This window comes from Melanotaenia boesemani, chromosome 13 (genome assembly GCF_017639745.1).
Source record: "Melanotaenia boesemani isolate fMelBoe1 chromosome 13, fMelBoe1.pri, whole genome shotgun sequence".
NCBI lineage: Eukaryota > Metazoa > Chordata > Actinopteri > Atheriniformes > Melanotaeniidae > Melanotaenia > Melanotaenia boesemani.
In genome coordinates this window covers 4,058,660-4,130,748 of record NC_055694.1, presented here as the reverse complement: position 1 = coordinate 4,130,748, position 72,089 = coordinate 4,058,660, and the positions used below count along the sequence as shown (strand labels likewise).

The window sequence follows — 72,089 nt, the reverse complement described above, 5'->3', positions numbered from 1 at the left end:
AATCCTTTTTCAGACCTGGACACTCGATGAGCTGCGCTTTCTTAGTCTTTTTTTTTTTGTTGTTTCGGGGAATATCACCCCCTAGGAAGCAGTTCTTCTAACTACGTGACGTTGTGCAGGCGGTTTGGTCCACTTGAGTAAAGTACAGTGTGAAAGCAAACCAAAGGAAGTTGAATCGAACCGCATCCCCTGGACTGGTGTGAATAGGTCATTTATGGTCCCGTAACATCCGTTTGAAAACGGTACTGCCTCGTACTTTCATGCTCTCCTCACGTTGGCATGGTTATTAGCCAGTATATCCACCAGAGGGCAATGTAGAGTTCAGAGTTCACATCCAAGTTCTGACCTCAGTTTCAGACAACAAACATGCCGTCGGTGGAGGAGATCACGATGATGTTCATTCCCAGAACGAGACATAAGAGCAGGCAGCGCAGTAGACGGTAGTGGTCTGTGGAGAAGTTTAAAACATTGCAGCTTCTTCTCCCTCGTGGTTTCCAGTGCTACTACTCCGTTTGCTCCATCAGGGTACGCATCTGCGAGGGCCCCTGAAACGAACATACATGACGCAAAAGACGGATGAAATCCTCCGTATCTGTCTGTTACATGGAGCCTAAATGGTCCTTTAGAGTACCATTTCATGCTGTGTGCAGACTTTTCAATCCGAACTGTGACCTTTAAAAATCATCAGGAGCATCGTGGACCAGGAGGTTGCTTACTGTATAGGGAAAAGCTTTAATGCTGCTAGATTTTGTGCTGTTGTGGTTTCTTTCCACTTAAACAAAAACAAAAAACAAAACTGATCAGTTGTTTAAATAAGACATTTACAGCACTGCAAATAGCTCAGACCTTAACTCGGTTTTTGCAGTGCCTCGGTTTTTTGTGCTTTTAAATTTGGGAAGAAGTTGTTGTTTTTGTTTAGCTTTTCTTTAATTCACAGCCTGACGGTTTGTTTTTCCTTCATCATCAGAGAAGAAGTTTAAAGAATCTTTTTAAGAAGCTGTCTGCATTTTACAAGCATGTGTCTGGTTTTAACTGCCCTCTGACTGCGGACAGCGTTAGTGCTGGAAGCATCAACACTGTGGTCTCTGTCCTGGAAGAGAAGCGGCCTTCACCATCGTCCATCCGACTCTGGGGCTTCAGCAGCCTGCTCGCTGAGGGCTGCAGATGATGGTGGACGGCGGTGAATCAGAAAATAAGTGGGTGAGAGGGCACAGAGGGATGGATAGAAAGGGAGACACATTAACACAGAGAAGTGGCAGAGTAGAGAACAGGCAGAGCACAGTGTGCTCGTGGCGTGGTGTCACGTTAGCATCGCTGCTTGCCGGCTGGTCCCTTCCCATTAGCTCGCTGACTGACTGCCTAGAACCTGCATCAGTCTGCTGACTGCAGATTACAGCATGACAGCTATTATCTCACATCATTATCCTCCTCACTGCTGATGATGAATTTCATCATTGCTTCCAAAACTGATGTCAGCTTTCAAGCTGGTTGTGCAGCGCAGCGTTTGTTTCGCTGGAGTGGCTTAATTAGCTCAGTGGAAAACTTAATCGGTTTATCCTTGTTTTTACCAACCACAGTAAACACACCGCTGACATTTTACTCATTCTATACCTTCATTACAGCAACAAAAAGGAAGAAATTCTTGTGTGGATTGAATTAAAAATAGATGCAGCATAGTGTAATGCTCTATATTTAGTCTTGAGTCTTGGGGAACCCCTCCAAGTCAGTGATTTCAGGTGTTCTAAAGAAACATCTGAATGATGGAGTTTGATGTGGAGGAACTCAACCATCTTGCACAGAGTCATGACCTCAGCCTGAGCATCTTTGGGATGAATTGAGCCAGGCTTGCTCATCCATCGTCAGTGCCTGACCTCACAAGTGAGCGTCTGGAAGAAGCGTTGACACTCTTATCACAGCAAAAGGTGGTCCCACTCCATATTAAACCCTATGGATTAAGAATGGGATGTCCCTGATGTCCCAATACCTTTGACAATATGGTTCAGGTCTGTTTCACATGTACAATATCTGGGAGTTATACCGTCAACTCAGCCAATGGTAAAGAGCAGCAAGCCTCCACAGATGTTGTCCAACCATAGACTACTAATCCAGCTGCTCGGTTTCTATGGATACAGGTGGAAACAAAAACATCCAACACATCAAATCACTTTTCATTTTCTTAAAGCACAAAGTCAGGAAATAATTCCATCTGGAGGATTTATCATGATAAACAGATGTAGCCCACACGGCGTACACGGAGCAGAGAGAACTTCTGGGTCATGTGACCTCAACTCGAGGCGCTTATCTTTTTTTTGTTGTTTTTTTTAACTGTTTTTGTTTTTAGTACAAATCATTTTGGTTTAGGAAACGAAAGTAGGGAAAAACAAGATGTTTTTCTGGTTTTGATATTTTGTTTTCAAACTGCCTGGAAATCCAGGAACTGTGGCCGCAGTGGCCAGTATGCATGGAAAGTAGTTTGATTTAAACATTTTATAATTCTGTTATTCCAACTTAATATACTTGGGTCAAAACAACTTAGTTAATTAACGATTCAACCTATTTATTGCCACTTTATTGCATTTGATTGATTTTTTAAAATTCTTTGTCCCGGCTCAGTTCAATCGGTTTATTCTGACTAAAGTTCTATATTTGGTCCCATTTTAATTTAATAGAGTTTATCCAAATAATTTACATCAGATTTAAATAGTTTATGTGCAGGACTATCCTGGTGTGAATGTGGCCTTAAAGGAACATGACCAGTGTGGCTTGACTGTATTATTTTATTTCAACATGACTAAACGAGTATTAAGTTGTTGAAGTTCATGCAAATTGTACATAATATAATTAGTTTCATCTTGAAAAACATGAACTTATTTGTTCAAATTGCATATTAGACTCTTGTAAATTAAAAAAATAACCCAGTTTCACTTGTTTGAGTGGGACATTCTTTAAATTTTTTATTAAAATCAGTATTACAGTTATTGATAATATTCCATTTATTTAAACTAAGTTATACAAACTGCAGTGTTCCTGTTACTGACTGGAAGTCCATTTTCACACGATGGAAGTGTTTCATATTCTCTGAGGACTTAAAATGCTGGCGACCGAGGCCAGGGATTTGTTCTCTGGGCTGTGTCACTAGTTGAAAAACTTTAGTGCAGATAACAGAGCCGTCTTTGAAAATCGAGTTTGTTCCTCAGCGATTTGAACCAGTGATCCGGAGCATGACTGATCTCACTGATGCCTCGCGGCTGCAAACTGGCTGCAGATCTGCTGCCTGGAAACTTTCTTTCACTTAATTTCAGTGTCCGGCTGTTGTGACTGGTTTGGGTGTGTCTTAGTTGCACAACAGAACAATGCATGTGTGTGTGTCAGAGGGTATTTAGATGGTAGAAGTAACTATTAAACAGAATTGTTTGCACACAGACTTTATAGTGTTATCAGTGTGAACAAAAGACTAAGATGAGACATAGTTTGACTCTGGGTGTGTGTGAGGAGAACACAGGCTCTTCAGTGTATGGGTGGTGTTGAAGGTCAACAGAGCAGAATAGGAGGATGGTACAGTCTGTGGAGATGCAACAAAGACACTGCTGTCACAGCCTGCCACTGCTTATAGCCAAGGCAAGTTTATTTGTATAGCACATTTATATACAAGACAATTCAAAGTGCTTCACATAAAACATAAAGGGGTCAGAGATGGTGCAAAGAAAACATTAAAAAATAGTTAAAAAGCATCAACAAATAGAAAAAATCATAATAAAATCCCAAATTAAATGAAAATTATTAAAGCAAGATTGTTCAAAGTTACTGTGCAGATTTAATGCATTAGCACATGACAAAAGAAACATTTATTTTAACATCGAAACCTTATACACCCAATCTCTCTCTCACACACACACACACACACATGGGCGTGCACGTCTACAGAAACCATGTTAAATCTCTCAGACCTTAGTTTTTTTCCATTCAATAACATATCTCTGGTGTATCCCCCGCTGTTTTTGTGATACTTTCTCGTGGCTCCTCGTTCCACATTGTTTCTGAAACTTCCCTATTTATTTTTATTTATTTATTTATTTACTTTTTGTCTATTTTGTCTATTTCCCTTTTTTATATATTTATACCATCATCATTATTAGTTATTATTTCTAGCATATTTCTTATATGCATACATATATATGTATGTGTGTGTGTATATATATATATAAATATATTCAAGATCTTTAATTGCGAGTACTTGCATGAGTTTCCTGAGTTAATTCGTATTTAATTGCAGATTTTTTACAGTTTTAAATGTACCATAACAGGATATTTATCATGTTTTTAATTGTCCTGTAAGCTGTTATGTATCTGCAGTTATAGAATAAGGCACTTTAGCTATTTGTTATATTTTTTTACCCAAGGTTGACTGACTTTAAACACACACACGCACAAACACACACACACACGACTCCTTTACACAAACTCATCCCACCTCTGACAGGAGTAACTATCCTGCAGGGCTCTGGCACCTTTTCCAACTTCTTTAGAGTATCAGCTGTTAGAAGGTTGCTGGATTATCAGGACGTCTCTGATGGAAGCGGTCCATCACACACCGTCTTGAGTTTACTGTTCGGAGATCATTATCATACTTCCTCCCATTATGTGCAGAGATTCGATCATAAGCAGACATGTTCAGGTGTGGGGACCATGAGTTGTCCTGAATGTGAAATCCAGATAATAGCCATGTCCCTGCAGGTTTGTGGGATCTGTTTCCTGTCTAACCCCTGATGAACACATTCGTTTATCAAACTAGTGAAGCTCAGTTATTTTTGGCACCCTGAGATCTGAAAGAAATGCTTGTTTACTTGTTTTGTAATCCCATCATATGACTTTTACTCACACACTACTTTTAGAATGTCTTAGAAATGTTTATCTGAGTTATAAAATGTTTTTTAAATGTTACTAAACCCCCGAGACCATTAAAACCTTCTGATTCTAGGAAATTCTTCTTTTTTTCCCCGTCTTTCTAGAGGAAAATGAACTTTCCAAGTATTTAAAGGCTGATTTGTGAAGTATTTGACCTTTAATTGGGCTCCAGTTGATTAACGCAGTTGACGATTTTATTTTTATTTGTTTATTTAATTTGGAAAATACAAGTTAATAAACATCAGTGGAAAAAAGCTGATTTTAACATGTTAGAATATAGAAAAGAATGCTAATTAAACATAAAGTTAAGACCATAAAGTGCAGATAAAACATACAACAGAAGGAATGTATATCTGCAAGATGTGGTTCCTCCATACTCACCAGATTGAGCCTATATGTGATGCAGATCTGCAAACATGTCCCTGGTATGTGCTTATGGATCCGGCTGCGCATGAATATTTAACCTCTGACCTTATTACAGCCGAATCCAGTTTGTGAGACTGAGTGTGGCAGCAGTCATGTTGGTTTTTAGCTTACAGGGGGCTAAATTAATCAGGTTAGCAAGCTAACACAAAGTAGCTAAACTTAGCTTTCTAGCACACCTCTGCCAAACCAACATCCTGATGAGTCAAGACCACTGTTTTAACAAAAAGTACTGCAGTGTATCCTTCCCCCTTCACAGCGCTCTGTCCAGAGCCGTCTGTCCTGCAATGCCACTCTTATTTTAAGTTTTTTTTATCTTAGTAGCAAAAAACAAAACAAAACAAAACACACATTCTAACACATAAATAAATTTATCAATATAAAAAAAAACAACAAATAATAATAAAAAAAATAATAAGCCTTGGCCAGTGTGGCATCCATCCCAACCATCCATCCATCCATTATCTGCCACTTATCTGGAGTCGGGTCGCGGGGGCAGCTGCCTCAGTAGGGAAACCCAGACTTCCCTCTCGACCACTTTCACCAGCTCATCCAGAGGGATCCCAAGGCATTTCCAGGCCAGCCGAGAGATGTAGTACATTGAACGTGTCCTGGGTCCCCGGGGCCTCTTTCCGGTGGGATGTGCCCAGAACACCTCACCATGGAGGCGTCCAGGAGGCATCCTAACCAGATGCCTGAGCCACCTCATCTGGCTCCTCTCCATGCAAAGGAGCAGCAACTCCACCCAGGTCACCGAGCTTCTCTCCCGGCCACCCTGCTGAGAAAACTCATTTGGGCCGCTTGTATTTGCAATGTTGTTCTTTCGGTCACTACCCACAGCTCGTGACCATAGGTGAGGGTAGGAACGTAGATCGACCGGTAAATTGAGAGCTTTGCCTTTCGGCTCAGCTCCTTCTTCACCACGACAGACTGATGCAGCGTCCGCATCACTGCAGACACAACTAACCAGCCTCTAATGGCCCGAATGGTTGAGCCAACTTTATTTTATTTTATTCTATTTTATTTATCGTTATTACAATTATTATTATTGTTATTATTATCATTAGAAATATCCTGCTTCTTCCTGCTCTTTTCTTCCTAATTTATTATTAGTATATACCAACATAATGTATTCTTTTTAACCATACATCTACCTTCTCCTTTTTGTTTTTGTTTGTTTGTTGACTCTTTTTCTGTCTTTTTTCTCCTCCTCACAATTTCTAATAGAGGCTAATAAAGGTCTTATTCTTATATGTTTGTCCCTTGTCCCATGTCCTGTCTTTTTGCAGTTTGCCATCACATAAAAAATAAAAGCCAGATGTAATTATTGACTTAATCCAGTTATGCAGTAAAAAAGAGACATACCTGTGACTGGTACAGGTGTTCCACCTAAACTAACAGCTGCCATAGCCAGACCTGAAGAGGAGACAGACTCGCCTAAGCCCCGCCCCTCTACACCAGAACACTGAGCAAGTTGAAAATGACAGAAAACTGTCAGCGTAAACAAAAAAACACTGTTAGCATAAACACTTTAAGCTCAGTTTAAACTGTATATTAAAATTGTATATTATAAATCAAGTTTTTTTAATATCGATTTTAATCTTTCAGTCTAATTTTTTTTAGTATCAACAGAAATTTCATGAGTCAATACCAGTTCAATACCAGTTTCTATTTTAAGTTTGTTTTATTTTTTCAGATCCAATCTTATTTTCGGCATCAAAATGAACCTTTAGTGTTCAAACCTCACAGTGGATATTCTCTGGAGATACTTTGGTTTAAAAGGCCAAACAACTATTTACTGAAAATAATTCCCAGATAAAGTTGTCAACACCAGCAATCTGCTGCACAACCTTAGCTACAAACATGCTTTGGAGAACCAAGGATGTCTGGAACTAAGACCAGACCCTCTAGTTCCCCTCTAGACATGTTGCTGGAGGTACTGACCATGACAAGAAAGGGAAGCGGTGGATGGAGACAGCCAACACAGACAGTATCAGTATCTTCCAGACAACCCTCGTCCATCCTTTCTCCCTCTGACTCACCTCCTGCTGTCCACCTCCTCCTTTCTGCTCCTCCTCCCCCTCAATCTGTATTTCCTCTGCATTTTAAAAGGATGAGGCACCACTGATGGAGTTTTACCTGAAGAGCCAGTCATTATTAAAAGAAAACAAACAAATGAACTTAGAGGCTGCTTGAGAAGAAAAGGACATATTAAATAGTGATTATAGTTAAAGTTTGTGGAGACATATAAATGATGGAACTATTAAGGAGATCAGGGGGTTAAAAGATGAGGAGATCTTCCTTTTCTCTGAAAACAAAACTGATGACAGACATCAATCGTGGACCAGTTCATTACCATCATCCTCGTACTCTTATATGGATAAAGCTTTTAGCCGGTACTTTGCATGTACTCCTCTCCTTTAATCTCTTCCTAACTTCTGTGGTGATCTTTTGATTTGGATTGTTCTGTGTTTTATTACATAAATTTAAAATTAATGTTGTAAAAACTCACCATATTGAAAAGAAATGGCAGAAATTGGACATATGACCTGATGAACACATGCATAATGAGTCATTATGTTCGGTTGAGTCAGTGTGGGCGATGTCCAGATGGTCTGCTGTGGGCTCTGTGCAGGTGTCAACAGGCAGACATATTGAAGGAGGCAGGACACCTCAAAGACATTAGAGGACACGCTGCAGAGGACACATCTGTATTCTTTCTGTCCCTGTCTTTATCTTCTTTCCATATTTACAAAGTGCTTATTTAATTTTTGTAGATGTTTATGGAATTATGTATTTTGTCCTTATTTCTTCTTTACATTACTTTTTTCCCTTAGATTTTAATTCTTTTCATGGTTAGTTGCAGGAAACTGTTTATCAGTTAATATGAAATCATGAAACACCTACTGCCAGCTGCCACTTCCAGTACATCTACTGTTGTTGTTTTTACTGAACACCTGCACAAATACACTTATGGTCCACTTTATCAGGTCCACCTTCTAGTACCAGGTCGGACCCCCCTTTTCCTCCAGAACTGCCTTAATTCTTGATGTGATAGATTCAACAAGGTGGTGGAAACCTTCCTCAGAGGTTTTCTCCATGTTGACATGACAGCATCACACAGTTGCTGCAGGTTTGTCGGCTGCATCCATGATGAGAATCTCCCGTTCCACCACATCCCAAAGCTGCTCTACTGGACTGAGATCTGGTGGCTGTGGAGGCCGTTGGAGTCCAATGAACTCATCGTCATGTTCTAGAAAGCAGGTGGAGATGATCTGAGCTTTGTGACATGGTGCATTATCCTGCTGGAAGTAGCATCAGAAGATGCTCCACTGTGGTCATAAAGGGATGGACATGGTCAGCAACAATACTCAGGTAGACTGTGTTGGTTAAACCAGGCCACGTTGGTACTAAGGGGCCCAAAGTGGGTCAAGAAAATATCCCCCCACCATTACACCAGCAGCAGCCTGAAGCATTGATTCAAGGCAGGATGGATCCATGTTTTCATGATGTTTCCACCCGATTCTGAGCCTAGCATCTGAATGTGGAGCTGAAATGGAGACTCATCAGACCAGCAACGTTTCTCCATCTTCTATTGTCCAGTGTTGCTGAGTGTGTGTGAATTGTAGCCTCAGTTTCCTGTTCTTAGCTGACAGGAGGCACCAGGTGTGGTCTTCTGCTGCTGTAGTCCATCTGCTTCAAGGTTTGACGTGTTGTGTGTTCAAAGAGGCTGTTCTGCAGACCTTGGTTGGAAGCAGTGCTGATTAGACTTCCTGTTGTCTTTCTATTATCTCCAACCAGTCTGCCCATTCTCCTCTGACCTCTGACATCAAGACATTCTGGTCCAGACAACTGCTATTAACTAGATATTTTCTCTTTTTTTAGACCTTTTTCTGTAAGTCACTTAAATCCTCTTTCTTCCTCATTCTGATGCTCAGTTTGAACTTCAGCAGGTTGTTTTCACCATGTCTACAAGACATAATGTACTGATTTGCTGCTGTGTGATTGGCTGATTAGATATTTTTGTTAACGAGCAGTTGAACAGGTGTAGCTGATGAAGTGGACGGTGAATGTATATTTGGTTTATTATAATAAACAAACAAAAAAAGCATCAACCTGTGATCGGTTAAGGTTAGCATTAGCAAGAAGAATAGATGAAAAGCATTTTTAGATGGGACATCAGTGTGTGAGAGTGCCTGTGAAGGTCAGGTTTGGCTTGATGGAGCATTACCATGACGATGCCAGGAAACAACACAAAACGGCATACGGCGCATGGCAGGGTGTGGCAGGCCGCCCTTGAGAGCTGGCAAAAGCTTGTACGGCGTCCTAGCAAGATAATCCATTGTAATCCCACATGAGGGAGTCGCTAGCTCACCAACATACCCACCATTCTTCCTTCTGTCCTTCCTTCTTTCTCTCTTCCTTGTTCGCTTTCCATCTCTTGGGATTCTGGGATGGGGTGGGAATGGGGGTGGGGGTGAAGGAATTAGCATCTGTTACCACTCTCGTTCAGGTTAGCTCCTCTGAGGAGGGAGGGGGGAGAAAAGCCTCTAGCTGCTGTTGCATAGTGAAGCCTCAAATGAAAAACGACAAGGGACAACCCATTAGAGCTCCCTCTCTTTCCCTCTCTCCATCCCTCTGCACATCCCTCTATCTATCCCCCTGCGCTCATCTTCTCCTTTGTATGTTGGTCTACCCTCTAACCCTCTAATCTACACACTCCTCTGCTACATTCCCTCATTTTCACTCTGTGAATCAGTTTCCCTTCCTTTTTTGTTGGTTTTCTTTCCCTCTTTTCTTCCTCTTCCTCTCTGTCTTCATTTTTTCTCTTTTCCTTTTCCATTTCTTCGATTTTCATCCTCTCCCCTGCAGCCCACTCTGCTCTTTTTCTTTTACTTCTTTCTCCCTTTTCTCTCCCCACTGAATTCCCTCTTCTTTCTTCTTTCTGTTTTTTTCCCTCCACACTCTAAGTCTGTTAATGACACTAGAATAAATCCACAGCTCCCACTAGCTGACAGATAATTGTGGAAATGAGGAAAAAAAAAAAAATTAGTTTGTTGTGTGTTTATTTATGGATCTCCTGCCGGCTCAGTCCTGAATTAATTCCTCCGCTTCTCTCTAAGGTGCACTTTTTCCCCCTTCAATGGGATATAGAGGGGCCATTTGGTGGAAAGTGGTTTGGGCTAATGGAAGGACCTGGGATTAGGTCTTAAGATCATGAAAATAACTTTTTCCTCACTAACTCTACTCTTGAATTAACATTATTATTTATTATTAGGGAGCACAATCCTTAGAAGGCAAGTGATATAGGACATTGTTGAATGTTTTGATGGTAATAGTGTTAGTCATTAACAATTTATCAGTGCTGCATTTAACACCACGGATCATAATATTCTGTTTCAGAGGCTTGTACATGTTATTTGGATTAAATGGAACCACATTAACCTGGTTTAAGTCATTGTTATCTGTTAGATCCCAGTTTGTTCACGTAAAGAATGACTCTCATGCAGTTGAGTAAGTCATGGAGTTCCTCAGGGTTATGTATTTGGCCCCATACTTTTCACATTATATGCTTTCATATGGCAATATTATTAGACAGTATGGCGTAAATTTTCATTGCTACGCAGATGATGCTCTTCTATACGCATATGACAGCCACTTTGCGTGTTATGCAATCTTGCGGTACCGCCATAACTACAGTGGCAAATTCTGATGACCTTGTACTGCCTGCCGATTTGGATAGCGGCATGGATAGATGAAGTAGGGTTTGACCAGGACTAATCAGTTTGGTTCTACAAGGGCCGCAGTCCTGCAGGGTTTTGATGTTTCCCTGCTCCAACACACCTGACTCAAATTAATGAGTCATTGTGCAGAACTTCATAGGTTGTTAGATCCAGTTAATTTGACTAAGGTCAATTAAAGCAGGTAAACAGTGAAACCTGTAGGACTGCGGGCCCTTGTGGGGCCGAACTGAGTTCCCTGTCTTGGACAGCAGCCCACAGTGCTCTTACCACCACAGCCCCTTGTCTCTTAGTCTGTTAACATTAACTAGTGCAACAAACGTTACCCTTTGCACCACATTAAACTTGACGGCAACATGGATATGAAGAATTTAAAATTTACTGTGTTGTTGATTTCAGCCAGTGTGAAAGTCCTTTTAACCCCTTGATACCTGTGTGGCAAATTTGTGACACACCATTTCTGTTCTTTGTATATTTGTTTTATTTTATTATTTCTTTATTCACTCTTATTTATGTGTTTTTTATTTTTTGTCATTATTTATTCATTACAATTAATTTATTTGATTTTTAATTCTGGTTTATTTTTGTCTTTTTCTCTGTTTTTCCCCCTTTTTTTCTTTATTTCTTGTTCTGTCTCTTTCTCTCTTTCTTTTCCTGTCTTCCTCTGATAATGTCTTCTTAAGTTTTGCTGAATCAGTTAGTATGCATTCAAATGGCCGGTGTGTTCATATCCATTTGCTTGTGTGTGATGTGATGCATAAAGTAAAACTCAGCTACGAGGTTACGTGGTGTCTCGGAAGAAAAAGTTGTATATTTCAGTTTTACAGCCTCTGAACGCTGCTGGGCAGCAATGGTTCCAGAAATGAACATAACAGATGTCACTGTGCCATTAAATGAGTCCAGAACGCCAAGTTTTAAGGTCAGAAAATTATGTAATGCATCTTTACATGATTAAAGACCTAAAAACATGGATGACAGTGAGTGTGTTGCCTTGTGTACGCTGGTCCAGACAACTGCTGCTCCCCGGATATTTTGTCTTCTTCAGACCATTCTCTGGAAACCCTAGACATGGTTATGTGTGAAAATTCCCAGTAGATCAGCAATTTCTGAAATACTCAGCATATACGTATATATTCTGTTACAGATATACATCTATATATGTCCATATATCTATATCTATTGTGTCATAAACTCCCTGAGTAGGTGGAAATGAACTCTGGCTCTTTGTCCTCTCAGCCTCTCTGTTTGTTCTTCTTCATATCAGCAACTCTTTTGTGAAACAATTCTTCATTTTCTACAGTTCTCCGTAATTTTTTTTTTCTTTACCTTTGTCTTTCTTTATGTGAGCATTTTCAACTCTCCAATAGTCAAACTCTCCGACGTTGCCATGGTTACCTCATCTACCTTGCAGCCAAAGTAAAGAATTGCACTTAAATAAATATAAAAGAGAAATTAACAAATAGTAACAGAGTCAGTGGAAGCCATAAGAGTTCATACAGCAGTTTTATATTTGTTTCATCTTTATTATCGTAAATGTCAAGAAGTTGCCCTTTCTTGTTTCCGCTACAACACAAGATTTGATGTGTGTGTGTGTGTGTGTGTGTGTGTGTGCTCATACAGTTCATGTGAATAGACAGATTTATATGATTCTGTGTCTGTCACGCAGTCTGCATCACATGACCTTGCCCTTTGCTCTGTGTGTGTATTGTAGTGTACGTAAGTGGTGTGTATGTCAGAAAGTCACATGGTTGCATGGTGGAGGACACAGTAATAACCCTTTGGGAACAGCTTGACCTGACCTTCATCAGGCAGCAGCAGCTCTACTTTGTACTGAGCTTGTGTCCTGGATGAACTTTAGGTTTAAATGGCGGATTATGTTTTTCAGCTTGTGGAAAAAAACTTTTCTGTGGAACTAGAAAAACTTTAATGCTGTTCTTTTGGTTTTCACTATGAGTGTTTGACTAAGATATCTTTCTATGTGGCAGAGGTCAGCTTTTCATTAAAGATAAAAAGAAAAGATTATCCAAAGGTGTGTGTAGTTCTCAAAGAGCCCAATAACATCATTTCTTGAGTTTTTAAAAACTGTTTAGAAGCGAAAAAGAGTGAATCAAAGATTAAAAGATACTTTCTGACCCTGAATTCTGGACTTATTATACCAAAAGCCCCATTTCCACAATGGGATCTGGCTCAGGAGGAGATGGTTTGGTGTTGCTTTTCCACAGCCAGCCATACCCTTATCTGGTAGGTGGTATATCAGCCGGTTAACAATAACTACATAGTAGTGTGTCACCATAGCAACACGAGACATTCCTTTTATTATAATGAAGAAGAACGCGACACAGAAACCACAGATGAGAATAATGGACATCCAGCAGGTTGTGTTCTTGTCATGTAGTTTAACCCTCAGGGGTTGAGGGTATAACTACCCATTTTAATTTTGTTTTAACCTTCATATTTTAGCATTTCAAACAGTTTACCTGTCATGTTTGGTTTAATTCTTTTCATCACAAACTCAAATGTGTGGTTTTATAGTTTATTTTTTATTTTGACAAACTTCATTAACACATTAGACCTAAAAATCACACAAAAACTTAAAATCTCATAAGAAAAAGTTCGATTTTATTAGTATGAAACTACACAAAACGTGTTTAACGAACCATTTTTATTACTTAGAACACAAATATAAGTATAGTTGATTTTGAAAACGAACAAAGTTCTAAACATCTTTTTCCAAAAAACAGGGGGAGTATGTATATATATATATATATATATATATATATATATATATACATATATATATATATATACATATATCACAAAATGAATCACTCAGTCATCGTATCCGACATTCTGGTCCAAACTTCTTACCAATTAGTGGCAGCAAATCTGAAATTTGAAATTTAATCTGTGCAGCTATTTTACATCTATGTTTTACATCAACTATTTTACATCCAAAAACAACAGTCACCAAAACATTAAACAACACAACATGCTGAAGTATACCTGTTATTAAAAACACCCACGCTCATTTGTGTGTGTGTTTGTGTATTTCCAGGTCAGCTGATGCAGCGTTTTTCCTCCTCTTCCTCCCAGTAGGCCGTCACTTTAACGTGATTGACTGTCAAAGTCTTGGTTCACCTGTCCTGCATGTCTCTGCAGAGAATGATGTGTGTGTTTGTGTGTGTGAGTTTCCTTGATGTGAGACGACACTTGCCCTCTTAAACAACCTCGGGCCTCCGGTGCCCCCTGGGACACGGCTCAACACTAAACACTGTCATGCATCATAGTCGCTGCACGGCTGCCCAGAGACTACAAGGAGGAGGGTGGGGTCATCAGTGGAGGATGGGAAAAGAAACATGGAGGGCAAAAGCATGCAGTTTGTGGGCAGAGGAACTGGACTGAATTATTCTTTATTAATCCCGGCAGCCCTGTGCGACTGCGTTGGAATATGGAAAATGGATAGATGGATAATCCCGAGAGAAGAAATTACTTTTGCAGACAATGACGTGAGAAAGAAAGAAACAAGAGGTGGACTTAAACCTCAATCTGACCTCATTTATTGCTGAGTCATTTAAAAAAAAAAAAACTAAGGCTTCATATTACTGATGTGCATGTAAACATTAGCATGTGAAGCTTAAAATTTCTTCATGTAAGCAACATGATCCGTGTTTATTACACCATTTGACCAAGTGAGTTCAGTTTGCATCACATATCGGTCGAACTTAGTTATTTTTTCTGTACAGCAGAGCAAATTTAAAACTGATGATCCATGGCTGCTGATGCCCAGACATAAACTGACCATCATACCAGTCCTAGCTACTCGCAGGGTGGCGCTATACAATCTGCATGTGCTGCAAGGAGCATCAGTTCTCGATCTGCATCTTAGGTCTAAGAAAGGAAGCAATGGACTGCTGGATGTTCACAGAAATGTGAAAGACAAGGTCCTCTTCCTGTTTGAAGGTGTAAATAAAGGAAAAAAAGCAGAAATCTCCTCACTGTGTAGTGATGATCGGATGGAGAGATGGAGGGATGTGGAGGCAGTGATGGTGGTCTTTTTGCTGAGGGGGATTTGTGTCAGGGCGGCAGGAATTAGGTTGGCCCCCTCTCTCTCTGTCTCTCTCCACGCATTATTACACCTTAAATACTCATAAATACTCTGCCATGCTTTTCTATCTCCAGGTCTCTTGGTTTTCCTCTCATTTACTCCCTCTCTTTTCCCCATCACCCTTCCCCATGTTTCAGATGTGACTGCGATGGTGAAGAATATGAAACGAGATACAGGACTGTGTTCCAGCATGTTTTTATATTCTATCCCAAACAAACATGAGAAACTGGGATATGGATATTTCCTGAACAGAATGGTCTCCCACTGCCTGTCCCTTTGCCTCAGTATCTTACCCCTCCCCCTCCTATCTCATTCCTCCCTCATCCTCTCCTCCTTCTACCTCCATCCCCCTTCCAGCCATGACCCCCTCCTTCTCTCGCCTGCTCCTCTTCCCACTCTCCTCCTGACCTCTTTTCTTCTGCTCCTCTACCTCTCTCCACCCCTTCGACCCTTCTTCCTGTCTTCATGTTCACACATCTCTGCATCACTTTCTTCTGCCGTTTCTCCTCCCATGAGGATGAAGCTGAGATGGAGGTGTGCGATTGTTGCCAAATCATGATGAAACTTCCAGAACACTGAGGTGGAAAACGGAGGAATATGCACGGTTGCCAATCAAAATCCCTCAGTTGTCTCTTTTACTTCTTTCTTTCCTATCAAGCAAACTGTCAAAAAAATGTGGAAATGTTCAGAAAATTGTTCCTTAATGTGGATTTATGAAGATTTTGGAGATCCCACCATCTACAGTTGATATTATCATCAAAAGACTCAGAGAATCAGGAGGAATCTCTGTGCACATGGGACAAGGCTGAAGGTCAAAAGTGGTTACCAGTTTGTATAATGACCTAATAGTTCAAAGTGCTGTTTGGTGAGCTTGGCCCCAACAATGAAACAATATGTTATACAGCAAATATGATGCCATGCATTAACTCTCTTTCTTCTTTAAGCGGTATATACCGTCTAATCAAGCAAAAGCAGTTTTAAAAGATTTTGATGTTTGTACACAGGTTCTTTACATGTCAATCAAACTTGAATTGAGGATTCACAGTAACACCAAACAAATGTAAATTCATCTTCCTGATCCGTCTCTGTGTCATTAATTTTACTCCAGAAGACACTGTGTTCTTGTAATTCAAACCCTTCCTTTGAAGCCACTGGGACACACCTGACATGTTTTTTGACAGCATTTCTGAGGGTTTTGCAGATATATATACAATAGTGTCATCTGCATACATTTAGGTATTTCACAGCTGTCAGGTAGACACAATATTAATATTAATAAAGTATGTGAACTAAAAAGAAGCCCAGAACAGAAGCTTGTGGAATTCCCATTTGACAAGTCTGGAGAGTTGACAGGGTAAAATTACATCACGTTGCTCAGTTAAAAACTAAGAGGTTGTTTCATCTGAAAAATGATGTGCTTTGAACCTATTTATGCCTTTTCTATTTTATTCACTGTCTACATTTAACTATCCTCTTCCTTTGTTTGCTTTTGTTGGAAATAATGAGACAAAGTAATTCAGTGTATGATTTACTGTGGCCCTAATAATTATTTGGATGTATAAAAGAAAAGAAAAAAAGTGAGGTATTTTGCATTCAACATGACAACTTGTGGAGGTTTTTTTGTGTGATATAGTTTGAGATCTGGGCAGAGCATCGGTTTCATTTATGAGCCCTCAGAACGAAGAGACATCTGCTTCACTGCACATCCATAGGTAATGCTCAAGACACTAAAAGATGTTTTCTTCTGTTTCTAAAAGACTGAAGAGATGATTATTTCTTCTTACTTATGTTGTTTATCTTCCAAGAATTTAAACTGAAATGATGTTTCTTGAGAAATAATCACATCTTGGAGCAAATGTAAGGAATACAAAGCAGAGGTTTAAAAAGGAAATAATGAAGCATTGTTTCAGCCTTGGGCATGTGCTCTAATGTAACAGAGCTGGAGCATGATCAGAACTATAACAGAAGTTTGTGGTTGTAATGTTTAATGATAATAATGATGATAATATAAAGGATGATGGCAGGATTTGTTGTAGTGGTCCAGATGAAGTGGGAGGACAGAGATTTGGATCATTATGGTGGTGATGAAGAAGCTGGTGTGTTGAGGTGGGGGAGGGGTCTCTGTCATAATGCAGGGTTTTGACTGTGAAATTGTCTAGTCAGGTGGCAGACATGATGGGGTTAATCAAATAAACAGACGCTGCTCTCTCTGACATACACCACTCAGCTCCAAACATTGCCCTCCACTGTCTCTCTGTAATCAGACCTACTGCAGCTCCAAACCTCAGACTTTCAGATTAATTTAATAACTAAAAGACAGGTTTTAGAAGAGTAACTGTTCTCCAAAAGAGCTTCAGTAATAATAATAATAGTTTCTTTCTTGCAGTTGAATACTGGATTTACACTGTAGCTGTTGTGTAATGTGAAATATGTTCTAACAAGGTGTACCTAATAAATTGAGCAGTGAGTGTTTATTACAAGTCACCACAACATTTGACCATATCGCATATCAGCTATAAAATCTGGATTTATGATTATGCGATGTCTGTTAGTCAGAGTAAGGAAAGAAGACACTTCACCTTGCTAGTACCAGGTTGGACCCCCTTTTTCCTCCAGAACTGCCTCAGTTCTTGGTGTGATAGATTCAACAAGGTGTTGGAAACCTTCCTCAGAGGTTTTCTCCATATTGACATGGCAGCATCACACAGTTGCTGCAGGTTTGTCGGCTGCATCCGTGATGAGAATCTCCCGTTCCACCACATGAAGCACATAGACACCAACTGCTGTCCAGACAACTGCTTCTCACTGGATTTTTTTTTTTCTCTTTTTTTAGACTCTTTTTCAGAGATGGTTGTGTGTGAAAATCCCAGGTCAGCAGTTTCTGAAATACTCAGAACTACAACCATGCCACGTTCAAAGTCACTTAAATCCCCTTTCTTCCTCGTTCTGATGCTCCATTTGACCTCTAGCAAGGTGTGTTGACCATGTCTACATGCTGCCATGTGATTGGCTGATTAGATATTTGTGTTACTGAGCAGTTAAAGAGGTGGACCTGAGAAAGTGGATGATGAGTGTATGCACTGCAAAGTACTCTACGGAAATGTCGGACTCCTCCACTTTAAGAACCAGGATGAAGAAAAGCAATTTTCCACGAGATGTTATTATTTTTATTAATTAAATTTGACCTCGCCCTTTTCTTCGTTTCAGATGATTCATCATCAGAGAGTGGCAGTGGTAACGGCCTTCCTGCCCTGACCCCTCCCTCCTCGGCTGTAACGGACAGTGCCATCGTCAGGGAAACGGAGGTTGTCAACGGCAATGGTGGCTCGGCCCCGCTCGACTTCAGCAGGCCTACTTCTTCTTCTTCATCATCTGAGGACCAGCAGCCGGTAAACCTGAGTGACCCCGCACCTCAGCGCCTACCCCTGTCCACCTCGCACCTGCCCATCACCGTCTCCGCGGCAGCTGCAGCGCTGCTTGGCGCTCTGCATCCAAACGCGCCTGAGGAGCTCCGCCGGAAGTACCCGCTGGCCTCCAAACCTCCCCTGGCTCCACACCCGGCCCTGCCGCTACCACAGATTCCTCACACACACAACCCACTTATTCCAAACACACACTCCCAGTCACACACCACAGAACTTCGATTGGACCGAGATGGCAGGGACTACGGGAACAAGGTGAGGCGACACACTTTACCCTGTTCCTATCAAATTTCAGACTATCATCCTCCATTTTCTAAAGCTCATCCCACACTCAATTTCTTCTCACAGACTGGATTTTAACTTTCCTACAAGTCACTGGAATCCAGGTGGAAACCAATACAGACATGAAATGAAATTGAAAAAATCTTTTCTGAAGGGATATTATAACTCAGAAGCCTGAATAAATAATATCATTATAGATATGTAAATATAACGAATAAATTATAGATATAAAAATTATATAACAGCTGATGTCTATGTTAGATTCCAAAAGTTAGAACCAGTAAGAATTTCCACTAGCCACGTTTATTTCAGAGAAAATTATCCAGTTCATAAGTACAACTGAATGCATTTAATTGAACATGTTTTGTTTTATTGATTTTATTGATAATTTTTTAAGCAAGTGCTGAACAATAACAGCAACATTCTTTCAACGTTCTCTTTTCCAGCCTTGTTCTTCTCACCATCCAACCCGCCATGTTTTTCTTCTTCCTCCTAAATGTTTAAATTTCTCTCTGTCACTGAATTTTTTAAAGATTATTATAAAAAATATGAGTTTAGAAAAGAGCTAATTGGTATTGCAAACACGTTTTCTTCGTTCTGAGCCGACACTTCTTGAAATATTCACCTCCTTTTAAATTTTCCCTATGTTAACTCACACCCCCAGAGTCAAGTGGTCTTAATTATATTTAATAGAAATGCACAAATCAGTAGAATCTGGTCAAGTCTTTATATTTAACCCATTCAGACCCACATTATTGACTCTACACTCATGTTTAAGCTTGATTTGATGCTCTCGGTTGCTGGGCATCAAATCAATGAATTTAAGGACAGTCATGAATTTGAAAACACAAAAATCTTTCAACTTTATATATTTGTGTGTTTAGTCTCCACAGTACAGCTCAGGTGGCAGCTACGATGGCATGAAGATGGACCTGAGTGCAGAGGACCTAACCATGGGGCGTCACGGGAACCAGGTTGCTGCCGACGACGATGATGACGATCACGACGACCACGATGACAACGACAAGATCAACGATACAGAGGGTGTTGATCCAGAAAGATTAAAGGCCTTCAATGTAAGTCAGGAGATAATGTGTTTACTCTGAATGATGTCCCCTCAGGAGGCCATAAATGTGTCTTCTCGCATTGATGAAGGAAAAATGTTGAAGACTGTCGGCATTACTGATCACAGGCATGATGTTCAGCAGTCACCTGACTTTACAGCTCTGCAGAGCTTTCCAGCCTCTTCACCGTGTCGGTTTTACAGCATATTTTCTTTCTGCTTCTGTGCTCCTCTATTAGTGCTGTTTCCAGTCACTACAGGCCAGATCTTCAGTGAACAAGCTGTGATAAATACTCTTTATATTCACTGCCCAGCACCAAATGCCAGACAAATGAAAACACACAGTGACTCTTTCATCTGCTTTGACGTTTATTTGATTTCAGACAGGATCAGGATGTTTTGTCTTGTTACGAAACATAAAAATATCAGAGAGGACCACCGTGGGGACTGGAATAACCTCACAGTTCCAGTTCATCTCTGAGTCCTGTCACCAGCAGAATTACTCTGACAACTCTGCAGATGTGGGGTGTTTCAGTAATGAAATCAACACATACTGAGTGGTCGACTGCTTTGTAGCTTGATGTGGAAAGATGATTCTTGTTCTGAGTATGAACAAGAAGGAGATACATGTGAATTTTAAGAGAACATGGAGGACTACAGATACCTGAGTTTTCACCTGGACAGCAAACCAGTTTGGACATGCAATCCTGAGGCTGTGGACAGGTCAGGACTACCCTCTTCTTCCTCAGCCATGCTCCTAAAGAACAGTGGCGGTCCTGGCTGGTGTTAGACCCTGGACGAATATTTCACATTTCAGTATCACAATATACAGCTTTCCACATATCAATGCATGTAGGATAGTAATTTGAGTATCGTAGACCAACTCATAACAGTAAAAATTCCCTTTTTTCTGTGCACATGATGTAATATTAATGAGAGCCTCCTGTACAGATGGCGGCATTAGATACATGCAGTATAGAAGATCTGTGCACACACACTAGCAAGCAGCAATGCTAACATGTAGCATAGCAACATGATGGGGAGAAATACAGCTAAAAGACCCCACCAAGCACTGGCATCCAAACCAAACACAGTTCAAACCCCAGACAATTATATGGGAATGTAAGAGAAACAATGAGAACATCTTTGTCCACTTTAGAGCTTCTAATTTCTCCACACAAGCAGGGTGTCGTATGAAGCAGAGACTCTGCTGGTTACAAGCTGTCTGTCTCATCACTGTGGGACAGAAACTCTGGAGCTAGCAGCCAGAATCAGAAATTATGTCTTACTTTTGCTGTTTTGTGGTGAAAAGTTTGATTCCAGCTCTAAAAACTCTGCTAATGTGTTCTCCTATGACTGAAATTTGAAATGAATCATGAATGTCCTGCTGGTTTCCATGGAGATGAAGGAGGTTTTATAGTGAAGGAGTCACTCTTCCTGTCATAGACTATCTGGGGCTTTTCTTCTGTCTGGATCCTCATGGTGTTTCTAAGTTGGATGTGGGGCTATCCCTGGATCCTCCTGACTGGCCATTGATAGAGGTGTCCATCATCAACATCAGCTGACGGCTTCCTGAGATATTTACCTGTGTAACACCTCCATTAAAACACTGGAAAACTGCTCAGGTTCACTTTTTGCCTTCTACTGTAGCACATTTCCTCCTCAGACATGACTTTACTCATCCCTAGATGAACTGGGCTGCTATCCTCTGGTTCTCACTGAAAGTAATGTGGTTTTATTTTAAGAGGAGATAACATTTACATTTTCTACTGTGTTCCAGGAGAATTTACTCTGACACAGTAACACACATCTTGATTCTGACACTTCTGTAGTAATCTCACATCTCAGCTTTCTGTAGAGACTAAGATATTATAAATACAGCCCTTGTAGTTGTGAAGAAATACTTAATTTAGTTTGAGTATGTTATTTTAGCCAAAACAGGCCCCGGGAAGAAGATTTTAACCAAATACCTGGACTGATATTTCAAATAGTTCTTAGTTCAGCAAGACTAAAAAACCGGTTACAATCATCCTGTAATGAACGGCTAATAATCACTAATTCACTTCAGGCTCCTTCATTTCATACATGATATTCTTCTAAGCTGAGCACCTGATGGATTCTTTGACCTTTTATTGTCCATCTGTGTTTTTTTGTCACTGGACTGGAGAATCAACACATTACCTTTCACTCACCACCATCAACCCAGGGTCTAGACAGCGTTACATAAAACAGTTGTGAATCTGTCCCCCATCTGGATGCAGGTCCGCCTGAGGGATCCCAGACCACAGAATCCAGCTTAGACTTGCTGAAATTCCATCTCATTGATTAAATGCTTTAATGCGATTCTGACTGTAGACAGAGAAAATGTACATTTCAGTCTTTCTCTGAGGAACTTTTTTTTTAAAAACTCTTTAATAATTTTCTGACATTTGGAGACAGACTGGAGATCCTCTGAACATCTTTTCTCTGTAAAAGCCACGACCTTCCATGGATGCTGCTGCTTGTATCCCAGCTTTCATGCTGCAGGCATTGAAAGTACAAATTGGCATATATAAATAGAGGAAATTAAGTTAATGGTACCAACCAGACAACAGCTTGGCTTCATGTTGTGTGTAATCAAATAGACCAAGGAAATATAAAAAAAACGTCTATAAAAACGTTTTCTAACTAGTTGGTTTAAAAACTTTAAAATCTCCAGCATTTTTTCGCAGGAGGTCTGAACAGATCTGTGCACTGAGAGCAGTATATACACATTCATTTACACTTGAAATTACACATATTTGTACAAACTGTTATTCTCTTTGGCAGATGTTTGTGCGATTGTTTGTGGATGAGAACTTGGATCGGATGGTACCGATTTCCAAACAGCCCAAGGAGAAGATCCAGGCCATCATTGAGTCCTGCAGCAGACAATTCCCAGAATTCCAGGAACGTGCCCGCAAGCGCATCCGCACCTACCTCAAATCCTGCCGACGCATGAAGAAGAACGGCATGGAGGTAATCCAGCTTTACTGGTGTCCCGCTTGTTGCTGCTGATGTCTGACTGATCAGTCATCATGAAGATTTTTTTATTATACTTTATATTTTTGATATATTTGATTATTTTTTATGCTGTTCTTTGCTTCATGGCATGAAATAACAAAATATTTATCATATTTTGTTGAGAAATTTCATTTAGTCATGGACCAGCAGTCCAGTTTCAATTTCAATTCAGTTGAGCTTTATTCATAAATGGTTAAATGGTAAAATGGTAAATGCGCACCAACTCACAACAAAGTCTTTTCAAGACAGTTTTACAAACACAGTCCAATGAAAACGTCGTATGATTCACATTAGGGCTGTTTATAAGTACTGAGTTCATATGAACCAGTTCATAAAAATAATGATCTAACTGACTAAGGAAGATCTGGAAGGAACCAATCTTCTCTTTGATTCAATCCTCCATCCTGAGCTGCACAGTGGAGAGGAAAACCTCCATCGGAACCAGGAAGGAAAACCTCCATCAGAACCAGAACCAGGAAGGAAAACCTCCATCAGAACCAGAACCAGGAAGGAAAACCTCCATCAGAACCAGGAAGGACGGCAATCTGTCTGGATCAGTTGGGAGTTGAGAGGACAGGAAAGAGGGGTCAACAAGCACCATAAGTCCTAAACTGCTCACAAAAAAAAAGAGAAATACAAATGAATGGCAGCAACTATGTCAGATATTTCTACATAGAGAGTAAAGAGAGCTGAGAGGAGCCCAGTGCATCATGGGATGTCCCCCAGCAGCCTCGGCCAATAGCAGCAGGACTGAAGGGGTGGAAGAGAATTACCAAGCCAGACCTACTTTAAGATTTATCAGGAAATGAAGTTAGAAGATGATCTAAAAGGTAGAGAGGGGGTCTGATACCTGAAGCCAACCTGGTTCCACAGAGAGGGGTCTGATACCTGAAGGTTCTGCTTCCAGAAGCCAAACTGGTTCCACAGAGAGGGGTCTGATACCTGAAGGTTCTGCTTCCAGAAGCCAACCTGGTTCCACAGAGAGGGGTCTGATACATGAAGGTTCTGCTTCCAGAAGCCAACCTGGTTCCACAGAGAGGGGTCTGATACATGAAGGTTCTGCTTCCTGAAGCCCACCTGGTTCCACAGAGAGGGGTCTGGTACCTGAAGGTTCTGCTTCCTGAAGCCAAACTGGTTCCACAGAGAGGGGTCTGGTACCTGAAGGTTCTGCTTCCTGAAGCCAACCTGGTTCCACAGAGAGGGGTCTGATACCTGAAGGTTCTGCTTCCTGAAGCCCACCTGGTTCCACAGAGAGGGGTCTGGTACCTGAAGGTTCTGCTTCCTGAAGCCAAACTGGTTCCACAGAGAGGGGTCTGGTACCTGAAGGTTCTGCTTCCTGAAGCCAACCTGGTTCCACAGAGAGGGGTCTGGTACCTGAAGGTTCTGCTTCCTGAAGCCAAACTGGTTCCACAGAGAGGGGTCTGGTACCTGAAGGTTCTGCTTCCTGAAGCCAACCTGGTTCCACAGAGAGGGGTCTGATACCTGAAGGTTCTGCTTCCCATTCTACTTTTGGAACCTCTAGAAACCACCAGTAAGCCTGCTGTATGAGAGTGAAGTGCTTTTATGGGAAAATCTGGAATTGTGAGATATTTAAGATCCAATGGAATTAACAACATCTCTCCTGATTCCCATCAGAACCCTTGTTGCAGTAATTTGGATCACCTGGAGACTTTTCAGAGCAAAACCTGAAATCCAGAAGAATCTGGTTAGCGAATGGTTCTCCCCTCAATTTTCCAGTTATAAAACATTTGCCTCTTGATATTCTGATTCCAAAGCAGTACAGGTGACTGCGTCAAACAGTCTTCTGTAAAAATACTCCTCTATAAATGGGCTGTCGCTATAGAAACGTGCTCAAGTCGACTTCTCAAGTCAAGTTTCTTTGTCAATTGTCAATTCGCCATATGTAAAGTACATACAAAGAGAATCATCATAATTAGAATAATAATCCCCTAATCTGAGTACTGAAAAAGACAATTTGGCTGCATTTCTTCATAGACTCATCCCATCAGCTCTGTTAAAAAAACATTCCCAGCGATCCAATTCACTTTGCGCTGGTTGCTGCCCTTCCTTATTCTTAAGGGGAAAACTGCTTGTACCAGTTTAATTAATTTTAAATTCAGCTAGGTTTCATCAAATAAATTCAATAAATAAACTACAGGAGTTTTCTGGGAACATATTGTGTGACCATTTAACATGACTAGGAAGTTTCATCTCTTCTCCACTGAACATGCACCTGGCATGGAAAAGACTCTGCTGCCCCCCTGTGGTCACATCTAGTACTACACTGTGGCCAAGCAAAGATTCAAGACTAGATTACATTGTAGATTCAACTGTCTTGTCACAGGTACAAGACAACAACATGGAGGTTGTATCTAACCGTAAATGCATAAGTGCTAATTGATATATAGATATTTGTGTAGGAGTTGTAAGTCCAAGATGAGCTCTTTGGTTTTCTTTGTCTTTAGCAGCAGGTTTTTAACATTACACACACAGCCAGGTGGTCCACTTCTGTCATGTGGGCCAACTTATTATTGTCTCTGATGAAGCCAGTCACTGTGGTGTCACACACAAACTTGATAATGGTATCAACCCACGTCCAGGTCTGCAGTCTGAAGAGGGAGAATCACAGCTTGCCTGTACTGGATTAGGGTTGCGACACCTTATTGTTAACATTATTATTAGTATTAAATAAACAACATTCAATAAAATATAATATATAATAAAAATGTTTAAAAGTGCTGCTGTATTTAGTGCCTAAAATGAATTCCCCATTTTGCATTTATTCATGAAAAAAGTCACGTTTTCAAACAATATTACACAGTGGCAGACTGATGCATACTCCCTGTGTTCAGACCCGTCCAACTCCACCTCACCTCACCTCAGCCATGGCTGAAAACATCCTGGCCGCTGCGTGTGAGAGCGAATCACGCAACGCTGCAAAGAGGATGCGCCTTGAAGCCTACCACGTAAGTGTGTGTGTGTGAGTGTGTGTGTGTGTGTGTGTGTGTGGCCTAATTCTGTGCAGGACTGAGGTAGATTGTTGGATAATGTTGATGTTTTATATGTGACTGAGTACAGATCACTGTCATGCTAAAACCAGAGTGAAATATTTGAGAGACCTGTAAAACGTTTTTGTAAATCATGCTGAACCATCATTCCCCTTATTACGTCCGCCAAGGCGGAGTTTATGTTTTTGGTGGTGATGGTTTGTCTGTCTGTCTGTTAGCTACATAACTTAAAAAGTTTATGGACGAATGTCCTATGACATAATTTGTATTTAGTATCTGTGCAAACAATGAAGTTGGAGTCTTTAATCAGAAGGATTATAACTGGACTTAACAAATAAATGTCCCTGTCAACATGTCCACTTGTCAGGATGAGCAGGTCTCTCTGGACAAGTCGTCCAGTGGTGGAGGCGGTCTGAGGGAGCCGACGTCCCTCGTTCATTCTGCCTACTCCCTGGCCACATCAGCCTTCTCCTCCCAGGACACCCAGCTCTACATCAATGGTGCCGGCCTCAGCTACGGTTACCGTGGATACCCGGGGCTGGGTGCTGCCATTCAACACCCCGTTTCCCTGACGACCGGAGGTACTACTCAGAGCAATGGTGAGGATAAAAGAAGCAGAGGGCAAAAGGAGGAGGAGCTTCATGGCGCTAGACATGATGTGCTGTGAAGGATGCAGTCAGTTTGCAGAGAGGAATGAAGGAAACATAGGCGTGAACGAGGAGAAGGTGGCGAAGGAGTTAAAACACACTTATAGTGATTTCAGTATTAAATATATGAAAATTTACATAACTTTTAACGTTTGTCTTGTCTCATTGCTGAACAGGACACAGCAGCTGTTATCTGTGTTCAGTCATCCATTTATTCTAGATGGTGTTGATCAGAAGGTTTTCATCACAGTGGATATAAAAATTTCACACTCCTGTTAAAATTCCAGGTTTTAATGTTAAATTATGGGAGCACAATGAATAATTCCAACCTTTTCTCACTTTTAATGTGATCTATAACCCGAACAATTACATTTAAAAACAATCAAATCTGTACAAGTTTTGGAAAGGCCCAGTCCGAGCCTGGAATATCAATCCAAACGTCTGATAGGTTTGGGCAGCATTTGAAAGGAAGAGTTTGCAAATGTTGCCAGTTTAGGTCGAGAATATTCTTACTATTTAACCTCACGTTCAAGCAGTCAACCAGCCCCATCATGAGTGTGTTGTTCTCATACTTGCTTGTGTATTACAGTCATTACCAGAGGATTCCACTAGGGGGAGCATTGGTGCTGGATAGAGTTGCTGATTTTGTAGGATATAAATATCCTGTAGATATAAACAAATAAACATGGTCTAAAATGTTTCTTTCTTCTTTGTTTTCACCAACCCATCACTGGATCTGTTGTCCTTTCCTTTGTCCATCCCTGTCTCCCTTCATCATTCCTCCTCTATCTTTAGGCCCTACAGACCTCAGCATGAAATCTCTCTCCTCCAACAATATCAGTAACTCCTCCTCTTGCACCACCAACAACCTGGGGGGACGGGGCAGTGGAAACGGTGGAGGAGGCGGGGCTTCGACCCAGCTCAGCCAACCGGAGATCACGGCCGTGCGTCAGCTGATCGCTGGCTACCGGGAGTCAGCTGCCTTCCTGCTTCGCTCCGCTGATGAGCTGGAAAACCTCATTCTGCAGCAGAACTGATTAGAAATGTGTAGGAGAAAACACACTCTCTCTCTCACACACACACACAGGCTTACCATCATGTTTGTGTGGTTTCTGCCTCCCCCCATCTCGGCTTATCAAGGCTCAACACCAGATCTCCTTTTTGTTTTTTTCTCTTCCCTCCTTCAGTCAGGGTTTGTTTCTCCACTCGAACTGTGGCCACTTGGACTTTCTTTGGAGAATAAAGTTGTAAACTGTGACAGACGGGGGAGGCGATGAATCCCCCCCACCCTGCCATGTTCAGAACAATACCACAAAACCTCAATCCACCGATTCTGCCTGAGGAAAAAACTTTATCTTTTGTTTTAAATGGAGCAGAGCATCGGACTCTGGAAGAAGTTCATCTTCTCCTCTCTGGAATCACCTCAAAATCAGCGCTGAGGATGGAGGACGAAGGAGAAGCAGAAGCAGAGGGAAGATTGTTGATTCTGCTGCTGTCGCTTCAGAGAAGACTTTGCCCACTTCTTGGTTAAAAAGTGAGGTTTTTTTTTGTTGTTGTTTTTCTTGTAAAGCTCGGGGAATTTGGATCGACGGATGCCCCCAGCCGGCGTTGTCTTATGATCATTACAAATTAAAATAATAATATATGGTGACTCCTTGACGCTGTTCAAGAAATGACGCTTTTGATTTAATTTTTTTTTTTTCTTGTTTGTTTTTTATTTTGCGAATCCAATGAGCAGTTTTTTATGTTTAAGACTTTTTTTTTCCTTGTTTTTTTCTGACTGAAAGAAAAGTGGCTTGATGTGTCTTTAAAGATAGCACTAACTACGAATTCTGAAGGAAATGAATATAATTGGAAAAAAATTTTGTGCTCGCTTGTATATAAGCTCTCTGTGTCCTATAGCACTTTCCTTTAAACCCCCTCACCCCCCTCACCCCTTTCACCCAGGGAGCAACTCGCTACTTATGCAGACAAGACGCCATCTTTACCAGGAATTACCTCAAATAAGACCTGCCAATTTAATTTTCCTTTCCGTTGTCTCACCTGCGCTCTACATTCCCACCAGAAAAAGGTCTTCTAGGCGTCTGGACTTGGGAAAGGTGATGTGAAGTGGGTGGGGCGGATCCAACAACGTCAGAAACAATGATGCATTTGGAGGACTGAGCTTGAAACTCTTTCTCTGGTTTGTGTGGGGTTGTTTGTGTGCTGCTGTATATAAACCAGTTCATGTTGAAAACTTGAAGAATCAGAGCTGAAGGTGGCAGGAGTGCATTTCACTTGGAGATTGCTTTCTCCTTAAAGTGGGGGTGAGCATGTATGTGTACATGAAATTGTTTTTCCAACAGAATGGCGACAAAAATCTGTCTGCACTGACCAACTTATGGGGACTTCCTGTGGACGTGGGGACGGTAATTTTGTCCATTGATCTTTTATTACAAAAAAAGGTTAAGACTTGTTTGTGTGTGTTTGTGTGTGTGTGTGTGTGTGTGTGTGTGTGTGTGTGTGTGTGTGTGTGTGTGTGTGTTTAAGGGGGATGGGAAGGGACATCTGGCAGGTCAAATGAGGCAGTTTTACCTCTTATTTTCTTCTCTTTACAAATGTTGATGTACCTCAGCATCATTCTGTTCAAATATCCTCCCCTCCCCCTCTCACTCTTCTTCTTTACATTGGACCTACTCTGCACACTTCTTCTTTGTGGACCTAAACATCCTCCTCTGAGTCCTCCTATCCTGGGTCCAGCCCAGGTTTCAGAGGATGAGGAGGACAGCTCTTTCTGTCTGTGTTTGTATGCTTAACTCTGAGATGGCCATTGCTATTGTTGAAAGTGTTACGCTTATTATTATTACTATGGTTATTATAATGAACTTTCATGTTGCTGCTGCTACCGAAAAACCGGACCTTCTGCCATAGACCTCTAACCTCAACGAAGCCGGGTGTTAGCTAGCCGTAGTGCCCTGTGGGAATCCGACCAACCAACCAGCTTCCTGCAACCACAACTGAACAAACTCAACGATGACTGGATATTTACCAGGAGAAGCCAGTGCAAACTCTTCCTCCTTTTTTCCTCCGCCCCACACTGGTTGGTTGGTTCTTTATTTTGCTTCATAGGGCTCAGTTTATGTTGTGTTTGTGACTTTCTAACTGTGAAGCTGTATTTTTCCCCATCTCATTTCTTTTTATCCAATTTCTCCCATATGTTTTTTTTTTTATCCTGCGGAGGATGTAAGGAGGGATGCATTGTGTTGTGTTAAACCTTCACCACAAAAATCAAGCCAACAAATACAAACTTCAACCTCTAAAGGAGGCACAGTAGTCTGGTGGGGAACTTGGATCGATGGTGGGCTGGGCCGACATTTCCAGATGAACTGAGTCCTAAATTGGGTCAGGTTCTTTATTTGGCTCTTCTGTAAATATTTTGCATTGACTTGAAGTTCAGGACTAGCAGCAGCTTAAGCTAGAAACATGGAGTTTGATTTAAAAAAATAACCCTGCTAACAGTGCCTCTAAAGCTAGCTTGTTGATTTGTTTGAATAAAATAGACGAGGGGGGGATTGTGCATTTAGAGGTGACTGTAAGCAGGCTTTTGAACAGAGCCAAGCTAAATGTTTAGGCAATTCCTGTTTCTAGCATATGCTACGCTAAGCTAACTGACGCTAGCTTCAAACATAAGCTTCAGACAAGATCAGCACCAAACGTCTAATCATTGACTTGGCAAGCAAGCTTATTATTAATATTATTATTATTATTTAAAAAAATCTCTTTGCAAGAGTTTTAACATTGGCAACTAGTCTAGTTTTCAGCAGCATTGCCTGGATTTGACTTTTGGTACAGTCGTCCCAGAAATGTTCCTGAGGGTTGCTGGTGTTTCCTTTTAATTTGTTTGCTTGTTTGTTTGTTTTTTTTTGCAATGCACTTGATAATCATAACACTCACCAGTCAGCTGGTTTGTGTTTGTGTGACCGTCTGTAATCAGCGAACACACACTGAATGACGAACCCAGTCCAGCTCCAGAGTGCATGATCTAGATTCATTCAGGAGTCGCATGTTCAGGTTACCCACAAACGCAAAACCTCCAAATCTCTGCAGTTTGGTCAAGTTTAGTTCAAATTGGTTTAAAATACTGAATTTGAACATTTGCTTGTTTTTATTTTTTATTTATTTTTCTTCTTCATCAGGGCAAATCTGTTTAAATGTCCTTATCACTGACTGACCAACAAATATAAAAAAATGTGCATAAAAAAAGAGAAATCCAGTTAGAAAAGGAAATATTTTACTAACACTCTTGTTTATTGTCTTTAAATTATTCATTCATTTATTTATTTTAACCATGACGGAAAACAAAACCTCAGGATGCAGATGTTTAAAAAATAGAATAAATATCTAAATTACAACAGTAGAAGCTGCAATATGACTGAACATGTATCTGAAATGTAAACTTCTACTAATTTAGAGAAAATCATTAAATGTTGAGAGTTTCATTAATAATCTCTTTCATTAATCAGAATATTTAACTAAAAACTTCTGAAACCCACAATTATTGTCCCTCTGTTGTTGCACTCTCAGGTGCAGATGGTGGCTTGTTTTTAGCATCAGTGGTTCAGCAGGACGACATGATTCACAGACACGTTGCATCCAAACATTACGAGCAGCTTAATGAACTACAGCTGAACCTTCGAACACAGAGGCTTAATGCTACCGAGACATACCGGAAAATACAGAGACAAGTTGCTTTTGCTCAGTTTTTCTGAATTACTTAGATATTTTTTAAAAATAGAATTATTTTTATCCACTTTTGAGAATTAATGAGAATTTTTAAAAATATCTTATTAATTAATTAATAATTAAAAATTTAAAAATAACATGCTCCTGTACTCTCTGGATCTCCGACGTACCATTTTCAGTATTTTCCAGCCAGCATGTTAACGTGGGGGTTGCAAAAAAGGATTCTTTGTCATTTTGCATTAAAAAAACAACCTTTGGATATTTTCTGACGATGCAGTGAACTGTTTGATAATGTGTGCGGATGTGATCCGGACTCGTTCATAGCGTGTGACCGTTTTCCAGAACACAGGAGCATCAAGTGATTTTTGTTTTCTGGTGTCAGGATTCATTATCTGCATGTGAAGGCTGATGACAGATTTTAAATGAAAAAGAAAGAAAAATTGCCAGTTGGAGCTACAGTTATGTTTCTCCTGTAGTCTTCATAAGAGCTGCAAGAGTTCCTGGATTTTTCTTCCAATATTTCTTTTTCCAGCAACTAAACTGTCCACATTTATTTTCTGAGCATGAAAGCAGCATCTTTTATGTGGCTCTGCAACTTGTGTGGAGGCTTTTTTTTTGCACTTCATCCCTCTCCGTGTTACTCCTCCCACTTTAAGTTTGTCTGCTTAAAACACCTGGATGTCGTCCCAGAAAGGCTGACGGTAGCAAACACCAAATCACTGACTTCACAGGTTTCTGAAGTTATAAAAATCTGTTACCAGGAAGCTTGTCGGTTTATGTCTGTAGTCGTCCTCTGAGAAAAGGTTCCTCCATGTGTTTGTGAGCCAACATCAGTTTACTTCAAATCTAAGCAGCACCATGAACGAAAAAACAACCTGCTGCTCTCTAAAGAATAATAAAATATAGCAAATGACAATCTGTAGAGAGGTGTAATTTGCTCACTGTTTGACTTCAGTTTCTCCTGCCTGGTATATGCAGTGGGACCAGCCCCAATTCAGCCATGATCAAAACATTTAGACACCAAACCGCCGAAGGCCAAACTGTCAACACATTTCAATCTGATTTCTATTTTATTATTGTTATTATTATTATTATTATTATTTAGATATGTTTTGTAATAAAAGTTAAGATTTTTTTTTGTACCCCGTCATTTATTCTGTATGCTTGAACTGTACATTCTACAAAAACTGGACCTGACCGGCATCACCAGAAACCTGCAGGGTTTAAATTCTGTCAGCTAGATGCATTTTTTTCCTCCTGATGCTTCTTCAAAAATTATGATCAAGCATTTTGCACATTTAAAGTATTAAATGCATTTGCTTCTTTAAATCTGGATTTTATCTGTGCAAAAAGGGAAATATTTTAATATTTAGCTAAATGTTGTGGACATTCTTATCATTAGGCTGTTTGTACTGGAGAATGGTGACCAAAACAAAAGTAGTATTTTCTCAGAGATTGAAGGTTGCAGGGAAAGATGTGTAGTACACCAGTTTTAGGTCTTTGATGAATAAGAAAAACACCAGTTAGCCAACACTGTGAGGGCTGCAGCCAGAATCAAACTAAGAATCCCCAAATGCTGACGGAGATGTTTTTGACAGACTTCTGTGTGTCTTGGTTTATGTCCGTTATTTCATTTTTTATCTGAAAAGATAGATTCTTTGTCCATGACTCTGCAGCTTGTTAGATTGTCTCAGCACTGACACTGATAAAGTAGGGCAGGGATGTCCAGTTCCAGCCCGATCGGGCCACTATCCTGCAGCTTTTCAGTGTTTCCTGCTCTGATGCACCTGATTAATATTAAATATATCTCCACAACAGCTTGTTAGATCTGCACAAGCTTGTAAATGATCCATTAAATTCAGTTAGGTGTGTTGAAGCAGGGAACACTAAAAACCAGTTGGATGGTTGGACGTCTCTTTTTCCAAAGCTTCAGGGAAGTTTTTTCCTGCTCCAAACGTTGACGGCGATGTCTGTCGGGTCCAAGCCAATGATTCTGCAGTTCTTAAACTAGTCTCACTGGAAATGAAAGGAGAAGAAAAAATGGACTTTTTGCGTTTATTTTTAATCAGGGCACATGTGCAGCTACTGTAAGAAAAGAAAAAAAAAACTTTTACCATTTAATTTTTCCACTGGTGCTTTAGACTCCTCTTTGTTCCTCCAGATTTTCAGCATCATTAGTTTGTGTCTCTGTCTCCTGACTTTGTACCGCACTCCTGATTGTTTGGACCACCTCCGCCGGGCCTTTGTACCTTCAGTCAGAACCAATGTGAAACCTGTATTTCCCTCCTGATTTGACTCAGTGAGAGTGTGATGTTTACATGTACAGATTTTTTAAATTCTTTCTGGTTTGATTTTTATTTGTTTCGTTTCCTCTCATCTTTGTACCCCCACACCCCATCTCCTTTTATTGTCCGTCCCTGTTTTCCGTTTATCCGACTCCTTCCTTCCACTCTGAAGGGAAATGGGACTGTGTCTATCAGCAGAGTTGACATTCTGACCTTCACTTGATCACTTTTGGTTTTGTTTTTTTACCCCCTGTCGGGATGTCGTTTCTGAACTGCTAAATGTGCACCTGTGTTCTACTGAGGGATGCTAACGGTGCGACTAATCAGAAGATGTTTCATAGAAGAAAACGTCGCCCAGCTGAGGCGTCCCTGTATGATCTAGTTGTGTTTTTAGGGAGGAGGAGAGAGTTGTGTGTTTCTTTGGCTCCTGGAGGGGATGTAAACCCTTGAGACCTCTGAAGTTAACTCCACAGCACACAAAAATCACAGTGGGGCCACAATGACCCTCCCCGGATTTAACCCGATCCGGTGGAGCGGATTCCTCAGTGAATGATAAGCCATTAAAGACCCGGAGTGTTTGGGTCTCTTAGTCTATTAGTATATTTAGCAAAACTTAAACTACAGATGACAAAACTCAACCTCAGGAAATAAAAAAAAAAAAAAAAGAAAAGAAAAAAAAAGGACATTGCTTTTGTAAAAAAGTCCAACTGAAGGCCCATTTCCCTCTCTCTTTGATACCATATAAATTCTATCAAAAATTCTTTTTATATTTATTGTGTTTATTATTATATCGACCTTTTTTCCAGTACTTGTGCTTAAATACTTTGATTCTTTAGAAAAGTGTTGATATTTGTGAAACAATCGAGGAAAAAAAAAGAGATTAAAAATAAATCTAGGTTTGTTTTTTGTTTGTTTTTTCTGTTAGTTGGCGACATAAGAGCGGTCCGGGCGTGTTGGCTTTGCCCGGCGATGAGAACATATCACTCTGGTCCATAACAAAGAAACCAATAACTGAAAAATTAAGCTTTCTTTTTGTGTGATGTCACTGCTAAGGCTGAAATGTTTCTGGAATTTAAAAAGAAATGTGACTTCTTAGTTTTGTTCTTTTGTTTTGTTAACTCCTGAGCTGTACGTCACGAAGCTAAATATACTAATAAAACTGTGTGCTATCTATCAAACATGCTTCCGTGGTTTGTTCTTCACCTGAAGAATAGTTCTGGAGCATTTAGCATTTCTTACTCTGCAACTGCAAACCAAACATAACGTCTCAGATGATTTCTTAAAGCAATTTAAACCACATTTTTTTCCTCTTAGCTTCTCACATCCATCTGTTAAAATCTGTTAAATCTGATCCAACATCTACTTCTGTTGAACTGTCGGCTACAGGAATGTATTACAAACCTCTAAATTCAGCGGTTATTAGTCCATCATTGACCATAAAAACTTTCATCTGTTTATTGTCTGTTTAGTTATATCTTAATATGTAATATGTAAAATGCTGCAACACGGAGGTTATTTACACATAAGATGTAACTGTTGGAGCGTGGCCTGTTCAAGCCTTTATGGGCCTCCAAGCTGAATTTGACTAGGAAAATGTACAAGATGCAAAGTTTGTCTCGCCATTTCAACTTCTGTCCACTTCTAACTACAAACAAATGCACAGCATACTTTTTTCGTGTATATTACCGTCACATTTGGTGCAGGAAGAAATAACACCCTGGATAATATCAGACCTTTAATGTGCACTGACCTGTGGTGGATAAAAACTGTTTTTGGTGTGGGTCAGTTAATTTGTGTGACATCTTATGTCTAGTTTTGTAAAAAGTTGTACAAAGAGACCTGAGGCATTGCTGCATATACACAAATGTGTGTGTATATATATATATATATATATATATATATATATATATATATATATATATATTAGGGCTGTCAAAATAATGCATTAACGGAGTTAATTTTATTAATTGCATTAATATTTTTAACATATGCGTGGCATGACAAGCCCCATGCATCTGTCATTACTCTGTTATGATGGCAGGACATGGAGAGCGAGGTGGAAAAGATAAGACAACCTGCACTAATACCGCATTCTTTTTTAAACTTACCTTGCACCATGCAGCGTTCGCACCAACATGTCTGCTCTAGTGGATCTCTGGTCGTCTCTGTGTTTGTGCAGCAGCTGTTTCCTCCTCCTCTCGTGTTGTTCCATGAATCATGACAGCTGTCAGTGATCAGCTGATCGGCTTTTCTCTCTTGTTGGGTTTGTTAATCATTTAGCTGAGAAGGAGGAAACTAGTGGTTCATGGTTTACACCGTCACATATTTACCCAAAAGTATTGTTTCTGGCAGGACCTTCACTAACACAGCAGCTGGCTGGTGTTAGACAGGGTTTATCATTCAGATATGCAGGGGCGGGTTTAGAAAAGTTTTAATGGGGGGCCAGGCAGGGCCACTGACCAGGAAAAGGGCAGAAAAGAGACTTTTTTTTAGGTCTAGATTTTATGAAAAATTTAACTGATTATTACAACTAAAGTCTAATTAAAAAAAAATGTGTAAAACAAACAGCTAATGATGTATTTTGTCAGCAGGTGTTTACTTTAGGTGATGCTGCTGTAGGACTTTTATCATGACTGAGTGATAAAATAATAAAATTAATGATAAAAGGAAAAACCTGTTTTTATCCAGATCATCAGTTTTATCAGAGTTTCTTCAATGTTGGCTTTTTAACTTCAGTCATCACATCTGCTGGTTTATGACAGAAATTATCACCATGGAGATGGTTGCTGAGATGATGCTGTATGAATTCTGAATTACGATCTAGTACATTGTAGAGATGATTTAGAACAACATATAGAAGTACATTACTGCTGCATTTACTGACCCTTGGACATCTGATGTTTACCCAAGAGAAGGTCAGTTAACACTAAATATATGTAGCATCAGTTCTTTCTGTTGATACAATACAGTAAAAACAGGCAATTTTCAGGCATAGTCGCAAATAGTGATTAATCATGAACGATTTGAAAGCTGTGATTAATCTGATTAAAGCTTTTAAGCTAAAGTCTAAATGTTTTGATTTAATCATTTACTCACAGCTTTGATATATGCATGTGTGATTGTGTGTATGTGTGTCTGACACATTTACCCCCCCCCCCCCCCCACTTCTCTCTTTTCTGTCGCAGCCTCCTTCAACCTGCTGTTCTGTGTCAGAGGCTGGACATTGTGCGTAGCACCGAACCCAAACTTTTTACGCACCGGCCCGCTGCCTCTCCTCCACCTCCATCTTTTTCTCCCGGTTTAACACATGAACATCTTCAGCTGCAGCGTTTCCTTTGTACACACCAGATTACGATGGATTAGCTATTTCTCTGGAGCCATGCTCTCATTCAGGGCTAATTTTGGGTCGAACCGCCGAGTCCTTGCAGGGAACCGATCCGGCTTGTTTCCGCATTCCCGCAGCCGCCGTGCGCACTGCAGGCGCGGAGCTAAGATCCACGATGTGAACAGAAAAAACCGGTTTCTCCGGCTTATCTCCCCAACCAGCGCAGGCGGGTCATTATGTTTGACGGCAGAGGCAGAAAGGTAACCCAGAGGACAGAAAGGCTGCTAGCTGTGGGCTTCGACGGGCCGTTTTCGGTGTTTTAATTAAGCCTGAAGCGCGTCTTTCTGATCGGTAACAGAATTAGAACAAAAGGCGGCCGCGCGCGCCCCTTCATGTCCCGGGATGGAGAGTTGCTGTCGCTCCTGTATGCCGTGTTTTGATGGGCTGTGGAACTGGATATGGCCCGACATTCGCTATCCGAACATCCCCAACCACCACAACCATGTCATCGCGAACCCGGGGGCCCATGAGGCTGAGATCCGCACCGTGTCCGGCGACATCCGCATCCCGTCGCCCAAGAAGCGGCCAGCGCAACTGTATGCGGCGCTGTTCGATTTCGAGGCTCGAAGCGACGAGGAGCTGACAGTGAAGGAGGGGGACAAGCTGTCTGTGATCGAGAAGAGAGGGGAGTACGTGCTGGCCAAGAAACTGACCGGGACCCTGGAGTCCGGACTGATCCCGGCGAATTACGTGGCTCTGCTGCAGGACGAGTTCGCCAAACACAAGTGAGTGTTAACAGTCCGCTTTAATAGATTTTCTTTTCTTTTCTTCTCTTTTGTTCTCTCTTCTCTCTCTCTCTGTCTTTTCTTTTCTTGATCTTATCCAAGGATCACCTGATCATTGTGTCCTGAGAAACTGGGCTACAATCTCTATTATTATTTCTGGTGGGTCACACTAATTTAGAAGCAGACAGAAAAGCTACAGACTGATACTACAAACAGAAACTGCACCGATACCTGGACTCGTCATCATCCTGCGCTAGGTCCTGGAAGAGACATTTGACACTATAAATAAAAAGCTGACAGTGACCAAAGTTTGACCTCTGTACAGATCCCATGGATTCCAAAACAGTTGTTACGCTGTGGAAAATGTAAATAAAAACAGAATGCAATGAATTACAAATATCATCAACCCATATTTTGTTCCCAGTACATAAACATCGTGTGGGATCATGAAAGAGACATTTTATCATCTGATGGAAACTATGAGCTGATAGCGAATCAGATGGCAGCAACACATCTGTAAACAGTAGTTCCAGGGATGTTCAGCATGGTGTAGCATCCCCTCTTTTTTTAACATCTGTCTGTAAACATCTGGGAAGTGAGGAGACCAGTTGCTGGAGTTTTAGGAGAGGAATGTTGTTCCATTCTGGTCTGATGCAGGATTCTAGCTGCTCTACAGTCCTGGACCTTGGTTGCTGGATTTCTGCCTCCATGATGCTCCAGATGTTGTGTATTGGTGAAAGTTCTGGACTGCAGGCAGGCCAGTTCAGCAGCCGGACTCTTCTCCTGTGAAGCCATGCTGCTGTGATGCTGGATGGATGCTTACAAAACAATAACCCAAACAGCTCCTGTCTGCCTTCACTCCTTAATCCAGAGCTACACTCCCTCTCCACAGTTACGCTCTGCCAGCGAAATACGCCTAGTGCTACCACCACAACGTGGCGCAGAATCAGTAGCTAGACTCTTCTCCTCTGTTGTTCCCCGGTGGTGGAACAATCTACCAAACTCCGTCCGATCTGCAGAGTCCTTATCCACTTCTAAGAGCAAGCTAAAGACTTTAAGGAGCATTTCCACGCTTAGCTTAACTCTTCTACTCAACAGAATGAGTTAGAAAGATTTGTCCAGATCTTTGGCTCAACCAAGTACTGAAGAAGCTGCGTGCACTTATGCCCAAAATGATGTTGTGTGATGAAATCGTGATGTTTGTATTTAAACAAAATGACTTACAAAAACTACAAAAAAAACCCACAAACTAATATATGTATAATATATATATATATATATATATATATATATATATATATATATATATATATATATATATGTATTATATGCACTGCCTCTAGCACTACATGGCAGCACCTGGGTCCAAGCAGTCTGACTATCACTTAATTATGACGTCCCATCCTGTTTGAATTCATGTTTGTATTGTTCTTACTCTCAAATGTGAGGAGCTTTGGATAAAAGCGTCTGCTAAATGACTGTAGAATAGAATAGAATAGAATAGAATTTGGTTTAGCATTGTCTTGCTGAAACCTGCAAGGTCTTCCCTGAAAGAGAACATTTCTATCATTCACCAGGAGGTGTTAAATTAGGTTTTTCATTAGTAAAATTATGCTTTAGACTGTCCACAGAGGTTAAACTGGAAATGAAAGTCAGTGTTTCTGGGAGATTCCAACCATGGTGAGGGACCTTGGATAATTACTGTACACACAGATTGCATCTAAAACAAAAGAAAACATTTGAATATGACATTAAATGCTTACATTTTGGCTGCAGGCCTACTGTAGGATGAACAGATTCATAGCCAGAAATGAGCTAAAATATTTATGTCTGCCTCCCTGTAGGGGTTTTAATGGGCACATTCAACTAGGAGGAGAAGTGTCCTTAGTAGAAAAAGCTGGGACATTATCTGAGTCCAGATTGACCTCTTTTGTCCAGAATGAGGAGAATTATGAGCTCTTTGAAAGTCTGAGAAGGTTGTTGTTTCCAGAAAGTTCCGCCTGTCAGAATTTTCCAAAGTCCAAGTTTGAATTTGCTTGATTCAACCAATTCAGTTAAATTCAGTGTAGCCGAATTATAGTCCAATTAAAAGAAATTCATTGTAAGAGCCACATTAGTCTAATTTATAGTAAATGCATTAATAAAAACCAGTTCATAAAAGAATGAGCTAGGAAACCAACAGATGGCATCAAATTGTCTCTTAAAACCTGAGATTTATCAGAAAGGAAAGTTTGAAGCTGGGTCTTACAGGTAGAGAGGGTGCTGCTTCCCGAAGCCAAACTCTATCAGAACCAGAACCAGGACGAACACCCATCCTGAAAAAATGCACCTTGAAAAACCAAATACATTCGTTAAACTGCTGTTTATTGATTTGAGCTCCGGTTTAAATTCAGGTCAGCCACATATTCTCCTTGAAAAATTGGTCCACATGAAGGTAAATCCCTCTTTGGTTAGGTGGTATTACTATTTCCTCACCAACAGACTGCTGCAAGTTAAATTTATTTCTGCTCCCTCAGACACAGTGATAGGGGTGCATCAGTTAACCATTTGACTTTGACTTTTCAGAACATTTTTGCACCAGAAATCCTAAATCATTTTGAGTTTACGTCCACAATGGACTTAAAAATACATTTAGGTTATGTGTTAAACTATTGATCAACTGATTGATCCTTATTTTGATTTATGCTAAAAGCTGAAAAATTTTCAGAAGGTCTGCGTGCACAGCAGATTGTGTAATTCCTTTTTGCCGCTGCATGATCCCGGTATCTAAATATGGCTGAGAGCATGCACATCTTCAGCACCCTGCAGCTGCAGGTCCTCCATTATTCATTCAGCTGCAGGGAGTCTTCATGTTTCAGCAGAGTCGTCTCTCAAAGGTTGAGTTGTGTTCATGTTGTTGACCCAACACTGACTCAACGTGTCACATCCCCACGCCTGAGACGTGGATCAGTACCACTGCATAGTGCTTGTTTTAGACATCAAAACAATGATAATGTTGATGTTTTGTTTAATTTAAGAAAATATCCAACAAAAAAGACAACACTTTTATAAATATTGATGCACTACTTATAGAGCCGCATTAACTAAAAGGCCCTTTTATCTGGTCCGCCTTCTAGTACCAGATTGTACCCCCTTTTTCTCCAGAACTGCCTTAATTCCTGGTGTGATTCAACAAGGAGGTGGAAACTTTCCTCAGAGGTTTTGCTCCATATTGACATGACAGCATCACACAGTTGCTGCAGGTTTGTCGGCTGCATCCATGATGAGAATCTCCCGTTCCACCACATCCCAAAGCTGCTCTACTGGACTGACATCTGGTGGCTGTGGAGGCCGTTGGAGTCCAGTGAACTCATCGTCATGTTCTAGAAAGCAGGTGGAGATGATCTGAGCTTTGTGACATGGTGCATTATCCTGCTGGAAGTAGCATCAGAAGATGCTCCACTGTGGTCATAAAGGGATGGACATGGTCAGAAACAATACTCAGGTAGGCTGTGCTGGTTAAACCAGGCCACGCTGGTACTAAGGAACCCAAAGTGGACCAAGAAAATCTCCCCCCACCATGACACCAACAGCAGCCTGAAGCGTTGATCCAAGGCAGGATGGATCCATGTTTTCATGATGCTTCCAGCAGATTCAGAGCCGAGCATCTGAATGTGGAGCTGAAATGGAGACTCATCAGACCAGCAACGTTTCTCCATCTTCTATTGTCCAGTGTTGGTGAGTGTGTGTGAATTGTAGCCTCAGTTTCCTGTTCTTAGCTGACAGGAGTGGAGGACAGGAGTTGAAATGGGGTAAATTTGGTTTTGTTTTTTTTTTGTTTTTTGTTGTTGTTGTTGTTGTTTTGGATGTCTTGAGGAAAGCATCATGCATCTTCAGCCTCGTTCTGTGGTGTGTTTGAGGACAGTGGGACATTTGTCAGTACCTACAGCATGGACTTTTTTCATTTTGTACAGTTAAAATGTAAAAACACAAAGAAAATCTAGACTTTGTTTGGGAATTTTAATTCATATTTAACACAGATAACTTGAATTAGTTGGAAAAATGACTGATCTCCTAATCCTATAGTAGCACTCAAGAATAATATCAGACTGAAAACAGTTTGATGGTTCTCTGTCAGCAGGATGATTTTTTTAAAACTGTTTTTCAGGGCTTTCTTTTGAGGGTGTCATTATTTTTTTAAGTATTTTGTCCTGGCATCTGTCTCCCGATGGAGTGTTTGTTGTTAGTTTCTGTGAAACCTGATCGTCATGCAGTGCAGACCCGCCCTACCTGCTAACGTCATGTAAATATAAGCTGCCAGCACAAACTCAGCCAGCACTGTGCCTCCTCATTTTTCTTCTGTTGTATTCTGTTGGTGAAAATATCCTCCTGTGTGCTGCGTTCTGCAGGATTCTGCAGAATTCTGCAGCACACGGTGGGTTCTGTTGTTCTAAATGACTGCATTAGGAAATAAAAGTTGTGTTTATCTCCTTCACTCTCTTTCAGCTCACATTGTGCGAAATGTGATCTGTTTGTGAGCTTCTGCTTATTTGTACTTGTGCTTTGCGTTTGTTCTAGCTCATGCATGAACCACATTCTTATTTCTTTTTGTCTGTTTTTCTTCTCTTTGTCTTCCTGTACATGCACTCATTCTCTCCTTCATCCCAACGACGTGTCTTTGAGTTCCATCGTTTATGATTCCTGGTTTATTGTCCGTTCATCTGTTGTCACCACCGACTTCCCACCACATCTTGTCTGCATGTCCATCTCCTCTTCGTGCAGGTGGTACTACGGGAACATTAACCGCGTGAAAGCTGAGAAGCTGCTGCTTGCATCCCAAAACAAAGATGGCGCCTTCCTGGTTCGCATCAGTGAGAGTCACAGCGACGAGTATACGATCTCTGGTGAGTTCCCCACCGGCTCATCCATCCTCTCAGTAATTAATGATTAGAAATCCTTCCTACATTCACAATTCATGAACAAACAAATTTTTAAACTAATAGGTTTTACTGCTATAAATGTATTTTGTACTCCAAAAACGTAGGAAAATCAAACAAAGGACACCATCCATCATCTCAGTATCATAAGTCGGTTGCCGCTGTTGTGTGTTTATATTTTAGCAACCTGAGACGTGACCTTTTTGGTTTTATTTTTATCTGTTTTTTTATTATATTTTTCCTATTTTACTACTTTTATTATATTTTATTCATTTTAATAGTTTTATTTAGTTGTTTTTCATGCATTTTATACTTTTATTTTACCTACCTTAAATGTGCATCACATTGTTCAGCTATGGCTGGTGTTTATAGTTACAGTGGGGCAAAAAAGTATTTAGTCAGCCACCAATTGTTCTCCCACTTAAAAAGATGAAAGAGGCCTGTGACTTTCATCGTAGGTAAACCTCAACTATGAGACAAAATGAGAAAAAAAATCCAGAAATCACATTGTCTGATTTTTAATGAATTAACTGGTAAATTTGTGGGTAAAATAAATATTTGGTCACCTACAAACAAGCAAGATTTTTGGCTCTCACAGACCTGTAACTTCTGCTTTAAGATGCTCCTCTGTCTCCCACTCGTTACCTGTAATAATGGCACCTGTTTGAACTCATTATCAGTATAAAACACACCTGTCCACAACCTCACAAACAGTCAGACTCCAATCCACTATGGCCAAGACCAAAGAGCTGTCAAAAGACAACAGAAACAAAATCATAGACCTGCACCAGGCTGGGAAGACTGAATCTGCAGTAAGTAAGCAGCTTGGTGTGAAAAAAATCAGTTGTGGGAGCAATTATTAGAAAATGGAGGACATACAAGACCACTGATAATCTCCCTCCATCTGGGGCTCCATGCAAGAGCTCACCCCGTGTGGTCAAAATGATCACGAGAACAGTGAGCGAAAATCCCAGAACCACACGGGGGGACCTAGTAAAAGACCTGCAGAGAGCTGGGACTAAAGTAATAAAGGCTACCATCAGTAACACACTACTTTGCCAGGGACTCAGATCCTGCAGAGCCAGGGGGGGTGGAAACATCATGCTCTGGGGCTGTTTTTCTGCAAAGGGACCAGGACGACTGATCCGTGTAAAGGAAAAAATGAATAGGGCCATGTATGGTGAGATTTTGCTGCTGTTGTTGAGTGAAAACCTCCTTCCTTCAGCAAGGGCATTAAAGATGAAACGTGGCTGGGTTTTTCAGCATGACAATGATTCCAAACACTCCGCTCGGTAAACAAAGGAGTGGCTTCATAAGAAGCATTTCAAGGTCCTGGAGTGGCCTAGCCAGTCTCCAGGTCTCAACCCCATAGAAAATCTTTGGAGGGAGTTGAAAGTCCATGTTGCCCAGTGACAGCCCCAAAACACCACTGCTGTAGAGGAGATCTGCTTGGAGGAACGGGCCAAAATACCAGCAACAGTGTGTGAAAACCTTGTGAAGACTTACAGAAAACATTTGACCTCTGTCATTGCCAACAAAGGGTATATAACAAAGTATTGAGATTAACTTTTGTTATTGACAAAATACTTTTTTTCCACCATAATTTTCCAATAAATTCTTTAAAAATCTGACAATGTGATTTTTCTGGATTTTTTTTTTTCTTTTTTCCTCATTTTGTCTCTCATACTTGAGGTATACCTACGATGAAAATTACAGGCCTCTCATCTTTTTAAGTGGGAAGACATGAGCCAAAATTCATATCCCAGTATTTATGTCTAAAAGTTGCTATACAATATATAAGGTTTAAATATCTACACTAACATTTATTGATGAGCCACCTGAAACCTTATTTCCTGTTAAATGTGCTTTTATTGTAGGCTAACTGTGTGACAGCAGCTGGCCCCATAAAACAGCATCTAAATCAACATCTTTCATACACATTTTGGACTTTTTTGTGAACCACTGTGTTTTGTGCTTTGATCGTAACCCAAACTCACTGATGTGCTATTTTTACAGCAGAAGGGAAATATTCAATAACGGAGGCAATACAGACATAAAAGTGCAAAGTGTTCAATAAGTTTGGTTATTTTGCGTCTCATGAACATATTTGTGCAATGAGCCACCCTGTTCATTCTTCCAGCCCGAAGTGAGGGAAAGGTTTTCCACTTCCGGATCCAGAGGTCAACTATTGGAGCGTACTTTGTCTCAGACAAGATCTCTTTTGCCACACTGGGGGAACTGGTCACCTTCTACCAGAAAAACCCTCGTAGCCTGGGTGTGCAGCTGGTGGGGCCCTGCGCTCAGCAGGTAGGACACCAATGATGTTACTTTTAGTTTCTGACCAACCTGCAAATTTTCTGACAGCTGTGAAGTAAGAAAGGAGGACTGTAGAAAAAAAGCCTATTTTATTTATGAAGTTCATATATTAGAGCCATACTATGTGTTACTGACATGCATTGTGTCACTATTTTTAGAAGGTGGCAGAGTAAATGAAGTAGAAAACTTACATTTTTGTGCCAGACCAGTGGCCTTTAAACTTTTGTTTCTAAGAAAATACAAAAGGCAATTTATGCATTAATCTAATTTCTACACCCACATTAGCCTATTCATGCTAGCTAATGAGCTGGAGCTCATCCCAGCTGCAATCAGGTGAGACTAATGAGGCAAACAACCATTGTCATTACCACACCAGACCAAATAATGTTAACCTGTATTAGTAGATGTGGAGAAAGAACCATAGGTTGTGTATTTCCCCTACAATCAGTTAGCTAGGAAATGCTGGCATTAGCATTGGAGAGGCTAACAACGAGCTTCTCTAGGCTGGTGACCCTCTACAATAGATATTTCCTTGAATATCCAATAGCAAGAAGATGCTGGCATGCTCAATGGAGAGGCTAATGACTAGCATGCCTAGACTGGTGCAGCCATTTTATCAAACATGACTGCCCACTTAATCATGGTGACCCCTGTGGCCAAGTGTCCACGCAGAAAAAATGCAATAAAATCATCATACATCAACATTTTTCTCTACTTTTTTTTTCATGAATCATTTAAACAACGTCTGTCCTGCTGAAAACTACAAACATTCAAACGTCTATACGATTTTAACCCTTTAAATACCAGTTAGAATTTTTGAATTTCTGCCTCATTCATTAAAAAAAAAATCACAAAAACTGAATTATTTTCCATATAATAAATAGTAGAGGGATGGGTCTTTGGTAGTGATTAAATATCAAATAGTAGCAATAAAATTGATTTGACCCTCATGGCCCTCATTTGACACTCAAAAAAACATCTATAAAATCATCATACATTAGTATTTTTTCTGCTTTTTTACATAAATCGCTTGAATGCCTTAAGAAGGGTACTGACAGAAAAACCAAACAAATTACCTAACAAATTATGTCTCATTGTGTGGAAAAGAATGAGATTTTTCTTTGGTGCAAGGCAACATCAGACTGGACTTTAAAGTTTCTTATCTCATTTTTAAAAACAAACAGATATAAATGTACTGAATTACTTATTTAACAGCAGTGCATGAGTACAGCAATCTTAAATCAACTTTAACAATCTTAAATAAGCTTCACATGCTTGGTCAAACATGTGAAAATATAACAAAATTTCTTCCTGGTTCAGTCAGAGCCAGTAGACGTAAACAACATGTAAAAATAAGCAAGGACAAAACCTCTTTGAAAAGGTTCACTCAGTTCAATTAGGAATTCAAAATCCAATGAAAAATATTTAATAAAGGGGATGAAATTGAGGGTAAAAAACAAAACAATAGCTCTAAGCTTGGTTGGTAGGTATTTAAAATAAAGAAATCAGCTCTCTTCAATGGTTTAGTGCATTTGTTTAATTATAAATTAGGGTATTTGTATTTATTGATCTCCAACACCAGTATTTAAAAAACTATCCAGCCTGATTTTCTTTACCTTATTCAAATGATGACATGTCTTTTCTGACTCTATATGCTCGCACGTTCACAATTCTCCTCCACCCTGATGTACAAAGACATGTGCACATGCGCACATGCACACACTCCCTCCAGCCGACAGGCGTGTGTGGGACAATATGTGGCATAAATAACAGATAATAACCAGGCTACACTAATTTACCCTCCATCCCACCGATAAAACTGACCTAGCATAGTTTGATCCTGGTTTTATTTAACGTTTACAGCTATTCATCATCGTCTCTGCTCTATCGTAGTAATCTGGGGTCTGCGTTGAGCTGGCTCTCTCAACCACGTTTTCAAGACCCAGCTAAACTTCTGATTGGTTATTAATGTGTTTGATTGCAAGCAAAGCTGCGTTCATCTCATACAATTAGTAGACTCAACATAACAGTAGTCCACATTAGCGCACATTTACTTATTACTGTTACTAACTTTTCATGTTTTGTTTTTTTTCTGGTGCAACACGGTGCCGGTGTTGTGCCCGACAGTAAATGTCTGCCAGAAACTGATTAGACGGCCGCCGCACAGCATGTTAACGCTGTGTCGCTCAGTTCTTTCTCTGGTATGTGGCTGTTCCTCTCGGTATGAAACATGGATTAATTACAGCTGCAGAGGTGCTGCAATCAGAAACGATATTCAGGCATGTTGCTTCACTGTTTAGGCTTCACGTGTTTACCTTATTCATTTTTAGAAAGTAAAGTCCAAATGATTTCAGTGTTGATTTACAAAGTTTCATTTCCACTGATCATGACTTTTTTTAACTGATTGCAGTACGTTTGCAGCATCTACGTGAAAGTGGTCTGTTTTCATTTAAGTTATACGTACCAACTGACCAACTAGTATCGTACTAGTACCTTATCAGTTTCTGGCAGATATTTACTCTAGGGCACAACACCGGGATACTTTACACCCTGAAACTACAAATCCATTGTAAAAACTGCTGAATGAAACAATATTCTTTACTTGTTTGGTAAAAGAAATCAGTCTTGTAGAGCTTTTTCACTCACACACCTCTCAGTGTTGGTGACTGCAGATTTAAAGCTTCTCTGAACTTTCACTGCGCAGGTTTTACACACAGCCGTTAAATGTGTTGGTTGAGGTGGCATGAAAAAGCTCCACATCCTTTTGCTCACTCCTCTTTGAAAGCAAATGTGAGCCTCCGCGAGCACCTTAACGCATGACGTCACTCAAAGCGCACAGCATAGAATTACACTAATAGATCTGCGCCTGTGGATCGGGCTAATATATACTAATATCGGATTGGTTCATCCCTAATTAAAGTAGGACATTTTTATGGATGTCAGTGGGTCACTTTTGGCCACGAGGGTCACCAGAAGGTGCCCAATTCTTCAACTGAGTTGAAAAAGACATCTGACAGAAAAAGACACTTATTTAAAAAAAATTGTCAAAAAAGAGATTATTGCAAAAATTCATGGCACTTGCTGCAATGCAACCGAAATGATCACCAACTAAAAGAAAAAGTTTAATAAATGGACAAAAAATGTCATGAAGAAGGCATAATTGGTGTGGTAACTAGCAAGCCAAAGCTAACTGAATTAGCCTCGTTAGTGTGTCTTCTTTTCTTTTCTAAGGTCCACATTTAAACTCCCAAAGTGTATAAATCTGAAAACACCACCGTTTCGTTTGTGTTCACAATCCAAGCGGTGTTTCCTGACCCATCACCGTTAATCTGCATGTGCAAACCCACCCAACATGAGTTTGTTCCATGTCTTTTTTTCTTATTGGTGCATTCATGTACCATTTACAGCCATGGCACATACACTACAGTGTTTTCAGTAGTTCTGTGGGAATGTTTCTTTTTTTTTTTTCATTATTCCATCCTTATGGGAAACTGAGATAAAATCAGCTTTGTTTCTGTGTGGACATAGTCCCAAAGTCACGTCTACACCAGAGTGTGAAAAACTGAATCTGGTTTGAACCAGTAAATGGCGTTTTCAGCCATTTTTAACCAACAAAAAAAATTAACATTTTAACAACAAAATAGTGGGTTTTAGTAACAATAGTCATATAATGTTGTTTACAACTCAAACATATTTTTGGCAATTAGATCACCTTTTTATATCACATGTTCAGTTTATTAAACTTAGACTTATAAAAAGTCATATTTTCAGCAAAATGCATCCAGTGGTGAAACTTACTCAGCAGCCATGTACAGCTGGTAAATATCCAACCTTTACAGTCATGTATATGTGTATATAAAGAATATTAATGGAAAAGTGACCAATGTCTGAATGCTGTTTCTTTTAAAGGTGTGATCTTCCAGATTGCCATGTTGTACTTTGTGTCTGTTTCTTTTTAGTAATCCATACCTGTTTGGTAAAAGTACTCATTAACTATAGATTTTTCTGCACATGTGGAAAGTGTAGAAAATGCTAGGCAGAAAGTATTTAAGATGTAGGGTCTGTTTTAGAAGGTTCAACTAACTCTGAGTCTAAAAAGAAACTACTTTGAGCTGAGCAACTCTGAGTTGCTGTGAGTTGGTTCAATAAACTGAGTATCTTTACCCAGAACTGGGCACCACAACAAAAAGCCTTCATCAGTGGAGCCCCAACATCTGGATTCACCATCGCAACCACTGACAAGAAGATAGCTATGTCACCCAGTTGGAGTGAGAGGTTTTATTGAAGCATATAAGCAAAACGAAGATGTATTTCATTAAGAACTGAAGTTGCTGAGGAGAGGGACGCATCATGGAAGAAAACTGCTGCCTGGAAGTTGGAATCCACAGGTCCACTGACTGAATATTTAACTGTAGGATGTGGGTTAAAATGTTGGTGGGTAGAACAAAATCTTAGTTTTATGTAGGTTCAATCCACCTGGGGACAAATACATGGAGGAAACTGAAACTGAAGTATAAAGACATCTTTTAGAATAGTAATGTGTTGTACTGGACCATGATTGTCTATTTCACACTCGATACACAAAATAAATGTTCAGGGGCTATTTCTACATCCAGTACACCTGAAGTTCACTTTTGGAGTCAGTTACCATGGTAACAGACTCCTGGTAAGACTCACCTCACTTTTTGGAACAGAAAACCCTGAGTTTTCCTCAACTCATGGTTAGCATACCACAATGTAGGTCGATGTATTATTACATCCCATGTAAACAATGTGCTACAACCACGTTTCCACCAAAACAAGACATCTTCAGAGTTGGACAAATGATACAAATTCACTAGTCAGCTTGTTGTGCGAATGCAGGGCAGAGCTATAAAGTGCAATAACGCTCACACACACTTCATCTGCATGCCGGTGGTCTCCTGTTGGTTTGCAAAATGGTCTTTTGCATAATTTAAAAGATGAAAGTCCAAAAAATTTGCTTACTGTGTAAGATAAATATAATTTTATGTGACATTAATTTAAATATCAACTTACACCAGTTTTAACTTGTCATGTTTGCCATTCATACAAATATTAATCAGTTTTAGTTTCTTCACTTTGTCACAGATACTGATTTAAAGCTTTGATAAATCCGACCTGTTTAGCCCGACCTCAGCAACTTGTCACACAAGCTGCTTCTCAAATATCCAGAAAAATAATTTTCTGTGTAAGTGCTTATGAAAGGTATAAAACAAAAAGATTAGAGTCGACATTTCACACTGATAGTGATCATTAAAGATACATATGATGCAGCAGAGCCTCTAGTTTTTAATCCAGAACGTTTAGTGTCTTTATGTGGAGCAGCTGTTGTCATGGCAGCAGACAGATTTACCGAGTGATGATTCATGCTTTATATACTTGAATTAATATTAAGAAATAAACATGTCAAGATGTAATTAAGTTGGGAATAACATTTTTGGATATGCTATGTTGTACAATTGTTTTAAAACTCGCCTGAAGAACTGGCAAAGCTCAAAGACTAGAAACGGACATGATGGTACTCGGTAGATATGGGGATATGTATGTATGTATATGGGTGTATATGTTCAGTATTTTTAATTAGTTCCAATGTCAGTTTGAGTCCTGCACATAATCAAATATATCAGCCATCAAACTCTTCTTTAGGACTTGAACGCTGACTGAGTTTCTGACTAATCTTGAACTACCTCAAAAGTGTACTTCAAGTCCTTTGGACAGTTCAGATTGAGACCATATGTAAGGCGAAAATTTTCTTTTTACAGTGTGATAACAGTCAAGAGTTCACCAGTGTGTTTCGTTTCCTGCAGCTTTTTCTCTGCTAAATAAGAAGTCAAAAACCTTCCAACCATGTCCGCCTCAAATTGAACCTTTCCTGCACAAATAAGTGTCTTAAATTCAACATTTGCTTCCATAAAGGTCAATCAGTGATTCTTCCCTCTTTTCTCTTCCCTTCTAGCGGAGGCTGTGATTGTGACGCCACGGACTAACTGAGGCAGACACACTCATGTGTGTGTTTTATTAACAAGATAAAAACATAGAACATGTATAAACACGTGTTCAGTGTGGACACAGGCGGTCCTCTCAGCAAGGGGAGAAACCTTTGTCTTGTGTGCTAAATTGTCAAGAAAAATATTTTTTCAAGGACTTTGAGGATGAAGTTGTAAAATTACGAGAAAAAGGTCGTAATTCGATCAGCATAAGGTTGTAATATTTTAACCAGTTCTTTTAGAAGAGGAACGTTGTTAAAACGAGGGCCGCGGAGCATTTCGTGAAGTTGTACTTCAGCATAGATTTCACAAACCAGGAGATACGTAATCTTTTGGAACATCAGCACCACATTATCATTAGTACCTGGACTTTGAAAGAAATCTGAGAGAAAAAGGCGGATTTGGAGGAAATCGCTGCTTTTGTGGGGGGGTGGCTAGAACTTTTTTCTCATAAAATTATGACTTTGCTCATCATTGAGGCTTCCTTGAAGCCTTTAAAAGATTTTTCTTTATTTGGCCCTAATACTCTGTCGTAATTGGCAAATTATTAGTAATAATGCAGGAGCTGCACATGAAAGCTGCACATCCAGTTTGTTTCCATTAAACATGCAGAGCTGGTTTGGCAGTTTCTGGAAGAGCAGAGTGACGCTGAGTATTGAAACACCTTACAGGAATATCCACACCCACAGCTTCTGTATTTCAGAGCCTCAAACAAAATGGCAAAAGTACACCACAGTCCACTTCATAAGGCCACTGTGCTAGTACTGCGTTGGACAACCTTTTTACTTTAGAACTGCCTTAATTCTTGATGTCATAGATCCAGTAAGGTGGTGGAATCATTCCTCTGAGATTTTGTTCCATATTAGCATGACAGCATCACACAGCTGCTGCAGGTTTGTCGGCTGCATCCATGATGAGAATCTCTGTTCCACCACATCCCAAAGCTGCTTTACTGCTGTGGTTCCTAACCTATTTTCCCTCAGGACCTCCTTCATGCAACTACCAGAAGTGATGAAAACAAGTTTGTTTTTATGCTTTCTTTGGCTGCTTCTCACTTTAAATGATAGATTTATAATTTTTCACATCAACTAACTTGTTTTAATATTTAAGCCGTGTTTTATACCATTTTCCCCCATTCCATTTTTCTGGTGTCCCATTTTATTTATTTTTAAATTTTTGTAATCTTATTTTATTTTTCTATTTTATTTTATTTTACTTATTTGATATTTTTTATCTTATTTTATTTTGTTATTAATTTTTTTGTCAGCTTTGACATCAATCTGATTTTTTTTTATTTCCCAGTGTTATAATATCCCCAGTGTGATTGGTGAGGGTTGGGACAGTGTGTCCAGGTGTGGTTATATGTACACATGGTTAAATGTCATGTATGTGTGACTCACTAGTTTCTGGTCCAGGGGATTTAATTTTTTTTTTTTTTTAGTAAAGCACTTTGTGTTTATATGAAAAAGTGCTTTATAAATAAAGTTTGACTGATTGATACTCCTATCATTCAAGTTTAAATGACACTAGAAAATCCAGTTTATACCCTGGTTAACATTTTATATTTACTTTTTCAAATTTTATTATATTCAGCTAACAAGCTATTTTTATGTGTATGTGATTGGCTAATTAGAAGTTTGTGTTAATGAGCAGTTGAACAGGGGGGCTTGATGAAGTGGTGTTTAGTTTTTAGTTAATGAAACAAATGAACAAAAAAGAAATCAGATCATGACAAACGTTTTCTGATCTAATCCTTATGTGTGCTCATATTTCTGTTTTTATTTGGTGAATTACTTGTTATTTTCTGTTCCATATATGAACAAACACGACAAGCTAAACACTTCTATATTTTATGTTTTCATTTTTAAATGATTGTCCATCTCATTTCATTCATTATTTCTCTTTTTTTTAATCAGTTTTATAGCTTTTTTAGACTTTATAAGGTATTAATGCTTTCTGTTAAAGTTAGAAAGTATAAATCTAGATTGTTTATGAAAGATGAATTTTTGAACACGTTCAAGTTTCAGTTTTCAGTCACATTTCAGACAGTTGTACCATCATTAACAAACAAGTTGCACTTAGATTTTTCATTTCATTGTTTTCTTCCATCAATCAAAAGTTAAATATGTGTTTTGGTGAACTTTTGATGACTGAACATTTCTAATTTTAAAACTTCTCTTTTAAATAAATGGAGGCATTTAGATAATATTATAAATGTCCTACAGTTAAAAGTGTTTTTTCATTTTTAGTTTCTGTTCCTTCATCTGAATCTGCTGCATGATTTCTGTTTCCTAAAGTAGATTTCTTTTAAATGGACAGGAAAGTCCCTGGTGGATCAAGGAAAACCTGCTTAAAGATTTAACTAGTTCCAAAAAAAATGGATGCTGTGTAAATAAAAACAGAATGCAATGGTTTGCAAGTCTTGCTAACACACATTTTATTCAGATTAGAACATAAGCAACATAAGTGTTGAAAATGAGACATGGAAAATGTGAGCTGAAAAAGCTGGAACAAGGGCTGGAAAAGTAACTGGTACAAAACAAGCATCTGAAGGAACTAATCAGCTTAACTGGCAACAGATCAGTAACATGACTGGGTATAAAAGGAGCATTTCAGAGAGTCTCTGGACAGAGCTTCACCAATCTGAGACAAACTGGGTCTAAAAATAGTGGAAAAATTCCAGAAAAATGTTCTGAAGATTCTAGTTCAGCAGCCGGACTCTTCTCCTGTGAAGCCATGCTGCTGTGATGGATGCAGGATGTGGTTCAGCATCGTCTTGCTGAAACCTGCAAGGCCTTCCCTGAAAGAGACGTTGTCTGGATGGGAGCAGATGTTGCTCTAAAACCTCCATGTACTTTTCAGCATTGATGGAGCTTCACAGATGTGGAAGCTGCCCACGCCATAGGCGCTAATGCAGCCCCATCCCATCAGAGCTGCAGCTGTTCACCTGTCCACTGACAACAAGCTGGATCTTTACTGGGCACCCAGTTCAACCCTGTAGATGGTTGGATCTTCAAAGCTTGCCATTTTTAACTGATAAACATCTTCTTTCTGCTCTATTGAAAAACAATATGGATTTATAACATTTAGAAATCACTGCATTCTGTTTTTATTGACATTTTACACAGTGTCCCAACATTTTTGGAACTGGGTTGTATTAGTGAAAATTTCATCACCAAATATCATTTTAATTTAAATGTTCACTTTTATGTGTGATAGTGCCCACTTTTCTTTTTTTTTTTATCTTTATTGAATATTTTCTATTTTGTGTTAAGTAAAGTTGCTAATGGAATGTTAGCCAACAGTTTCATTCGTCATGATCATCAATTGATTTTGTTCTAATTTTATTATTATTTTGTCCTTTTTATTTTAAAAGTCATCAGTTTTTTATTTATGAATCACCTCACTGATCTGTTTATTTAATCTTACGTTTATTGAACGCACTTGATCATTAGAGCAGAAATTTGTAGCACCTGATTGTTAATAAGAATAAATTTGTTGAATGATTTCTGAATTTGTGTGACTTTCATTTCGGCCTTATCTATCATTCACTTTTTTACACAACGCTGCTCAAGTTGTCTGAGATTATCTGAAAGAAAATGACAGCCATCAAACTAAAGAGAGAAATTAAAATACTGTGGTATCCAACACAACAAAACATTTGATTTTGACAGCATGGAAAAGGTGAAAAACCAAAAAAAAATATATTTTAGCACTATGCATAACAATGTTATGTTTGAAGGATAATTTACACGATGCAACTTAAAGAGTCTGAAACAAAATCAAAAGTCAATGACAAAAATCTTTTTCTATATAATTAAAAACTGTTTCCACTGGTATCTATTCATTTTACTAAAACAACTTTTAGATTTTTATTTTCTTATATCTTCTTATATATAATTTGCATCTACTTGCCATGAGTCCATATACATGGCAGCTGCCATATTTGTACCACCATTTTTACTACAGCTTCTCAATGGACAAACACCTGTGTGACTTGAGAATCCTGGCGGCTTCAACACTGCTGTGCAGGCTTTGTTTGATAGCAGCTAGTACACCGTTTGGAATATGTAACACCTTTCAAAGGACCATAGAAGAAGAGAGTACACATGTACACAATGTATAAGTTGTTACTGGATCCACTCACAGATCAAAGCATGTTTACATCTTGAAGAATTTTGGCCACTGATGGCCACCATCCATTTACAACTGTACTATGCCTATCTGAACCACTAGATGTAAAATTTTAAACTATATATATAAAATATATATATATATATATATATATATATATATATATATATATATATATATATATATATCCCAGTTTGAAAACCACTTGACTAAACTTTGGAACAATTAGCCAAAACACGCTAGTCAGGCTTTTTCACTGAGTGTAAATCTGGTTTGAAAACACACTTTTACTCCCTGACCTCCAGCTCAGTGTGACACATGACATTACTGTGATTTTTATGAACTCTATTATTATTTCATTTTTTTGTACTTTTATGGTGTGTTTATTGCATTTACTGTGTATCTCGTGTTTTTGGTTTTTATTATGTAGCCTTGTTGTTTTTAAGGCACTTATTGAAAAATTGGTGTTGTAATCCACCTCAGTCACTGACACTTCTAACTTTTCTTAAGATGAGCTATTTCTTCTTTAATATTTCATTATTATTATTAATATTAGGAGACAACACCACGTTTTGTTTTTTACATACAATATTTTACTTCTAAAGACATATACAGTGATGCTTTTTTATTTGTTAATCATCTTTTACTATTTATTTAATTTATTTAGATATATTTATAAAATATCTATTAAAAACTGTTTTCATATTTGTGTAATATGGATTTTCTATAAAAATATGGCTGTATCAGTTTCTTTTCCTGTTTATTGTTAAAGAAAATTTGGTAATTACAATATATGTACATATATATTACACAGTGAGTGGCAGTGTATTGAATGACTCACTGATGTCTGCTGAAGTGACAAATTTACTAATATACCATCCTCACCCATGAATGTTGTAGGAAAGTGTAGAAGTGTAGAATTAAAAGTAAGCTGTGTCATCTTTGTGCAGAGGGAACTCTTCGACATGGAGCCATGGGAGAGGCCGCGGGAGGAGTTCAAACTTCAGAGGAAGCTGGGAGAAGGACATTTTGGAGAGGTGTGGGAGGCCGCCTGGACCAAAGGGAACAAGAAGGTGGCCATAAAAATGCTGAAACAAGGTAGAGATGCTGGTGTTTAAAAAGCAGTCCAGAAATGTTTCCATACTAGCCCATATTTTTTCTTTTACAACAGACAATGTAGGAAAAAAAAATCCTTCTGCACAGTCAGGTTTTTTTATGGCTTGAATCCACTGGCAGAACATAGCTGACACCACTGCAGTGACAAACAAAGCATGACATGCATACGAGAAAAGCCTGAAGCTTTCAGCTAAAGGTGGCAGTGACAGACCAGATTTGCAGCATTATGGGCTTTGAACAGACTGACATCAGCTCATATCAGATAGCACAATCATCTGGGTGTGTTGGTGCATCCCTTGCCAAAAAGATAAAAATGAACCGGAAAGCTATCTTTCTCGGATACTTCAGCACTTCCAGGAAGGTAATGTCGTGAATCAAAGTTTTAAAACTTTTTTTCACTCTTGTAAAGTGGACAATAATCTCCCTGTGAATTCCAGTACGGTATTGGAGGTGGAGTTGTGTAACTTACTGAGATTTATTGTAACATGGCTGTAGGAATGCTGTGGCTGAAAGGGAACTGATAAAGATGGAAGCATTTATATGGTTAGCTGAGTTATGCAGTTCAGTCAGTGTGCCAGTCTTTTCCTCTTACTGATCAATACAGGAATAGAGAAATTTACAGGCATCCAGCTTCTTCTGGGAGTGTTTGGTCATACTTGCTTCTTGGACCCAGGCTGATGCTTCCCTGGAGGTTGGGGAGGGGCTGGGGGGTTGGGAATGGTGGAGTTAGCTTAATGCCTGCAGAGACCAACTCCTTCATATGGTCGTGAATTCCACTTTAATACCCAATCATGATGCTAACCTGTTTCCAGTTAACCAGTTCACCTGCAAAATGTTCCAAACAGGTGTTCAGTTTTGTTGATCCTGTTCAGGTTTGTTGGAACTTTTGCAAACTGAGTGAAGGAGTGGATTTGTAAGCCGAGGACGCTGCAGGTTTGAAACCTGGTCTTCACTCAACTTCACTCTGGTCTTGTTGCAGAAATCAAATGTAAAATGAGCGAATATTTGAACATGAAATATTGGGTCTTTGTGGTGCATTCACTTAAATATAGGTTGAGAAGGATTTATAAATCACATTTTCAGGTTTTATTCCCATTTCACACGTTGTCTCTACTTATTGGAACTGGGGTTCATACACAGAAGAGGAACTTTTCTAAATTTGTGTTGGAAAGAAAAAAGACAGATTCGATTATAAACAGAGAATGCGGAAAAAAAGACAACATTTTGTGTTTCTGTTCTTCTGCTCCAGAGGACACGAAGCAGGATGAGTTTGTGAAGGAGGTTCAGGCGCTTAAGAGTCTCCATCATCCTCGGCTCATCCAGCTGTTAGCCATGTGCTCCAGAGGAGAGCCAGTCTACATTGTGACTGAACTCATGAGCAAAGGAAGCCTCAAGTCGTACCTTTCCTGTGAGTGCTCAAACACACACATACACACACACACACACACACACACACACACACACACACACACACACACACACACACACACACAGAAATACCTTTGCTGCACTCCCATCTGAATCAATCAAATAAAAAGAGTCATAAAAGTGAATCAAAGTCCTTCTGTATCTGGAACACATTTTATCTCTGTTGCAGAGGTGTTTCTTTGTGTTTTTAATCTCCTGTTTCTGAATTCAGACAATGCTGAGGCTTCAGTATGAAAGGAGAGAAAGAAAGGCAGTTGATGCAAGCTTTTCTTTGGTTTGAGGACTTCAGCCCCTCCAACATGTTTGGAAATCCCTCAGAAACAGAATTTAGGCCTTCAATCTTTTCCACTTAAGTCCAAACGAAGCAGGGTTATAATCTGTGTTCTGGCAGCTCCTCTAAGGAGAGAAAAAGCTTTGACATCATACAAAAGGCTTTAATCACAAGGTGTACTATGAGGAAGCATGCAGGAGCTGATTCAGCATATTTGTGCTGCTGTATGTCAGTCAACATGTTTTTACTCCACATATCTGCTTTCTACATATTTACACTCATCACCCACTTCATCAGGTCCACCTTCTAGTACTGGGTTAAGACCCCTTATCACTTCAAGACTGCTTCATTGTTGGTGTGATAGATTCAACAAGGTGTTGGAAAAATCCCTCAGAGGTTTTCTCCATATTGACATGACAGCATCACACAGTTGCTGCAGGTTTGTCGGCTGAAGTGCTGATGCGATTTTTAAAATGGCCTCTTGTTTAGGTTGTAGTCAGAGGAGTTTCCAGAGAAATATCCATGACTCAGCTGATTGTGTGTGTGTGTGTGTGTTTTAAGCTGCTGAAGGCCAGGTGCTGACATCAGCTCATCTCATCTACATGGGCAGTCAGATTGCAGATGGTATGGCCTACTTGGAGGACAGAAACATCGTCCACAGAGATCTGGCAGCCAGGAACATTTTGGTGGGAGACGATCTGGTCTGCAAGGTGGCTGACTTTGGACTGGCTCGGATAATTAGGGTAAGCCGGGAATGGCTGTATTTAAACAAGACCGTGAAGCCATGTTGTTTTTAAATGTGTGTATTCTTCCGTAATGAAGTAACCTGAACTGGTCACGCAGTAAGGGGTCTGGATCTGGTTCAGTCTGGCTTTCCTCACTGACCTTGCCTTGTGCAGATCAGTGAGGTTGTTCAAGGCTGTGCCAGCTATTTACTGCACACCCTGACTCCAAGCCAGCAGATAAAGTTAAAAGTTGATAAGGACTCAATGAAACAAGAATAAAACATTCTCTTGAAAGCAAAGTCCACATTAAAAACACAAAGCTTCTGATAAAATCTATGTCTGTCTATCTATCTATCTATCTATCTATCTATCTATCTATCTATCTATCTATCTATCTATCTGTCTGTCTGTCTGTCTGTCTGTCTGTCTGTCTGTCTGTCTGTCTGTCTGTCTGTCTGTCTGTCTCTTATCCATCCATCCATCCAACCAACCAACAAATAATTCTAAAATGATTTAAAAGTCTTAAAGTGAACAAACATATTGCTGAAGAACCTGCATTAAACCAGTAAAATTTCAAAACACATCATCATCACTAACACCAGCATCTTCATCATCATTGTTCAAAGTTCAAGGAATCTTTATTATCCTGTGTGGGTGATTTGTTTTACAGCAGTCAGTGCACAATCACACAAACAATAAATATCTAAAAGGATTATGATATTAGATAAAAAAAAGAGCTACTTGTTCAGCTTCTTCAACATGGCGATGGCTGCAGGGATAAAATAATATTTATGTCTGTTAGTCTTGTATCTTGGCAGGATGGACCTGCGCCCTGCTGGAAGCAGCAGAAACTCATGAGCCAAGGGGGGGCTTTGATCCGCAAGGGCTGAACAGGCCTTCAGGACTCTGGTGTGATGCAGGGCTGAGAGGTCATTCAGGGCGATTGCTGCAATTTTCCCACACAGTCTTACAATCCCCTGCAATCTTTTCTCATTTTTGAGGGAAGGTGAGCCGAACCAGCAGATAAAAGAGAAAGTTGAAAGGGATTCAATAAACAAGAGTAAAACATTTGCATAAAAGTCCTGTCAACATTAAAACTACGAAGCTTCTGATAAAAATACATATGCTGGTCAGCGTTCCTGCTCACAACGCTGACATGAAGGTCAAAGGACAGCCTGTCATCCAGGCGTATGAACCAGCTCCACTGCTTGGTTCTCATGGCATCAAGACATGTGATATGCTGCCATAAGATGTAACACAGAAGACTCAGAACACACCATGCGGGTCTCGCATGGAATTTTATTGCCTAAAACTTTCAGAAGTAGAAAAAAAAACAGCTACATGTTTGTTGCAGTGACCCAACCTAAATACGGTATATCTGCTTAACTTTGTCATTCAGCAGGAGGCTAATTAAAAAGCATGAAGCTGAATGCTGTACAGGCTGTTTGAAAATTTAAAGCAGATGGAGCTAATTCAGGATGTCTTAACCTTCCACCTATCACCATCCATCTCTCCAGGACAGTGTTTACACGGCCAGTCGCAACACAAAGATCCCGGTCCGGTGGACGGCTCCCGAGGCTGCGCTTTACCAGCGCTTCTCTGTGAAATCCGATGTTTGGTCATTCGGGGTTCTACTCTACGAGATGATGTCACGTGGGAAAATGCCTTATGAAGGTATGCTAAGAATTTCTTCCTAGTTTTTTGTGTGTGAACAAACCTGATTTTTAATCCAGGGAAGTATTTAAAGTATGAACACCTATCAGTTAAAGAATGCAGGCATAAGAGCAAAACATACAGTGTAGTTTTTATTAATAAAATGAAAATTCACGGCAAAAGTCATCTTTAGGAACTTCAGTTTGATTCCGAGAGTCCAAAATAATCCAACACAATCAAGTTAGAGAGGATCATATTTATATCAGTTCATTAAAAAGTAGCGTAGATCAGGAAGCAAATGGAGCAGGTGGAAGAGAAACAACTTCTTTATGACAGGAATAGACTGCATTAATTAACCTGATATGGGAAATGAAAAAAAATAATAAAAAAATAAAATAAAATAAACAGAATGCCACATATCCTCATCTCCACTTTATCAGACCTACTTTCTGGTACTGGGTTAGACCCCTTTTTCCTTCAAGACTGCTTCATTGTTGGTGTCATAAATTCAACAAGGTGGTGGAAACCTTCCTCAGAGGTTTTCTCCATATTAACATGACAGCATCACACAGTTGCTGCAGGTTTGTCGGCTGCATCCATGATGAGAATCTCCCGTTCCACCACATCCCAAAGCTGCTCTACTGGACTGAGATCTGGTGGCTGTGGAGGCCGTTGGAGTCCAGTGAACTCATCGTCATGTTCTAGAAAGCAGGTGGAGATGATCTGAGCTTTGTGACATGGTGCATTATCCTGCTGGAAGTAGCATCAGAAGATGCTCCACTGTGGTCATAAAGGGATGGACATGGTCAGCAATAATACTCAGGTAGGCTGTGCTGGTTAAACCAGGCCACGTTGGTACTAAGGGGCCCAAAGTGGGCCAAGAAAACATCTCCCCACAATTACACCAGCAGCAGCCTGACATGTTGGTCCAGGGCAGGATGTATCCATGTTTTCATGATGTTTCCACCAAATTCTGAGCCTGAGACCCTACAAACCAGCAACGTTTCTCCATCTTCTATTGTCCAGTGTTGGTGAGTCTGTGTGAATTGTAGCCAAAGTTTCCTGTTCTTGGCTGACAGGAGTGGCACCATTCTCTGTAAAGCCCAGTAAACTTTATCAGGTGGACCTGATAAAGTTGATGGTGTGTGTTTGTACAAACAGTAGAGAGAAGAGTGTTGCATCATGGGATGTCCCCCAGTAGCAGCAGAAAATAAATAATGACAAATAGTCATCCGGGTCATGTCAAAGTATAAAATTATTCCAAAAGAAAAGGTCTAAGGCATAAAGGTTCAACCCAAACTGGTTCTCTAGGAACTGGACCCTCAGAACAGGAACCTGACAGCTGTTTTTGTTCATGAAACTTAAATAACCAGCAGTACACGTGCAGTCTGAGAGCAAAGTGCTCTGAAATGGAAACATGGAACTACAAGTTCACTAAGAGCTTTATATGAGAGAAGGAGGAATTTAAATTCTATTCAGGATTTAATGGAGCCAGAGAAAAGAAGCTAAAATGAGGGAAATATTGTTCCTCTCTCTAAGTTCTGTCAGAAACCTCACCACAACATTTTGGACCTGTTTGAGGCTATTTGGACATTTTCTTGGACAGACTGATAAAAAAAACAGGAATTTTATTAATCAAGTTAATCAAGAAATAACAAAGATGCTGACCAATCTTTCTGCATCTGGAGAACAGAATATTAATTATTTTAACAACATTATGAAGGTAAAAGACAACAGATTCAGAAACCCATCCTATGTGGGAGTTAAAGGGAATTTCCTTGTTAAAACAAAGTATTACCGGATAATCACAGAGTTCCTGGACGTAATGCCATCATAAGTAGCTGTGTAGTAAACTATTTCAAGTTGTGTTTGATAGTTAAACTAATATTGTGTATTGTATTTATGTGCTGGTTGTGAGAGGTTGTTTTCTATGAGCTGCCCATTTGGGCGTAAACTATCTGACTGGAATAACTTAACTTTGAACAAATCAGTGAGCCACATTTCTGCATCGCCTTATTGTTATTTAATCTCCATGAATACTCATACAGTTTATTTTTAGTCTTTCTAGCACACACTGCCCTGAATACTTAGCGGTGCATTAAATACAGATTAATTCAGACCTAAAAATAGTCACTCTGCAAAAAGGATTTTTTTAGTTTCTTGATGGTTACAAAGAAGAATATTTGCTTTATTGTTACATAAAATGACTTGTATCATATGTTAAAAAATAATTTTTACTCCCAATAGAACATAAACAACATATCAGATGTTGAGACATTTTACCATTTCATGGCAAATATGTGCTCATTTTTTATTTGATGGCAGAAACATATCTGTAAAAAGTTGGAACAGGAGCAACAAAAGACTGAAAAGTAATTGGGACAAATCAATAACAACCAGAGGAGCATCTCTCAGAGTCTGTCAGATGGATCGAAGTCCACCAATCTGAAACAAACTGGGTGTGATAATGCTGAACAACTTAACTTCATGTAAAATTGTGAAGACTTTAATGATCCCACCATCTTCAGTGTATGACATTATCAAAAGATTGGGAAAATGGAGGAATCTCTGTATGCCTGGGACAAAGTTAAATTAAAAACTGGAAATGTTCAAAAAGACAAAAAAAAAAGCATAAAAACAGCAGAAATGAAAAACAAAGATTAAAATATAAATAAGAAAAAACAGAACAATAAAACAGCTATAAATGACACACAGGCGCTTTAAGAAATTTAAAATAACACAAGTACAAACAAAAGGTAAAAGATTAAGATACAGATGACAACTCACACTTGCTTGAAAGCCAAAGAGTCAAAGTGTGTTTTTAAGAAAAAACAAGAGAAAGAGCCTGTCTGACCTGCAGCTCATTCCACATTTTAGGAGCTAAAACTGAAATGGCTCGGTCTCCTCTGGATTTATACACCGTTTTCAGGAAAGCTAAAAGCATCTGGTCAGCTGACCTAACAGCGTGAGATGGCGTGTAAGTATGAAGCAGCTCAGACACATTAAAAGAGGCAAAACCATGAAGAGACCTAAAAACAAATAAAAGAATCTTAAAGGAAGACTTCCAGAAACCACTGTCTGTGAACAAAGCTCACCCCAACATCCACAAATGCAGGTTTCCAATCTAACTTTTTTCGGAATTGGGGTTGTACCTTGACTTTATTATGTAGAAGGAATAAAGTTGACTTTGTTAAAAAGACAGTAGCTGAAGGAGGATGAGGAGGGTGGGATGGAGAAGAAGCTGTCAAATCAAAGAGGACAAATAAAGAATCTTTCTCAGGCTAAAAGAAAAACATTGATTTTGGAGCCAGCTAGCCTAGTTTTAGGGGTGTTTGATCACAATACAATATATTGATTTAATGTTTGTCCATGTCCCAAATTCGGCCAGGATGAGTTCTTGGTCCAGTTCGATTCAAGGGCCAGCTAGCTTAGTTATAGGAGTGTAAATTAAAAATTTGGTCATGTTAAAAAAAAGTTAAATTTTTCACCTGACAACTGCTTTGTTTGTTTTTCTTCAGGGAAAAGCAATAAGGAAGTGTTGGACATTTTATCATCTGGATTTCGGCTGCCGTGTCCAACCCGCTGTCCTCAGAATATTTATCGCATTATGATGGACTGCTGGGCTGCTGAGCCCTCCAAAAGACCTTCGTTCCATGCACTGCACAGCCAGCTTGATACAATATATGCCAGGATCTATTTCAAGACCATAGAAGTGTAGATGGAAGAAATCTCTGTAGGGGAGGGATGAAATCTGCTGACAAAGGTTGAAGGACAGAATGAAGATAAATGGTAAGGAATATTCTTCTACATATGGTCCACTTTCACAACAGGACGACATAAAAATAAACTGGTGGATAACATGGATGAAGAAGGATGAAGAGGAAACGTGCCAAATCAAAAAAGACAAATGAAGACTTCTTCTTTCTCAGGCTAAAGAAAAGACAGAATAAACAGCCTGAGAGAGATGTGTAAATACACTCCTGTCTCAAAGACATTCAGCACATTCACAGAACCAACTGTTCTTAATTTATACCTTTTTCTAGATAATATATCATCACTTCTGTGCATGTCATGTTTGCGTATGCACATTTTAAAATGTTATTAATTCAGAAGCCAGAAGGAGTTTAAATGAAAAACTTGCTTCTTGACTTCAAAACCACTTTTGAGAATCAAGACGTTTGTGCAATAATTTAATGCTTGCTGGGTTTAGAGAAACACCAGCTGCTGGGATTTAAAGAAGGAAATATCAAAGAGTTTGTCTACACTTAAATATTTTGACTGCTGGATTGGTCACTATGATTTTTTTGGTACGTATCTACAGGTTTTGACAAAGACGCTGGTTTGGTGAACACGCTTTTTATTTACAGGACTACAGGTCTCACTTTTCTTGAATTTCTTCTTCTCAAAGGGTATCTAACCCTTAACTAATGGCTACAGAATTCAGCTCCTTTGTACTTTAAGGAAGTAAGTATTAAAAGAAGAAACCATTACAGCAACTAATGGCTGCTTCCATGTACGTGAAGTTTAGCATCATGAACTGTAAAATCTGAATGTGTAACGTAACATGCAAGACTTTTGGATTTAAACTTACTTGCTCTCAAGCTGATGGTAAAGATAGAAAACTGGCGTCACCCTTATGTCTTTGAAGCAATTGGAGCAGGAGCCAGCTAGCCTACTTTTAGGGGTGTAAATCACAAGTTCAGTCACGACTGATTCAATGGATACCAATTCAATGTTTGCCGGTATCACAAATTCTGCCACAATACAATTTCAGTTTAGTTCGATTCAGGAGCCAGCTAGCCTAGATGTAGCATTTTAAATCACAAATTTGATCACAATATATCAATTCAATGGATAACAATTCAATGTTTGCTTGTATCACAAATTCCACCACAATTTAATTTTAATTCAGTTTGATTCAGGAGCTAATTGGATTAGTTTTAGGGATGTAAACCACATGTTAGATGACAATACATCTCAAATTCTGCCACAGTATGATTCAGATTAATTTTGATTCAGGAGCCATTCAGCCTAATTTAAGTGGTGTAAATTGTAAGCATTGATTCAGTAGATATCGTTTCAGTGTTTGAATATATCAGAAATTCTATCGTGATACAATTTCAAATAAATTCAGGAGTACCTGGCCTATTTTAAGGGGTATAAATTGCAAATTCCATCACAATCGTTTCAGTGGATAACAATTCAATGTTTGCCGGTATCACAAATTCTGCCACCATACGATTTCATTATAATTCACTTCAGGAGCTAACTAGCTTAGTTTTAGGGGTGTGAATCACAAGTTTATTCACGATTGATGCAATGGATACCAATTCAATGTTTGCCGGTATCACAAATTCTGCTACAATACAATTTCAGTTCAGTTTGAGTCACAAGCAGGAAGCCTAGTTTTTGCATTGTAGATCACAAATTTGATCACAATATATGTCAATTCAATGGATAACAATTCATTGTTTGCCGGTATCACAAATTCTGCCACCATACGATTTCAATATAATTTTAATATAGTTTTAGGGGTGTAAATCACAAGTTTGATCACAATACAATATATCGATTCATTGGATGAGCCTACCTTCAGTAGTGTAAATCTCAAGTATCGATTTAATTTATTACGATTCATTGTGTTTACCGATATCACAAATTTAGTCACGATACAATTTCAATTAAATGTGATTCAGGAACCAGCTGGTCAAGTTTTAGGGGTGTAAATAGCAAGTTTGATCACAACATAATATTTATTCAATGGGTAACAATTCAGTGTTTGCTTATGTCACAAATTCTGTCATAATACGATTTACATCAAATTCAGGAGCCACCTAGCCTAGTTTTAGGAGTGTAAATCACAAGTTTGTTCACAATGCAAGTTCTCAGTTTAACCGATAATGATTCAGTCTTTGTTCTGCCAGTATTTGATTTGGATTCAGTCAGATTCAGGAGGCAGCAATCGATATGAGAGGGTCCCATATCAAATGTTTTTTCTAACCTAGTTATAATAACTGAGGTAGTACAGTCTGACTTTATCTTAGTTACACACCACATTTTTTAATATATTTTCCTAATTAAGTTAAGACATTGTCACTGTTACAGCAAAGAAAATTTAAACTATCCCTCCTCTTCTTTTAAAACATCTAACAGATTATTACTGTATCCTGATCCAGACTTTGAGTTTGGAGTAAAATATCTAAACAATTCAATGCTCATGGACCACTGAATCAATGTTTCGCTGACTGAGTTGTTTACACCCCTGCCTAGTTTTGTATAAAAGCAAGAGTAAACGGTTATCATGGACATGTCCAAAGTTTTAAAGAACAGCCTCCACAAACGTCCAAAAAGCTTTAAAATCTTTTTTTAAGCTACACACAAGCAGAAATAAAATACAACAGTGTGCAGCTTCACAAGTTTTTTGGACAAGTATTTTACAAAAAGATGTTGAATTACCAGACGTTATGTGCAATAACTACTCAGAAATTTGGTGCATGTTCACTGGCAACCCCGTGTGATAAGAAGACTTGATCACTGCACTCTGTTCCCTGTTGTTTAGTTATTATGCTAAACTCAACTACTTATTCATTAGCTGTTAACATGCTAAATATTTTTCATCCAGTGCAGGGCAGTACAACCAAAAGTATTTATCACTTTGATTTTACCTGTTTCAGAGTATTTAACGGGGCTTTATCTGGACATCATTGCCAGTAATTAGTTGTTTGGTCCACGTCCGACCTTTTATATCAAAATATCTTCATGACAACAGACACAGCTCCTTTTTCTCTGCATCATCATGTTCAACTTAAACCTCTGCTACGGCTTCACTTTCTGAACTTTCTCCATCCATTTTCACTCTCCAGTAACACAGCTGCTCTGTGGCAGGTTTAGTGGTGCAGCAGTGAAAAAGGTCCCCCCTCAAACAGTTTCCTGCTGCACCAGGTTCCCCACGTTGTTAAGGCTGTTTAAGCCAACAAATTCATATCGCAACAAAAATGAAGATGTTTTCTGTGTGAACAGGTGTTACCCAGCACTATTTTATAGCACTCAGGCTTCAAGTGGCTTTACTTTGTCCTTTTTTATAACCCCCCAAAAAAACAAAAATACTTTGTATGTAATTCAGCCTGCCTGTTGTTATGGGGAGTTATGAAGATCTTGTTACATGTTACATCTGCTAATTGTCCATCCTGAAAGTTAACAATTTAACAACATCCAAAACTAGAAGAAAGACGTTCTGCATCTCAGTAGCGTACTGGCACTGACTCTGAAGCACATCTGGAGCCCGAGAGGGGCTAAAACAGCTAATGTGCAACATGACCTCTGCTTGGGCATCACTCTCAGGACGGGCTATGCTGTTTTGTTTGATTTCGTTTTATTTTTTAGCCCAAAAGCATAAAAAAAAAATCATTTTTTTTTTTTTTTTTTTCTTCTTAATCCATCCACTTGTTTTTTGTTTCCTGGCTTTCACTGGCTTTTTCTGTCTGTCCATTCTTACATGGATTTATGAGGATTTAGCAACGTGTTACATATCTAATACATATTGATAAGTGTCTCTAGAATATGTGTTTTTATCCATGTGAGATGCATTTAATGGTTACTGACCCAGAGCTTAAAAAGCCACTGGGCCACAGTGCCATGCGTGCAGGCCTTAAGTTATCAAAGCTCTTTTAATGGGCCAAAATAATGTCCAGTTACAACTAGAGTGCCTATGTTTACAACACAGACTGTATACACGCTAACCATGGAAAACTGACGATATAAAGGACAGTAATGCTTACTGGATGTGCATGGGTGAATCAGCCATGTTCAGAGGACTCTTCTCGATGGCGAGCAGGATTTCCTGCACATGAAATTGTAAAGCAATGTCGCAATTTGCAATGCAATTTGAGAATAATGTAATTTTGGTCATTTATGCATGATATTTGCTGCAGACAAAGCCAAGTTCAGGAAACTTGAGCCATAATCACAAAATCACATGTTTGAGTCTGTATTTTTTGCCTGTTTGTAATCAGGTAACGAACACCAGTAAATACAAAGATTAAAGTATTTTAAGTATTGTTTTAAAATACTTTTGTGCTTTTTACCATCATTACAGTCAACGTTGTGTGAGAATTTGAGCTGAAACAAAATATATTCATATATTTTATATATTTGAAGATGTTTAATCTGATACCCTTGTCAGATTTTCCAATTCTTTGTAAATGTGATGTTTTGGTATGAATGTCAAAGGTAATACAGCACCGTCTGTCCTTCCCTTTATATATTGAGCTGTCTGTAAATATGATTTACACTTGGACTTTAGAATAACAGACTATGAGTACATATTAACCAACCTCACAATAAACCAGAACCTTGGTCTCTTACAGTCGGGGTTAGGAATATAAAGTGGCTGCAACATAATTTCTCTATGGTCCTTAATCTCCATAGATGTTTTCTCTGCTTGAAGCCAATAATTTGAGCCTTCTTAAACAGGCTAACATTTTTTTCAAGGACCACAGGCTGTGTCTTTCCACATAGCTTAAGAAATGAGAAGCCACTCATTGCATCAGTTGGGATTAAGTAAGTTGCTGCCAGCATACCCATGCAGTAATTACCTCCTTCTCACCAGCTGGCCAAGGATTGGTTACCTTTTGCAGCAACATGGAGCTCTTGGAGTTCATGTTTGAGTCGCCTCTTTTTGACAAATCTTTGCACCGAGGCTAGACATAACATGAGGGCTTTTATCTTTTTTCTTTCTTTTTTTATCTTTCTTATTTTTAACTAAAGCTCTGAGTCCACAACAAACCCAACTACAGAATGAAGTCAGGTTGTTTGTACTAAAAGATTGCAAAAACTGGATCTTAGATCAAATGTCTAATGTGCAAAGATTTGTTTATTTTGGTTCCAGAGCAGCTGTGTTTTCACCTGGATCTAAATGTCAGCTCTCAAAGGTGAAATTATAACCATTTATTACTGTGTGAAAATAGATTAAACATTCACATTAAAGGAGTTAGTAAGACAATCCAAAAAAAGAACAAGCTGCATAAACGAAGGGTCTCCTGGGACATGGGCCACCCATACAATCTGACTGGCAACCCCAAGGTGCAACTTCAAGGGATATTCAGTATAAACTGACCTTTAATTGGGTAAACCTAAAATGTCTAAGTGTTAGTGAAGGCAGCATGTAGTTAGTAGGTCTCATTTGCATATGCCACCTTTAATTTGATATGTGCCCCTAACTGTGCCCCAAAGTGCACATAACAGAGGCAATAGCGAGTTCCTTTTGAGAAGTTGTAGAAATGACGCTGTTGCACCACTTCAGATGTCTGAAGTACGTCACAGATCACAGCAGCAGCCTGGCAGAGACATAAACTCACCCAAATTTCTCCAAGAGACACCAGGGGCCACAGGGGGCAGGTGCTCCTCTGCACGCGCACGATGTTCTTCACATAGGCGGAGTTTTATTTGCTGTCAGGCTTTAAGGAAGTTAAAATCTGACCGCTGTGGTCATACTGAACCGAAGCAAAACTAAGTAACCAGTTTCTGTGGGAGTCTTTTCGAGGACTCTTTCCATTCTCTACCTGTCTAATAGGTGAAGTGGGTCAGTTGAGGTCTGAGCGCGGCTCATCAACGGTCACCCATGGGTGAGTGTCTGAGGAAGGTTTGTCCGTGTCTGGAATCACTGTGGCAGAGGATTTTCCAAGAGAAAAAGACTGCTCCGAGAGATGACGGAGACAGCGGTGGTGTTAGGGAGGAGAGACCACCGAGATCGAGTCCGCCCCCGCCCAGCCAGCAGAGTCCGACGGAGACCGCGGTGTACACGGCGCTGTGGCCGTTTGAGTCCCGGCATCCGGACGAGCTGTCCTTCCAGGAGGGGGATCTGTTCAGTGTAGTAAGCAGCAACGGAGACTGGTGGACCGCGAGGAAGATTGATAGGAATGGTTGCGTGCTGGACACCGGGATCGTACCTCACAACTACCTGCTCAGGACCGAGCGTCTGCAAACACAGCCGTGAGTAGCGCGCACTTTACGCGTCTTCTCCAAACTCTGCTGCCACCTTCACTCTGTGAGCTCAGTTCCATTTAGATGTTGAAGACAATAAAAGAGCAAACGACTTCTAAAATAGAGAACATTAAGGTAAAACACTACAAATCTACAGGAACCTTTAATAACCAACACAGTTTTAAGGTGTTGAAACTAAATCTACCAATTCAGCAGCAAAATAAATAAATAAATACATAAATAAATAAAAATATAAATAAATAAATAAAGAGATGCTTCTCAGAAGTAATAACTACTTTTATAAACTCATTGTTCACTTTATCAAGTCCACTTTGCTATTACCGGGTTGGACCCATTAAATAAGATACCAGATCAGAAACAGTAAAACCGTGAAAGTAATTACATATATATACATTCTTGGTGTCATAGATTCAGCAAGGTGGTGGAAACCTTCCTCAGAGGTTTTCTCCATATTGACATGACAGCATCACACAGCTGCTGCAGGTTTGTCGGCTGCATCCATGATGAGAATCTCCCGTTCCACCACATCCCAAAGCTGCTCTACTGGACTGAGATCTGGTGGCTGTGGAGGCCGTTGGAGTCCAGTGAACTCATTGTCATGTACTAGGGGGCGGTGGGGTGGCGTGGCTCAGTGGGTAGAGTGGTCGTCTTGTAGCCTGAGGGTTGCTGGTTCGTTCCTAGAGTTCGTGTAGAGGTGTCCCTGAGCAAGACACAGAACCCCAAACTGCACCTGATGGGTTGTGGCTGAACGCCTTGCATGGCAGCTTCTGCTGTGTGAATGGGTGAACGTGATGTATGATGTAAAGCACTTTGGGAAAAGTGCCATATAAATACAGGCCATTTACCATTTAGAAAATAACTACACTGTAGTCATAAAGGGATGGACATGGTACCACATTGGTACTAAGGGTGGGCCAAGAAAATCTCCCCCCACCATTACACCAGCAGCAGCCTGAAGCGTTGATCCAAGACAGGATGGATCCATGTTTTCATGATGTTTCCAGCAGATTCTGAACCTAGCATCTGAATGTGGAGCTGAAATGGAGATTCATCAGACCAGCAACGTTTCTCCATCTTCTATTAGATAGATAGATGAAACATTTGAATGAATTTGTATAAAAACACAAAAAAAAAATGTATGAAAACAAGGAAAAAAGAAAGAAAAAGCAACAGATGACGGTAAGCCTACTTGATATTGTTCTGGGTTGTTATGGCAGAGGAGATAAAAGATTATTTATAGTTTTTTGGCCAGCAGGACTTTGTAACCACTATCTGAAGGTAACAACTGATAGGAGGTGTTGGTGGCTTTCCTGGTCACCTATTCATGGCTCTATAGTTCAGAAAGGTGATTAGGTAGAGTTACTTTACTGACCTGATTGATTACACAGGTGAGTTTTGTTTGTCCAGTGTGAGTTGTAGCCTCAGTTTCCTGTTCTTAGCTGGCAGGAGGCACCCGGTGTGTCTTCTGCTGCTGTAGACCATCTGCTTCAAGGCTGGACGTGTTGTGTGTTCAGAGATCCTGTTCTGCATACTTGGTTGGAACCAGTGCTTTCTGGACTTCCTGTTGTCTTTCTGTCGTCTTCAACCAGTCTTCCCATTCTCCTCTGACCTCTGACATCAACAAGATATTCTGGTCCAGACAACTGCTGCTCACTGGATATTTTCTCTTTTTCAGACCATTCTCTGGAAACCCTAGAGATGGTTGTGTGTGAAAATCCCAGTAAATACTCAGACCAACAACCATGTCACGTTCAAAGTCTCTTAA

General features: G+C 39.6%; 3 protein-coding genes across 4 annotated transcripts in view; all 3 read left to right on the top strand.

The window, feature by feature from the left end:
- The window catches only part of LOC121651244 (nucleolar protein 4-like), a 128,334-nt gene extending 99,205 nt beyond the window's left edge, over positions 1-29,129 (top strand). For both annotated transcript variants that reach the window (XM_042003265.1, XM_042003264.1), the window contains exons 7-12: positions 18,382-18,851; positions 19,763-19,954; positions 22,750-22,938; positions 25,836-25,949; positions 26,359-26,590; positions 27,434-29,129. In XM_042003265.1, coding sequence (XP_041859199.1) covers positions 18,382-18,851; positions 19,763-19,954; positions 22,750-22,938; positions 25,836-25,949; positions 26,359-26,590; positions 27,434-27,675 — 1,439 coding nt within the window. In that variant the 3' untranslated portion in view covers positions 27,676-29,129. The remainder of the gene's footprint in view (positions 1-18,381; positions 18,852-19,762; positions 19,955-22,749; positions 22,939-25,835; positions 25,950-26,358; positions 26,591-27,433) is intronic.
- Positions 29,130-36,956: 7,827 nt separating this feature from the next.
- zgc:194282 (tyrosine-protein kinase Srms) lies at positions 36,957-64,160 on the top strand. Its single transcript, XM_042003266.1, has 8 exons — positions 36,957-37,755; positions 42,517-42,638; positions 44,812-44,978; positions 56,080-56,227; positions 57,495-57,653; positions 58,506-58,687; positions 60,187-60,343; positions 63,841-64,160. The coding sequence occupies exons 1-8, from the start codon at positions 37,373-37,375 to the stop codon at positions 64,038-64,040; spliced, it is 1,518 nt and encodes a 505-aa protein (XP_041859200.1). The 5' UTR covers positions 36,957-37,372; the 3' UTR covers positions 64,041-64,160.
- A 5,639-nt stretch (positions 64,161-69,799) lies between these two features.
- ptk6b (PTK6 protein tyrosine kinase 6b) overlaps positions 69,800-72,089 on the top strand; it is a 15,138-nt gene continuing 12,848 nt past the window's right edge. The window contains exon 1 of the mRNA XM_042003267.1: positions 69,800-70,312. Within this exon, the coding sequence (XP_041859201.1) occupies positions 69,942-70,312 (371 nt within the window). The 5' untranslated portion in view covers positions 69,800-69,941. The remainder of the gene's footprint in view (positions 70,313-72,089) is intronic.

What these genes read in the sequence shown, in the direction of transcription:
- zgc:194282 (XM_042003266.1), top strand. Translation starts at nt 37,373, where the DNA reads ATGGAGAGTTGCTGTCGCTCCTGTATGCCGTGTTTTGATGGGCTGTGG. An exon ending in CGACGAGTATACGATCTCTG is followed by an intron (nt 42,639 to 44,811) that starts GTGAGTTCCCCA and finishes TCATTCTTCCAG; the next exon opens with CCCGAAGTGAGGGAAAGGTT. An exon ending in CATAAAAATGCTGAAACAAG is followed by an intron (nt 56,228 to 57,494) that starts GTAGAGATGCTG and finishes CTTCTGCTCCAG; the next exon opens with AGGACACGAAGCAGGATGAG.